Below are 72,089 nucleotides of genomic sequence, written 5' to 3'. Positions count from 1 at the left end.
ATGTATATAAACCATCACCAAATTGTGTAATGTTTACAACGGCAACGTTATGTGGAATGACTCATTGAGTGACAGATAAATCTACGCAAGGACGAACAAACCCGAGTTGAATCAATACCGTCTGCAGGGTGCGTTCAAGCGATTTGCTAAAAGGCAACTTGTAGCATGTATGGTTTTAAACAGGCTAAGAAAGAGTATATTGAAAACATCATGAAATTAACAGCTTAAGGTTTAATAACTGGACTTAAAAAAATCTAAAACAAATTGTAGCTCCAATGGGAATCCCGGGGTTTCATGTGTAAAATAACTTACGTCTTAACATTTCTTCTTATCCGGCAAGTACAATGCTAACGTGTAATTTCATATCGTGTGGTCTCTGCAATTTTCACGAAATTAGAAGAAATATTCCAAATTATTTTCCCGTCATAAACGATTTATAATCTCAAACCATTGATTACTTATTTACAAAATGATTGATTTTCTGCATCTATATAGGCCACGTGTTATTTCATGTATTAATATGCACTGTTTGTTTTTGTTTTACACACATGCTAAGTTATAAATATGTGAACAGGTAAAACATAAGTCGCATTATATGCGGCCAGCGTAGCTCCAGACCAGCTTGCGCAATCGCGCAGTCTAGTCCGGAGCTACACTGTCGGCTTTACATTGACGTCATACACTCGGAAGTCATAGTTGTCGCCTTTTCCGGTGGTCATAATACGGTCGTCATCGAGACGATAAACGTTTGCCATGACCATTTTGACGGCCTCTCTGTCATATAGCTCAAAAGGTTCTATCTCTGAAACATACATTCGAACCTCGTTGTGGGATGACTGGGCTCGGTGCATGTGCGTAAAGTGTCGTCCCAGATTAGCCTATGGTAACTGCACAGACTAATCTAGGAGGACACTTTCCGGTTTTATGGAATTTTTTCGTTTATAGGAAGTCTCTACAAAACGAAAACCCAGTATATGCGGAAATTGACGTACCTGATTAGCCTGTGCGGACTCCACAGGCTAATCTGGAATGACACTTTAAGCACGTGCATAGAAAACACTTTTAAAAGAACTCGTCTCATTAAATAAGGACCTTCATAATACTTACATGAAAAGTAAGAACAAACTTCGATTGCGATTCAAAATATAAATGATCTGACATGCGTTGTCATTTAAAACCATAGTTTATCAAACGAGATAAATAATGTTGGTGGAAAGCGAGCCTTTGTATATAATAATTTAAATACACAGGAAATGATGTTTGGATATAGAAATATATAGTTGCCTCTGAATTGACCAGAAAAGATCGATGTCATTCCAGTCTCAATATGAACAATTGTGGGTGTACATATCAGTGGTCAGTTATACAAATAATATAAGGTATGTCGTTTAATTGGTAAAATCATGTAATAAAAAGATAGGAAACTCGTCGATAAAAAAACTTATCTATTTGCAAGAACGGGACAAACAGCCTACTTTGTTCAGTGTCCCAGCAGAAAAGTTGAACTTCATTGTCTGTGCGCTCGCCCACGTAACCTCCGATGAAGAACAAGCGGCTGCTGACTCGGGTCAACAACATGTAGGAGTCGAACAGCATGTATCTCCCTCCGTACCGCCGGCCTAAAACTAGCGCGGAACTTATCTATGCCTCGTTCTTGGAAAACTGGGCTTAATGCATGTTCGTAAAGAATCCTCCCAGATTAGCCTCTGCAGTTACCGCTTTTATGAAATGTTTCGATTAACGGAAGTCTCCATTCTATGAGGAAAGTGTCGTCCCTGATAAGCCTGTGTGGACTGCACATGCTAATCTGGGACGACATTTTACGTACATGCATTTAGCCCAGTATTCACAGAACGCGGATAATATAAGTTATAAAGGCAATCAAATTAGCGACAATGGTGCAAACGTGTGTTTACAGAAAAAAAATTGTTTGAATCAAACTGAATTTCTTCAACAGATTACCAGAAAGAAAGAGACTCATTGGTATAAAACATACGTTCATACTTAATAGTTGATTGGTCGATAACACTTTCGTAGTCTTATAACATATGGAGCGAAAACGATAAACTGATTTTGACAACAACATTTAAAAGCTTTATTTGTAGTTTATGTTATGCTAGTATGCAATGCGTACACAGAAAAAGAGACGCCGTAAACCTTAAAATATATTGAACGATATATGCCGCGAAATTCCAACGTATGTTTAATTCTGAAAGGTAAAGATACTGTCGCATCTCCTGTACGAACCGTTTGAGATCTCATACATGCGAGAGTGGGTGACAAGGTCCATCACCATTACGGGTCCCATTTCAACCGTTACTGCGGCGAGCGTTCCCGGATCGTTTACCTGTAAAACAACGATATGAGCTTTGTTCTGTGAAAACAGGGCTTAATGCATGTACGTAAAGTGTCGTCCCAGATTACCTGTGCAGTTCGCAGAGACGACATTTTCCGCATTGACTTGATTTTCTAGATCTTCTTTTAACGAGAAATTCCGTAAAAGCGGAAAGAGTCGTCACGGATAAGCCTGTGCGGACTGCACAGGCTAGTCTGGGGCGACAATTTACGCACATGCATTTAGCCCAGTTTTCACAGAACGGGGATCATTTTCATTGATCACCCTTTTCAACAGTATGAAAGTCATATCATGACGGCCAGTTAACATACACTTTTCCTAGGCAAGCTGTCTTCCTATTACTTGGTACACATGCTTTTATGAGAAATGGCAACTGCCCTTCGTGAATCAGGGGTATGGGGAGAATGGCCGTACATAATATGAACACATCACTTGCGAATGTAAATGTTCGTCACATTATTCAAAAACAAAAATGCAATAAAGTTTTGAGATGTTAACTGCTTGCTACTACACTTGTACTGGTGGCCTATGGCATACTGTGGAGAAAGGTATAAAAACTGATCACAACTTGGTAGATCTCCTCCTTGTATCCAGTTTTGATTATGGCGTCAACGCAGCCGTTTGTGATGGTGTACAGTTTTACGTTCTTGTCAAAACGTGACGTCACGAGTAGTTCTACAAATGAAGAATGACGTCATAGACAGAGATAAATTGGGCGGAACGGTTTCTAGCACGCTCTGACCCAAATCGCTCAGTTCGCAAAATCTTCAAATCATGAATTTGATTTCTTAGTGACGCGGAATAGTAATGACAAACCATGACCGTAATATTTAATTACAATGTTGTGAATACTGCCACCCCACACATGAATTGTAAAATGTAAATAAGGACTTTAACGTACGCTTCCGTTTGGTGACGATACACACTCCTCCCGAGACGATGCCCGGAAACACGATGCTGAAGTTAATCTGTTCAAGGTCAAACAAGTACAACTTTTTGCCAATTTCCATGACCACTGATATGTTGTCTACTTCGTAAAACCAAATGTATGCAAAGCCGACCACCTCCTGTTGAGTAAAACGTTTGAAAGTATGACGCACAATATATTTATTTATTTTTTAAAAGTTTACTTAATTGGACTGTTTTGTTATTCACCAAAGATATCATGTACGTATCTAAAGTATCAAATAATGATCAGGGGGAATGCAACATTTACAACAATTCGGACGTTTTGAGTGTAGAAAGAATAATCACATAAAAGAAACTCAATAAAAATAAATGAAAACAAAAATGTAATTCTTGAATTATTTACATGAGCCCCGTTCTGGGAAAAACTGGTCTTAAGGCATTGCGTAAAGTGTCGTCCCAGATTAGCGTTTGCAGTCCGCAGAGGCTAATCAGTGACGACATTTTCCACATTGGAATTTCTTTTAAAAAAGACTTCATTTTAACGAAAAAATGCAACACACGTGGAAAGTGTCATCCCTGATTAGCTTATGCGGACTGCACAGGCTAATCTGGGACGAGAATTTACCCACGTGCATGAACCCCACTTTTCACAGAACGGGGCTCATATAAACGGCATCATTATATGTTGTCGAAATTCATTTCAGCAAATGAGAGCAATACACATAAAATAATCAAAGAGCGAAATAAAACTCGTGGTATTTTTAGTTCACGCATAGCGCGGTATTCCATGGAGAGCAAGTTGGTTCCTTTTTCCAAGTTCTTTATTCCTTATTCACGCGTTAGAAATTTGTTGCATGGTTAAAAAAAATAATGCAAACATTTCTGAAGTAAATCAAAACAAAGTAACTCGAATACATTTACGTTATGTATTACGTTACATATTCATGTTTCTTCTTCGCGCTTGCATAGGATTTCTTGTTTAAACCGAACCGATATTTTTAATTCGAATACTAACTTCACATCAACAAAAACCTAAAGCATATACTATTATTTTACATGTATGTGATATAAAAGTGCAATCTTGTACATTTAAACATGTTTTTGTATTTTTATAATCCAGTTCCTTATTCGGAACCTACAATTACAATGATTTTCATTGATGTTTTTGTCTCTTTGGTTCATTTCAATATTTTGTTAAGTATGAAAATGACATTCCATATTCGGTTTGAATGACAAATAAGGGATCAGTTCCTCATTACTTGTTCAATTCGAATAAGGAACTCGGTTATGATTCAATGAAACAAATAACCCTCACTACATATTAAATATAACATATCCGAAAGTGATTGTCCGAAATACAGGCTTCCAAATAAGGAATTAACTTTACGCCAAATTCCTTATTCAGAGGCCATAATTTTGAATACTTAAATTCGGATCACTCTAAAATAGCACAGCTTTATGTTCGTTATTATTGGCGATGTAAGCTTTGTTATTTATATCTCCGGTACAGTTCTTGAAGTCTTATCTGACCCTGAACTTTGGTTAAGACTATATGATAGCTGAAAAGTAAACATGTTTTAGATATCTTGTTCCGTTTTCATACAAAAACTGTTACGAAGGGGTAGGATTAAGAATGCAAATTGATTTCAACACGCCTCCATAAAAGAAAGACTGCACCGGCAGCAGCGGCCCAAGTGCCCCTAGAAGACTGAAACGTTTCACCAAAATGCCTCAATATTTTATTTCTTTTATGATTGAAACGAAAAAGCGCATTCTAGCTGTTGAAGTGTGTTTTCGTCATATATATTTTTAGTGCGAATACGCGTTTTTTCGCTCATGCAGACCAATGGTACATTCGGCGACTTTCAACCTCGACACATGACGAATGCAAATGTTCCAGACAGCATTGTCATCAGTGCGGCGTCACTGATGTCACATTAAAGTGAGACTAAACCGGAAGCAGCGGCCAAGGTGCCTCTATTAGACTGGAAATTTTCATCGATATGCCTCTGTATTTCGTCGTTCCTGTTGATGATGTTTTTTTAAATTAAAAACCAAAACTTACATAGCTGTAATCGGTTGGTTTTATTTGAATAGATTTTCTATCTCTGAAAGCTCGAGGATGCCTACGTTACATCCGGCGACCTTGAACATTGCCGCACGATTAAAAGTCGTGGGAACAGACACATTTCTCGGTAGCGTCTTTTAATTCATATTAATCAGCAGCGTCGAAGCAACGCTGAGGCACACCGAGGCAGTTGCCTCGGCTAAAATCTGCAGAGCAATCTTGAGATCACAGGTATTGGGCGCGTGGCCCAAGTCATATTAACACTATCAATATGTCATCAAACTTTTTTTTTCTTAAAAAATAAATAAATTAAAAATCTGATATAATTTATGTTTATATATATAATATCAGAATTTTTTAATGAAGAAAGTTGTTTTATGACATATTGATAGTGTTAAAGTGACTTGACCACGCGCCCAATACCTGTGGTTGAGATTACATGGAAAAAGGAAAATGTATGTCAACGAGTAAAATCTATATAAGAAATTGAGGCAATTTAATGAATTTTAGTCACTATGATATTCACAAACAAATATTATCACTGAGTACAATTGGTTCATGTTGAGGCAGATAATTATTTCAATTTAATAACTTTAATTGATGCCAAAATTGCTCAGCAAAATGATTTGGAAAATCCGTATATTTAACAAAGCGTCGCACTGTACACTTTGATGCTATATTCATGGAAGACATCGGAACGTACCGAGCTAGAATCGAGTGTTTTACGACCAGGCCTGGGTCTATTTTGGACCTAAACACACTTCGGGTGGTTGGCGTTTTCGGCTTTATTAGTATTCTCCCCTTTATGGCCGGCTTAAAACGGGGACACGTTCTACTATGAAAGAAGACCGGCTTTATGTCATCGCATTAATGTTTGTTCATAAACACATTCCAGTTTTTCGAAAACAAATTTTTTAAATGTGGGATTCGACTGGAGGCGGGAGAGTTGAATAAGCGTTCAATAAGATTGATATTTAAGAGTTGAATAATAATAAAATATGTTAAGGCAGTGAAAAAGTATTGCACAATTCATGAAACATAATTCGCTAAAATGACTGATAGATCTGTTTTCTTCAGATTTTAAGGTAGATCTATATTATTTTAGTATTTCAATAATAATTTTATTAAGCACATTATATTATCCATATACATATTATGAGAGAGCTGCGTCTCATTTTTTTATTATTCTATCTGACTTCAAATGTAACATCGATTATTGTAACATATTCTAAAAATGACACTAAACTTGTAGCAAATTTTTGTGTTAACTTTATTGATACTAAACGGTCATATGTAGCATCCACGATTCCGATAATTTAGGTAAAAAATGTGGTTTAAATGGACTTTAAACGCACTTGAGACGTACTAGGAAAAAAACATTACGGGTGCGGGGGTGGACAATGCCCCCGGACCCCCCTAGAATGACCTAAGATACTGCCTCGGCTAAAATTTTACTTGTTCACAAGTTGAGTTTTTTCTTAAGTTTCGCTACCTTGAGAGTCGGAAACTTCTCGTATTTCTCCTCCGGAAGTGATGACACAATAATCTTACAGTGAGGCGGCAGGGAGGCCGGAAGCCACATCAAAGAGCGGCCATTGTGTGAGGTGTCCAGCTGATCAAGCGAGTCCAAGATGACCACGAGTGAACACTCTTCCGTGCCTTCCTCTTAGAGCCGATTTAACTGGACTTTTAGAAGGTCAACGGTCTGAAAAAGAGAAACTATTGTTCAGAATCCATATGACAATTTATCTTTGCACGAGGCAATTCAAGAAAGGAGTGTTTTAAACAAAATAGTATGGTACCCTATATACATATGTGTCGTGTTCTGAGAAAACTGGACATAATGCATGTGCGTAAAGTGTCGTCCCAGATTAGCCTGTGCAACCCGCACTGGGAAAACTGGGCTTAATGCATGTGTGTAAAGTGTCGTCCCAGATTAGCCTGTACAACCCGCCCTGGGAAACTGGGCTCAATGCATGTGCTAAATTGTCGTCTCTTCCTAGCATGTGCAGTCCGCAGAGGCTAATCAGGGAAGACAATTTCCGCCGTAACTGAATTTGCGTGTGAAATAGACTTCCTGTATACGAAAAATCCCATAACACCGTACTGAATTTCATAATACCGTACTGAATTCCATAATACCGTACTGAATTCCATAATACCGTACTGCATAGGTTAATATGGAACGCACAAGCATTTAGCCACTTTTCCCAGAACTAGGCTCATATGCATCTTGAAAGGAAATAACCTGGGACTGGCATTCTACAATATTAAAGACTGTACGACCAGATTTATAATGTAAGAATGACTATGACAAAGAAGACAAATTTTAAGAATAACATTACTAGCAAAAAATAATAAGAAAAATAGCACCCCATAACGGGTGCCAATGCTCGGCTGCGATGTATTTTGAAAAAATGAAAGCTTTTCAGATTTTTTTTAAGGTCACAGTGACCTTGACCTTTGACATAGTGACCCAAAAATGTGTGTGGCATGTAGAACCCATCAAGGTGCAACTTCATATGAAGTTTCAAAGTTGTAGGTGAAAGCACTTTGATGTTAGAGCCAATGTTCAAAACCTTGACATAATGTTAAGGATTTAGCTAGACGCGGACGACACGACACGACACGACGACGAACACGACACGACGAGCTGGCTATGAAAATACCTCGAGTTTTCTACGAAAACAGCCGAGCTAAAAATAAGAAAAGGTTGAGTTGCTATGATAAAATTCTTAATGATGATGATGATGATGATGATGATGAGGATGATGATGATGATGATGATGATGATGATGATGATGATGATGATGATGATGATGATGATGATGATGATGATGATGATGATGATGATGATGATGATGATATTGACGACGACGACGATGATGATGATAGTGAGGATGATGATGATGATGATGATAATGGTGATGATTATGATGATAATGATGATGTTGATGCTAATAATGGTGCTGATGATAATGATGATGATGATGACGGTGATGATGATGATGATAATGACACACGTACCAGGCCGGTTCGTGGGCTTTGATTCCCCAGCATACTCAGTTGTTGCAACAGACTCTGAAGCAGAGGCAGTACGGAAGATCTCTCCACTGTTGTACCGAGAAACCTGCAGCCAAGAGAAATATGCGTCATGTGATGTGTTAACGTTTCAGGTCCATAATAATAATGAAGCCTTGCTCTGTGAAACTATGCTTAATGCATGTGCGTAAACTGTAGGCCCAGATTAACCTGTGTGTGAGAAACTGGGCTTAATGTATGTGCGTAAAGTGTAAGCTCAGATTAACCGGTGTGTGAGAAACTAGGCTTAATGCATGTGCGTAAAGTGTAGGCTCAGATTAACCTGTGTGTGAGAAACTGGGCTTAATGCATGTGCGTAAAGTGTAGGCTCAGATTAACCTGTGTGTGATAAACTGGGCTTAATGCATGTGCGTAAGGTGTAGGCCCAGATTAACCTGTGTGTTAGAAACTGGGCTTAATGCATGTGCGTAAAGTGTAGGACCAAATTAACCTGTGTGTGAGAAACTGGGCTTAATGCATGTGCGTAAAGTGTAGGCCCAGATTAACCTGTGTGTGAGAAACTAGGCTCAATGCATGTGCGTAAAGTGTAGGCCCAGATTAACCTGTGTGTGAGAAACTGGGCTTAATGCATGTGCGTAAAGTGAAGGCCCAGATTAACCTGTGTGTGAGAAACTGGGCTTAATGCATGTGCGTAAAGTGTAAGCTCAGATTTACCTGTGTGTGAGAAACTAGGCTTAATGCATGTGCGTAAAGTGCAAGCTCAGATTAACCTGTGTGTTAGAAACTAGGCTTAATGCATGTGCGTAAAGTGTAGGCTCAGATTAACCTGTGTGTGAGAAACTGGGCTTAATGCATGTGCGTAAAGTGTAAGCTCAGATTAACCTGTGTGTGAGAAACTAGGCTTAATGCATGTGCGTAAAGTGTAGGCTCAGATTAACCTGTGTGTGAGAAACTGGGCTTAATGCATGTGCGTAAAGTGTAAGCTCAGATTAACCTGTGTGTGAGAAACTGGGCTTAATGCATGTGCGTAAAGTGTAGGCTCAGATTAACCTGTGTGTGAGAAACTGGGCTTAATGCATGTGCGTAAAGTGTAGGCTCAGATTAACCTGTGTGTGAGAAACTGGGCTTAATGCATGTGCGTAAAGTGTAGGCTCAGATTAACCTGTGTGTGAGAAACTGGGCTTAATGCATGTGCGTAAAGTGTAGGCCCAGTTTAACCTGTGTGTTAGAAACTGGGCTTAATGCATGTGCGTAAAGTGTAGGACCAGATTAACCTGTGTGTGATAAACTGGGCTTAATGCATGTGCGTAAGGTGTAGGCTCAGATTAACCTGTGTGTGAGAAACTGGGCTTAATGCATGTGCGTAAAGTGTAGGACTAGATTAACCTGTGTGTGAGAAACTGGGCTTAATGCATGTGCGTAAAGTGTAGGACCAGATTAACCTGTGTGTGAGAAACTGGGCTTAATGCATGTGCGTAAAGTGTAGGCTCAGATTAACCTGTGTGTGAGAAACTGGGCTTAATGCATGTGCGTAATGTGTAGGACCAGATTAACCTGTGTGTGAGAAACTGGGCTTAATGCATGTGCGTAAAGTGTAGGACCAGATTAACCTGTGTGTGAGAAACTAGGCTGAATGCATGTGCGTAAAGTGTAGGCCCAGATTAACCTGTGTGTGAGAAACTGGGCTTAATGCATGTGCGTAAAGTGTAGGACCAGATTAACCTGTGTGTGATAAACTGGGCTTAATGCATGTGCGTAAAGTGTAGGACCAGATTAACCTGTGTGTGATAAACTGGGCTTAATGCATGTGCGTAAAGTGTAGGACCAGATTAACCAGTGTGTGATAAACTGGGCTTAATGCATGTGCGTAAAGTGTAGGACCAGATTAACCTGTGTGTGATAAACTGGGCTTAATGCATGTGCGTAAAGTGGTGGACCAGATTAACCAGTGTGTGATAAACTGGGCTTAATGCATGTGCGTAAAGTGTAGGACCAGATTAACCTGTGTGTGATAAACTGGGCTTAATGCATGTGCGTAAAGTGGTGGACCAGATTAACCAGTGTGTGATAAACTGGGCTTAATGCATGTGCGTAAAGTGTAGGACCAGATTAACCAGTGTGTGATAAACTGGGCTTAATGCATGTGCGTAAAGTGGTGGACCAGATTAACCAGTGTGTGATAAACTGGGCTTAATGCATGTGCGTAAAGTGTAGGACCAGATTAACCTGTGTGTGATAAACTGGGCTTAATGCATGTGCGTAAAGTGGTGGACCAGATTAACCAGTGTGTGATAAACTGGGCTTAATGCATGTGCGTAAAGTGGTGGACCAGATTAACCAGTGTGTGATAAACTGGGCTTAATGCATGTGCGTAAAGTGTAGGACCAGATTAACCAGTGTGTGATAAACTGGGCTTAATGCATGTGCGTAAAGTGTAGGCTCAGATTAACCTGTGTGTGATAAACTGGGCTTAATGTATGTGCGTAAAGTGGTGGACCAGATTAACCAGTGTGTGATAAACTGGGCTTAATGCATGTGCGTAAAGTGTAGGCTCAGATTAACCAGTGTGTGATAAACTGGGCTTAATGCATGTGCGTAAAGTGTAGGCTCAGATTAACCAGTGTGTGATAAACTGGGCTTAATGCATGTGCGTAAAGTGTAGGCTCAGATTAACCTGTGTGTGAGAAACTGGGCTTAATGCATGTGCGTAAAGTGTAGGACCAGATTAACCTGTGTGGACTGCTCAGGCTACTCAGGGACGACACTTTCCGCGGTCTCTGAAATTTTTCGTTTAAATAAAAATTCTTAACAAAAATCCGCTCCAAGCGGAAAGTGTCTTCGCTGCGGACTGCACAGGCTTATCTGGGACGGCACTCAACGCACATGATTTAAGCCTCGTTTTTCCAGAACAAGCCGAAATATATGAATAATGCGTTTGCGTGTAAATGGTAGCAAAATGACGTTATTTCTTATGATAAAGAGGACATCAAAATACACTGCTAACGGACTACACAAAATTGATAACTCGCGTTTATTTAGTTTCTGCGACCACACTTTATTCGTGGACTTATCATAGCAAAAAATATTATACAAGCCTCAGGCAAGAACGGGCCTCCTAAACTTCGAAATACACAAACACGTTAACTTATGAACACTTGATCGATTTTTATTTATAAAGGTCTTACAAAACTACGAAAAAAAAGGCTATTCGATAAATTTGTCTCTTTCGCAACTTATTAATGACATTGGTAAATTTACTAGTTCCAATACTGCTATATCGGTAGTTCATATAGGAAACCTTATTTTAAACAGTTTAAAACAAATACTGCATTTTCCATCATCCATCGTCTCATTCGCGCGCGAGTGCGTGCATGCGTAAGTTTTTTTTTCAATTAATCTTTACACCCTCCAGTCCGAGGGCACTCAAGATATGCTCAAATCGACATGGCATCAGTTACCTTAACACGAGCTTAGGCGTCTTGGCCAGCCAGATCTTGCTCAATTTTTCCGACAACGCCAGGATGGAATTGCCCGAACCTCTATTTCCGTGCACCACGAGCGGGACCGTTGTCGATTCGTCCATCAAGAAGGATTTGATCCGCTGTAAGAGAAGAATGCACAGTGGCAACAAATGGGGCTCTTGCTGAGAAAACAGGGCTTTATGCATGTGTAGTCCCATATTAGCCTGTGCAGTCCCAACAAACTAATTACACTTTGATTCTCGTTTTAAAGAGAACCATTTTTAATGAAAAATTCAACAGCGGGAAATGCCGTCCGTGATTAGCCTGTACGGACTCCACAGGCTAAATTGAGAATAACATTTCCGCACATGCATTAAGCCCTGTTTTCCCAGAGCGAGGCTCAAATCTTAAGTCATTGATAACTTGCACACGTTTTGTCTTAGCTTCATGTTTAACAATAATAATCGAACATCCACATACTATTAACACAAATAGTATATTAAAGTCCTAATACAGAAAAGACCTTACACAAGTAGCCACCAAATGATTACACTCTACAACTGCTTATTAAGATAAACATTCAGTTCGCCGTGGCGTTATGGATAAGGTGTTCGCCTAGAGATCGGGAGGTCACTGGATCGACCCCCACTCGGGGAGCGTTCTCTAGATCTTTCCCAAAGACACCAAGTACTAATTATATACTCAGGAAACGGACTCGAGAGCGTTTCTGTAAGCCTGAGACTTTCGATGCAATCGAGCTAAAATAAATATGTTAAATCTAAGATAAACATTTGTGCCAATTTATTTCCGACTACCGCTCTGTCTTGGACTGTTGGAGGATCCTTGATTGAAAACCCGAACATACTCAAAGTGTAGTATACAGATTTGAATACGATAGAGCATTACACAATTAGGTGTAGCAAACTAGTAACACAGAAATCGCTCATGATTCTCAAAATTGATAGCGTTGGAATGTTGAGCGCGTGTGCATCCAGAATCTCGGTACGTCTATGGAACTCCGCGCACAACCGAATGTGCTGCAAAATTCCTCGGTGAGTCGGACGTGCAGAAGCTTTCGATTCCGAATAGCTTGCGTCACCCGAGAGATCATGTTGTCCGCAAAGTCCTTGCAGAGGCGCGCCAGGTACTTCCGGTGCTCTTAGCATGTATCCGGCTAGATACCTGCGGCGCAAACCGGATGTGCTTAAAACCTAACACGTTTATTGGATTACATTTGAATATTAATATAAAACACAATCAATCGTGGCATTAAAATTGGTAAAGAAGTAATTGTCTTGACACTAATTTCATTGAATTGAAGGTGTACATGTTTAGTAGCGATATTTGTTTACTCGTCCGCATATACAATTCAATTGTGGAAAACACTGTTACTGTTACTTTTATTAAAGGTACGCATAAGCGTTTGATTGTCTGCAAATGGAAAAGAGCGTCAGTAGCTGCTCCCGTACGCTTGTGAAAGCCAAACGCGGGGAATAAGGGGCTATTGTCGTCTAAAATCGTGCGTAATTGTAATTGAGTTTAACCATTTCCTGCTCAGAAGCGGAGTGTTAAAGGGTTCAGCGAATGTATGGCCGACCAGCCTTTGGGCTCTCGACATACTTTCCCGGCCGACCCAGTGCACGTTGTAGTGGAAGATCTTGTCGGAATGCATGCGCCGCTCCATCCGGTGCTCCTTGAGTTCCCGCAACCTCCGCCTTCTCCTGCGCACCCCGGCACTCTGCAATACATCTGAACGTTTAATCACGTGACAACACACACTGTTCGTGAGAACATTACTATATGTGAAAGAATGAACCATGTTACAAAACGAACCACGTGAAAACACACACTTCGTGATCACGTGAACGTATGTGACAGAATGAACCAAGTGACAGAACGAACCACGAGACAACACACACTACATAAGCACGTGACTATACGTTAACAAAACACGTGACAGAACAAACTACGTTACAACACACATTACGTGAGGATGTGACTAAATGTGACAAAATGAATCACGTGATAGAATGAACCACGTGACTGCAAAAACTAGGTAAGCACGTGACTATGCGTGACGGAATGAACCACATGACAACACACACTTCGTGAGCAAGTGACTTTAAGTGAACAAATTATAATATTGCCAACTTTTAAAGCATGTTTTTTGGCCTTTTATTTTCCTGTTCCAACCATGGTATAATTTTAAAGATCTGTATGTCTTGAAATAATTGCAATAAAAAGGCATGTCCTACGAATGCAGACACGATAAAAACATCGTTTTTTACAAAACATTGCTCCACAAAAGCCCCATACAACAGAAAACACACACTAAAAAAATATTTTAAGTTAGAATGCAATTGATGTCATCAAAATTCCCCAGACACATATAAGATATAAGAAATAGCCACATATTACAGGTCTAAAAATGTTTAATGGTGTAGCCGGGTTGTTTATAGAGAACACAAGTGGGTTGTCGTATATATTCTTTATTTTATAGATGTCTATAATATTGAAAATGATGGCCAGCGACCTGAGGACTTAAGTTTTAAAATAAATATATGCTGACAAATGGAAAATGCCAACATCTATCACTTACGAGACTTTATGATGGAATGATCATAAACTAGGGTATAAAACCATTGAAACTCTATAGTTAAAACATCTCACATAAAAACATACAGTGTTAGTAACTCATTCACTCACCACTTAGCACCCACACTGATACTCGCTCACATTCTTGCATGGGTTAGTAATATTAAAGGATTAGCGTCAGAGTGAATACCCTGTTACATACTCCCTCTGTTGGAAAAAATGGCTCCTGACATTTTAAACATATAACACAAAAATTTAAATGACCAATCCCTACTATAGTACCACCTTGACTATACCAGCAGTTCACATTACTGAAGTACACTCTCCACTAGAGTATACAGTGTTTACAAGGAGCGTGGGAAAATTCCTGACCTATATACAGTATGTATGAAAACAGCTGTTCAATCAGCTGACAGTTCACCCACTTGTCAATCAAATGTAAACAGAGTTGGTGCTATATATATATACAGGGAAAATATGCACAATAATTCAACTTAGAAGGTTGAATCTAAGTACACACACTAATTGCAATATAAATTATTAGATTGCAAATAAATCAATCTGTTAAAACATTCTATTTACTGACCAAAATGAAAATTAAACAATACCATTCATCAGGTCTAAATATTATTAAACCATTGAAATATGATAAATTAAAACATGCAAAAGCAAAATCAATTTAAAACAATTGTTTTAAAATATGTTTAAATATTTTCATGAAAAGCAGATAGACAATGCATTTTCATAGGGACTGTTATGTATACTAAATAAGTTATACATAATAAATATGGACTTCCTTTTTACAATCATTATAGTTCTGAGCAAAGATTGGCATGACCCATTCTCCATATCTATCTGGAGGTTGTCTTAGCCTTTGGGGTCTGCCAACTCGTTCTGGTTGTATTATTGTAGGTGGTGTAACCTGAGGTGTATGTTGCTGTGTTGTATGTGATGAAGTCTGAGTCTCACCTTGAGATTGGTTACTCACTGGCTGACTAACTAACTCACCAACATGAGATTTAACTCCTGAGTTTGTGGAATTTTGATCACTCAACAAATTGAGTGAGTTGATTGACTGCTCAGACATGCTACCATCTACCGCTGACGGTGTCTGAGATAAAGGACTGAGAATCTCAGAATTGGCATTGACAACCGGACTGTGTGTCCGTTGTCTTGTGACATACCCAGGTACATATCCGACTCTCCGCTGTGGAATGACATAAGAGTCTGACTCGGACGAGCAGTCACTATCGGATGTCTCCATGTGTTTTGACTGGGATCTGATAATCCTTTTTTCACGACATGTGTTCCCTTTTTGTGAATTGATGTGGGTGAAGCACTAGGGAATATTGCTATTGGCAGCAGTAAATTCCTATGCAGTGTTCTGATAGGACCAGCACCATCTTCTCGTCTAACCTTGTTCACTGGAATGTCAGGATTTGGGATTTCCATGACAGTATACGGTTCAGATTCCCAATGGTCAGCCAACTTGTGCTTACCATCAAAATGAGTTTTTCTCACTGAAACTCTATCATAGACCTCAATACTGGTGGCATTCACCTTGCGGTTGTAAAATGCCTGATTCTTCACACCTTGCTTCGCAAAGGCCTCTGCAGCCAGCTTATGGGCTTGCTGCATGCGATTTTGCAATTTGTGTATGTAACCAGTAGGGTCTGGAGATCCTTCATTCCCGGGCTCGATACCCATGAATGTATCTATCGCAAGTCTGGGATGCCACCCAAACATGAGATAGTGGGGCGAATATCCTGTAGCGTCACTTTTAGTGGCGTTATAGGCTTGCATCATGGGACCTACAAAGGATTTCCAATCTTGTTTTAGGACTGGATCTAGTGTTCCCAACATCTTTATGAGTGTTTGGTTGAATCGTTCCACTGGGTTACCCATTGGATGGTATGGGGTTGTGTGGGATTTTTGAATTCCATCTATTTTGCAAAGCTCTTGTATTACCTTACTCTCAAAATTTCTGCCCTGATCGCTGTGAAGGCGTTCAGGAAATGAGTAGTATCTAATAAAGTTGTCATACAGGGCTTTTGCTGTAGTAGTGGCAGTTCGGTTTTTGCAAGGGACAGCTTGTGCATACCTGGTAAAATGGTCTGTTATTACCAGGATATTTTCATGGCCTCTCTTTGATGGTTCTAGTGACAGAAAATCCATGCAAACCAGTTCCATGGGTTTTGTGGTCTTGATGTTCACCAGACCAGCTGTCTGTTGAGGACGTTTCCTCAAAATACATCTGGTACAACCCTTAATTTTCAGTTCTAGATCTCGTTCTAGATGGGGCCAATAAAATCTCTGCCTGGCCAACCACAAGGACTTGTCCTTGCCTGGGTGTCCAACATCATCATGAACACCTTTAAGGGCCTGTTCCCTGAATGCACTAGGTAAAACTACATGTAATTGCTTAACGACTTGACCATCTAAAGAGGTGGTTCGGTACAGCTGTTTATCCTCAATAGTGAGTCGTTTCCATTCTCTGAGTAACAGCTGTACCTCGTTTGGTTCCTTACGGAGTGCCTCCCTCCTCTCTGGGTCGGGAACCGCTTCTTAATAGGTCAAGTACTCTAGCCAGGTAATGATCTTGAGCCTGAGCTGTACTCCAGTCAGTCCTTTGTGCAGGTTGTAATTGAGAACTGGCCTTTTCTGCAGCAAGAGGACAGATATCAATGGCAATACATTCTGCTAGGGGCATTTGTACTTCAGATGCCTGTGTTATGGCTTGGACCATATCTGAAGAAACTTCAGGTATCCTGCTCAAAGAATCAGCATCAATATTTAGTTTGTACTTAATGGTGAAATTGTATGCAGCCAATGCTGCAATCACCGAAAAGCACCGAAAAGCGCCGAATAACACCGAAAAGCACCGAAAAGCACTCAATTTCTCTCTATATATATGCAATATATCGTTTCTAGTGTGTGTGAACGAGTTTAATTAGGAACAAATGGTTATATGATTGTATGTTTATACTACATTGTGCCCAAAATGGTAAATATCGGCAATATACCGACCGAAAAGCACTTCATGTGAAGACCGAAAAGCACTCAATTTCTCGCTATATATATGAACATTTGCGTTTCTATTGTGTGTAAACGGTTTAAATTAGTTATAAATGGTTATATCTCATGCATATTAATACTACCTTGTGTTTATAATGAGGTATTAATGCCCAAAATTGGATAAATATCGGCAATATACCGACCGAAAAGCACTTCATGTGAAGACCGAAAAGCACTCAATTTCTCGCTATATATATGAATATTTGCGTTCCTATTGTTAGTAAACGGTTTAAATTAGTTATAAATGGTTATATTTCATGCATATTTATACTACCTTGTGTTTATAATGAGGTATTATCATCCAAAATTGGATAAATATCGGCAATAAACCGACCGAATGCACTTCATGTGAAGACCGAAAAGCACTCAATTTCTCGCTATATATATGAATATTTGCGTTTCTATTGTGTGTAAACGGTTTAAATTAGTTATAAATGGTTATATTTCATGCATATTTATACTACCTTGTGTTTATTATGAGGTATTAATGCCCAAAATTGGATAAATATCGGCAATATACCGACCGAAAAGCACTTCATGTGAAGACCGAAAAGCACTCCCGCGACAGCAGAGAATCACCGAAAAGCACACTAGTTCTCTATATATACATGAAAGTTAACAATAAGGGTCGATTTTAATGGATTGAACAGATGTGCATATTTATTTAGTCAATAATGACTTCATTAAATAATGATTTAAGTTTAAGTATAAAGCTCATTACTATTTTGTGGCCACCGAAAAGCACTCCTACGACAGCACAGAATCACCGAAAAGCACTCAATTTCTCTATATATACACGAAACTAAGCTATAAGTGCCGTTTATAATGGATTGAAAAGATGTACATATTTATTTAGTCAATAATGACTTCGTTAAATATTGATTTAAGTTTAAAGATAAAGTACAAGCACTCAATTTCTCTCTATATTTAATATAGTCAATGATGACTTCGTAAAATATTGATTTAAGTTTAAAAATAAAGCACTATATATATATGAGGCGCGTTCTGAGAAAAATGGGCTTAATGCATGTGCGTAAAGTGTCGTCCCAGATTAGCCTGTGCAGTCCGCGCTGCTAATCAGGGACGACACTTTTCGCCCAAACTTGATTTTCGGTGAGGAGTGACTTCCTTGAAACTAAAAATACCATAAAAGCGTTTTCAATAAGTTCAAGAGCAGATAACAATCTCAACAAAATATGTTGCTCTTCACTACCATTCAAACATTTTGAAATACAAGTAGATCTAAACAGACAGTTGCCGTCACCGATTGTTTTTATAGGTGTGTAATGCCCTATCATTACGGGATGAAATTTGTGAAGAATATTGATCGCCATCTTGTCCGCGTCTGAAGACGGGAACGTAACATCCGTCTGCTTGAATCCCACATTATACGCATCTAATAGTTTCCTTTCGGACTTAGCAGCATTTATCAATGCATTTTCTTTTTTGACTGTAATGCGGCCCGAAGTCTGTAAAAAGAGGGTGTCCCGAAGAGTTGACTAAATTTCAACAGCTAACATTAAATCAAGCGCGTAAACTTCACAAAAAACGATATTTCCTTATTTCCGTTTACATTTTAAAAATGTTTGTATTAATGGGTTACTAACGCTCGATTGGTCATTGTCGGCTCGGGTACTACCTACATTTACCCGGTCGATATTAGACTGTACCCCAGTTGTATTCCCGCCCAAAATCCGATGTCGTAAAACGCGCTAACGATTATCTTAAACAAACTTCTGTTAAGAAAAACTGCATCAACATGATTTTTGAGTATGAGTTACTTAAGAGTACCCGGGGTACATGTAAGTTTTACCCGAGCCGACAATGACCAATCGAGCGTTACTAACAGTAAAATACCCAACAGCGGTATAATGTTATAGATTTATTTTTGCATTAACATTAATTCAAAACATTTTTAGTTCATAATGTTATTCACGTTAATTAAATACATCAGTTCTTCTTTTCATTTGCATCAAATTAAAGGTTAAAGTCCGATTGTTTTAAAACAAAACTGCTATTTTATGAATTTATCAAGCATGTACACTTAACAAAAACACGTGATGTTTTAAAATTTTGTTAAGTGCGCGTGCCATTGAACGTTGAGTTAAGAGAGGGTTGCGAATTAAATTACACATAATTAAAAACTGATACTATTCCGTCAGGTTGATTTATAAATCATGTTTCATCGCGACAATATGTTCATTGTTTCATTATTATTTTTTTAATTTAAATGATTGAAAAATTATGTCAGAAAAAAACTTGCAACATAAACACTTCCTGGAGTTGCACTTATTATACGCCCGTCTATGACGGGACGTATTATGGTATACCCCGCGTCCGTCTGTCCGTCCGTCCGTCCGTCTGTTAATGTCGTACGCTACGTCAAATATCCTTCGATGGATTTTTTTCAAATTTTAACACAATCTTAATATTGATAAACCCTGATCCCCTTTCGTTTTTGACGGAATTCTGAATTGTCGTTCCAGAGTTATGGGACTTTGTTCGTCAAAATTTCGTGATTTCATTGAATGTCCTACTGTAGCTCAAATATCCTTCCATGGATTTTTTTCAAATTTCAACACAATCTTAATATTGATAAACCCTGATCCCCTTTCGTTTTTGACGGAATTCTGAATTGTCGTTCCAGAGTTATGGGACTTTGTTCGTCAAAATTTCGTGATTTCATTGAATGTCCTACCGTAGCTCAAATATCCTTCGATGGATTTTTTTCAAATTTCAACAAAATCTTAATATTGATAAACCCTGATCCCCTTTCGTTTTTGACGGAATTCTGAATTGTTGTTCCAGAGTTATGGGACTTTGTTCGTCAAAATTTCGTGATTTCATTGAATGTCCTACCGTAGCTCAAATATCCTTCGATGGATTTTTTTCAAATTTCAACACAATCTTAATATTGATAAACCCTGATCCCCTTTCGTTTTTGACGGAATTCTGAATTGTTGTTCCAGAGTTATGGGACTTTGTTCGTCAAAATTTCGTGATTTCATTGAATGTCCTACCGTAGCTCAAATATCCTTCGATGGATTTTTTTCAAATTTCAACACAATCTTAATATTGATAAACCCTGATCCCCTTTCGTTTTTTACGGAATTCTGAATTGTTGTTCCAGAGTTATGGGACTTTGTTCGTCAAAATTTCGTGATTTCATTGAATGTCCTACCGTAGCTCAAATATCCTTCGATGGATTTATTACCTTACTACTTCATTGGCGAACGACGGGCGTATCATGCGCTCATGGCGCAGCTCCTCAGTTTATTGTAGGATACCGATTACACGGAGCTTGATTACGCTGCGAACTAGAACTCTGCCGCAATGTATCTCCAATGAAAGATGTAACATTAATTCAAGCACGTATACTTAACAAAAAAAAGATATTTCTTTATTTCCGTTATCAGTTTAAAAATGATGGTATTAAGGTGTTACTAAACAGTAAAATACCCAACAGCGGTCGAGATTAATGCACTTGGCCGCTAGATGAATAATTTTATACATCTATTCTGGGCAAATTTATAATTTCAAAACTTTTTTAGTTGGTGTTGTTATTCACTTTCAATAAATACATCAGTTCTTTTTATCAACCTAATTCCTGTTATGTGCTACTACTTCTGATCAGAATTATATATATTACAATAAACCATCAGCGGCCGAGCGCAGAATACTGCGCTTGGCCGCTTAAAAAAAATGTGGAATGCATCAAATTGAATGTCAAATTCCGATTGTATTAGAAAAAACTGTTATTTTATATAAATAAATCAAGCACGTACACTTAACAAAAAAGATATTTCTTTATTTAATGTAGAATTTTGCAATATTAACGAGCTTTATATATAACAATGGTATATTACTTCTTTCTGGGTGAGTAAAAAAACACACAAAAAAACATGTATAACATATAATATTTGTACATAATTTATAAAAAAGAAAAATAATGATGCACATGATATTTTATAATTGTGCTAAGTGCGCGTGTCATTGAACGTTGAGTTAAGGGGGAGATGCGTATTTAATTGCACATAATTGAAAGCTGATACTATTCTGTCAGCTTGATTTATAAATCATGTTCCATCACGCCAATATATCCATTGTTTCATGAAATTGTAATGCCATCAGACCCGAATGAATACACCATTTATTCCAAGCAGGTAAATAACAATTACTATAATAAAACAGGGGAAGTCTACACTGTGTATTAGCAACGTGCTGTGGTGATCTTATCAGTTCAATACACAGGAACATGGCTACTGTACTGGAATTGGATTTACAGCCAAAATAACTGTTTTCATTTCAGTCTACACTGTGTATTAGCAACCTGCTGTGGTGATCTTATCTTATCAGCTCAATACACAGGAACATGGCTACTGTACTGGAAATATCGGATTTACAGCCAAAATAACTGATTTCATTTATTGCTGAAGTGGTGTGTACTTTAACAATTAACAACGCGAATTGATCCACCTCACCGTTGCACATTTTTTATTAAATTAACTAATTTACTGAGTTAATTAAAGACAGCGCTAATAAAGTGTGAAGGTGGAAATTAAGAAATAAGATCTATTTTCGCATGTCACTGAATACACATGATACATGGATACAATATAAATAAGACACATTTGAATCTTTCATTTCTCCAAAAAATTAGCACGTAGTCACATATATATAAGATAGATTAAAGACCAGAAAACAATATAAGTAAGACACATTTGCATTTTTCATATCTAAAAAAACAACAACATGTGAATCTTAAGCAATACATTTATTACTGACACTAACTATTCTAAAAGTCGGCGGACAACATAAGTTCAAAGAAGTTTTTTGGGTCCCATATTGACACGTTGTTTTTATTGCATTAATTGGGGGAGAATGGTCATACGAGAAGCAATGATGACACGTTGTTTTTTGCAATATTAATTCAGGTAGGTTAGGGAGGGGAAATATACGGGTTTCGCGTTGACACGTTGTTGTTTTTTTCTGCACTTATTGGGGGAGCTATTGAATTTCAAGTGTACATGTTGATTTTTTTGTATCTTCAATAATCCATTGTAATTGATTTAACGCACACGCGCCTTTTTAAATTTGTGTTTGAGCTGTAAATTAATAGTCATAATAAAATGTATGTTAAGTTACCAGCGTACACTCGATACTCGCGCAATGAATGGTTTTAATGGAACGATTAAAATCGCTATTATTAATACAAAGCACATTAACTAAAAATCATGCTGCAATTTCTATTTAAGAGTTTCACGTCAATTAGAAATACTTAAAACATATACATCAATTTACGTATAAGATGATATACACCATGAATTGCTTTTCGGTTGGTACATTGCCGATATATTTATAACTTGCTACCAGTTTTTTTATAAAAAATATATATTATATTCGATATTTAACATGACTGTCTCAGTCCTCTTAACCGAAATGATCCGTTAAATAAAATAGTCGCTTTGTGTCGTATGAACGAATCTGCACTTAAACTAAGATTAGATTCACATCGTACATCGAATAATTAATTGAGCACATGTAATTCAACAAAACTGTACATTAATTCACACGAGCCGCACCGTTCGGACATGAATGAAAGGCGCCGATCATAACACAACTTCTCATCATTATCTGGAATATAATTTATTGAAGGTGCGAAAATCTATTTCAAAACTGCTTTGTGCTGATTAAAGAAGCGTACCGGCCGTTCGTTCACAAGTTGTTTTTGATGACTTCAGACCTTAAAATTAAGTTTTAATCTGAACAGACATTGACTAAATAAATATGTACATCTTTTCAATACATTAAAATCGGCCCTTATAGTTAACTTTCATGTATATATAGATAACTTGAGTGCTTTTCGGTGATTCTCTGCTGTCGCGGGAGTGCTTTTCGGTCTTCACATGAAGTGCATTTCGGTCGGTATGTTGCCGATATTTATCCAATTTTGGGCATTAATACCTCATAATAAACACAAGGTAGTATAAATATGCATGAAATATAATTTATAGCTAATTTAAACCGTTTACACACAATAGAAACGCAAATATTCACATATATAGCGAGAAATTGAGTGCTTTTCGCTCTTCACATGAAGTGCTTTTCGGTCGGTACCAATTTGGGCACAATGTAGTATAAACATACAATCATATAACCATTTAGCTTATCAGTAGTGGTCAGTGGATTGTTATCGGTTAAGACAACAAATTCGTTACCGAAAAGATAATCATTTCTTTTGCCATTTCCGTTCAATTAAAACCCTTTCCGCGGATATGGGTCCTCTGCGGTCTTCAATCATATCCCTCGCGACGAAGGGAGCAAAAGTGCCTCTTGTTGTGAAATTCATGTGATTTTGAAGCAACTGATTATTTGGCAAAATTATTTTCAAGGGAATTGTATACTTTTGCTGTATCATAATTCGGCATAACAACGACGCTATCACCGAGTTGGGATAAGGAATTTATTTAAATTTTGTTACGAAATTCGGAGGAACGAATTGATCTAAAAGAAGCTATTTTCACGACCACATAAAATATTGACGCAGTAAACAACGCGGGAATATCTCGTGTATTTCCGATAAACGACCAAAAAGCTCCATTCTGAAACAACAACGATGAAGATGTGGTAGGCCTTTCTCATAATACATTCATAGTGTTTGTTTGCCATATATTTAAGTATAAATAATGAAATTGAACCACAAGAAGACACTGATATAATTCGCCCCACGACAAGTTCGATCCCGTTTGCATGAGCGTTAATACTAATAGGTTTAAAGTTAATTGATACCGTGCTCTGAATTGCCAATACAACATGTAATGCAGGTCTAGTTTGATTACTCTTTCTAAAGCAGTGATTGTTTTTGCTCAAAATAGCAGCCTCGTACAACCTGTCAATGGCAAAAAGTAAAAAAAAATTACAGTATGGTTGTTACTGGTTGAGTCGTGGGTTCTGTTTGATTTGTGGGTATAGAAATCGCGTGAAATCTCACGATAGAACGTTCGCACATGATGCAGTTCGTTATTGAAAAATGTTTTGAAACGGTCACCATTTTTTTCCGATCTAAAATGCGTCAAAAACAAGTAAATAGTGTAATTCATCATAACTTGATAGGTCCTTATGAAGTATTTCCTCATTTATGTATTGTTCATATAGTATTTCAAAGTTACACAAAATTGTTTATTTATGAGTATTTACCATGCTACATCGTCTGTTGACATTTTTTCACAAGAATTTAACCGGTCCTGCAAGGCAGTTTAAAGGCTATTTATAGTATGCAAATCTTAAAATTCTGGCAGCCAATCAGAACCCACGAATCAACCGGAAGCTTATTTTCATGATGGTAGTTTGACACTATCAACACAGTCGCATACATGCCATAATTTTTCAGACCAATTCCGGGACATTGAGTTAAATTGTCTGGGACTTTTGCCGATTTTCCGGGACATGTATAAAATGTAACGATATTTATAGACATATGCATTTTTGGTACGTTTTTTTGGTTTCGCATTGTTAATTGCAAAAGTTCGAAAGCCTATCCGAAATACACTTGATCTATTAACGTCAAATTTAATGCAAGCGTTCTAAACATAGATGGTGACGTCACTGCATTATTGTTATTAAGACCGGTGTGTAACGCGTAGTTGTTGATACGCCTTTATTCATTTATAACATTTATATAATAAAAAATACAACAATACAGTACCGTTTGGTCGTCAACTCAAATCAATTCACAATACATACAACCAATCACAATAAAACAAATACAACAAAACAGTACCTGTAGATCGTCAACTTAAAATCCGGACAGTCAGATGTGTGAACAACTATCCTTTGCCCTTACGCAGCGAGAAATAATGACGTAGTAGATTAAAGTCAATTAACAACCACATTAAACAATGCCGCCTTTTCAGCGAACGTGCGAAAAAATCGATATGATAACAGGACCCCTACTAATTGATCGATTTTGACACGTAGCGTAGTGTGCCTATTCGGGTCATCATTGTCATGGAGACGCTGCAAATATACACAGATTAGAGGTGCAGTTAAGCCTAAGATAAGGTACATGTATATATGGATTTTGTCAATTCCGGGACATTTGACAGATTTCCGGGACAGCGGGACAAGTTCTTCATTTCCGTGACTGTCCCGGACAATCCGGGACGTATGGCATGTATGACAGTCGATGATTTTGATGTTTAATGACGATAAACATTTGTAAAAAAGCAACACATCTTGAAGAAGAAAGGTTAATAATTATTTTCATTATGATTCATGGTCATATATTTATAAAATATTTGTGATGTAACAACTTTATGAAAATTACCCACGACTCAACCAGACTATAGCATATACCCTTTACAAGGAAGATGATTCAAATCTAATCAAAATTTATTTATTGTCGGTATGAGATAACATGAGTATAACATAAGCTATGTATAGCTTTTGACTGACCTATAAGGCCACGGCTTTTATATTTCTTGGTTTACAAAACTGCCGACCCTAATTTTTTGAAAAAAAGGAAAAAAAATAAAATCGGAAAATCGTCTTTTTTTTAAATATTTTATTCCCGACCGCACTGCAAAACGAGCGAAACGAGAAAAAAAAAACCGATCCGGTTTGAGTACGGTTGCGAATAAAATCAAGTAAGTACAATCAACGATTGGTTCACATATATTGCAGAGATCGGGATATTTTTCAATGTGACACATTATGTACCAGTCCTTTTATGGGCACTTCTCAAAATTTATTTCGGGTAAAAATTACAGACAATAAGAAAATCAGCGTCAGTAAAATGTCGACCCCATCAAAATTTATTTCCGAGTCTGTGACGCAACTATATTGTTTAACATGTTAATTATATTAAACAAACCCGATATTATAGTAGATAAAAAAGTATTTGATAATTAGTATAAATAATCCAATAAAACACTGCCATTATTTACGATATATGTGTTTAGGAATTTTGTAAACACGTCCGCCATAGTTTATAGGAACTGTACAGAAAGTTTGGAAATCGGAACAAATCGGTATATCTCGGAAAATCATTGATAAATGTATTTGTCGTTTCAATGCTTAGGGCCGAGTAATTTCGGCAAATCGGAACTCAACTTGCGTAAAACACTAGCTCAATTAACCATTAAACTCCGCCTCCGTTCTCGGCAAAAGATTCGAAGGCGGAGCTATGCACGTGCTTTTATTAAATTGGAGGATTGCAATTGAGAAACAAACACACGATTGGTTCGGCATGTTGATTGCTAGACAAAGGAAGCCAATTTTTTCGGCGCGAAATTTGTCGCTTTATTGCTTCCGACAGAAAGCGGCTTTCCTTTGATGACGTCAAACTGTCAATTCACACAGACTGCACATTTTCGGAAGACTTTAACTGACTCCTTGTTTACAATTCCGTTAAAAAAAACACTTGCTAACATTAAACTTTGGATTAAATTATCAAAATAAAGCAAAAGCGAAGTTGACAAATATGATTAAATTAATTCGCATCAGTTCAAATAAGACGTTTTGCGTTGTAAATCAACGAGTTTTCATGACAACAATAACTTTGACAAACATTACCCGCGACGACGCATGGATCGATCTACCTCGATTTTTTTTCATGTACGATCTCATAAGTCGAGTAAGAGCAAACACATACCGGGTAATTTGTGTAGGAGTAGTTTATCTTATATAAGATTTATGCAACGGGCATTGCATTGCGTAATGAAGCGCAGTTTTTCGTTTTAATGGGAGAAGAACGCATGTCATGTAATGGAGTGTTTAAAATTGCCTGATGTTACAAAAGGTGCTTTTAGGACTCATTTCATTTGAAGATATAGATGTGTTTCATTGCATAATTTGATTTTTTGTCTCTGTGTTAAGGTTATAAAAGATATGTTGTCTTTGTTCTGATTTATAAGTATTAACTTTTTTTTCCGATGCTTTTTTTTTTTTTTTTTTTTCGACCGCCCGATGGACCATTTTCAAAATAATTTTTGTAAACCAATAAAAAAAAAAGTCGTGGCCTAAACAAACAGTAGCAAATTTCAACACACCATAAATACATGGCATACATAAGAAATATTATAATAATAAAACACACTAAAAGCATAACTAAAGCAGTATTCTTTTAGCACATTATTAAAATCTAGGCAAAAATATAAATCAGAACTATACATTCAAAATTAAGAGCTGTGTTAAAGATTGGAAATTATCACCTCAAATCAGACTTGAAGGGAACTGATCAGCAAATTTCACACAGTAAAATCAACAAAATACAACAATGATGAATGAAGAATAAAATATCATTATACATGCAAAACAATACAATACTAATGCTTAAGTGATTATACCGCATGTGTAACTAGCACTATTTCAGAGCCTCAGAAGGCAAATGATGAGCCAAGAAGCATTAATTAATGCACATCACACACATGGTCTAATAAAAAGATGTATAGTACAGAAAGAATTACAACAGTGTATCAAGTGAAATGTATGGAAAAAAACAACACAATAACAACAACCTGCTGCAGTGTCTCTAGTGTTATATACACATACAGTTAAGCAAAAAGGTACAAAAAGTGATTATGAGTCAAAATGTGAACGTATTTATGTTAGATGTGCAAAAGATTTGGTCAAAATTGGTCAGGAAATGCCCAAAATCTGTACAAAGATAGGGCTTTTCAATTTCTGTCCATGGACAGAAATGATCTATATTTAAACACGCGCGGGTCACATGTAAAACCATGTGATTCGCTCGAGGCATGGACTGAAGCATAAAAATAAATGCACAGACTCGGAGCATAGGAGTTGGGCGCGTGGTCTTTTGGCAATATATATATATATATATATATATATGTAGGTTTTTGTTTTTTTTGTCAATATATATATATATATATATATATATATATATATATATATATATATATATATATATATATATATATATATATATACAGTACACTCTCGTTATCTCGACATCGGATATCTTGATATTCTCGATATGTCGAAGTAAGCTCAATGTCCCATTTTTTTTCCTTCTTCATCTATATAAATAAACATCGCTTATCTCGATTTTCGTTATGTCGAATAATTCGATATGTCGATATAAAATTTTGTCCCGAGTCCCGATTTAACATGTATTTACTGTGGTTTATCTCGAAGTGCGAATAACTTTTCCAGTGTCAGCAAAAGGTGAGAAACTTTTTCTTTGATACTTCACCGTCCCGCTTCGCCCGGCTGCTCCCGATACTGTGCGGTAGGAAATTGATCCGTTAATTGCATCAATGATCACACGTGTGTAATGTCGTTAGCCATTAACACTTGATTAAGGCCTGTCACTTAAAGTGTCACTTTAACATTAATTAACTACAATTAATACACAGCCTGCCGAAAGGCCGAAAGACTAATTGTTTTTACAAACAACATTCCAAAATGCATTGAGTTATATTTTTGCGTATAAACACCGTCGTTTACTCGACAGTTAAGAAAAATTATAACTGCATGTGTTCATGCAATTCTGTAATACTTTAAACGTCATTTTAAGGATTTAAATAGCAAAATTAATCGTGCCTCGTAAAACGCGTATATATCAGGAAGAGAGTATTATGCCACTCGGTGACGGCTTTAGTTAGATCACTTAGCAGGTATTAAGATGTTAAAAACAAGGTAAATTTTCGTCTCATTTTTTCTTTGAAAACGCCTAATCGGATATCTCGAACTCTCGTTATCTCAATATTTTTTCTTGTTCCCGCCGACTTCGAGATAACGAGAGTGGACTGTATATATATATATATATATATATATATATATATATACACACACACAAGGTAGTTATCTCTTGACACAAGAAAATCACCTTCTTCGACACTTTTTTAAGCCATTAAGTGCCTAAATGGCGGTAGATTTTCGTAAAATATGTACCATTTTGTTGGGAAAAGGTTGTCTCATGACGAACAATGTCCAAAAACGGCTACTTGCCAATTTAAACTACAACACTTCTCGAACTCGTAGAAATGATAGGTTGGCTCTCGTTTGACTGAACGTTTAGGCTGATTTTACCAAGAGTAAAAGTATCGAAATACCCCAGCTACCGAACATAATCCGCATACGTACAATAAACAAATACAAGTTTATCAACTAACAACACAGATTTGTCTTTTGCCCACACCAAACACTAATATAATCGTTATGTTTAAATTTTTATTTCAATCGTGTACGATATACCGTCCTTCACCTTACACTATTTATCCAACTATTGGTTCCGCGCTTCAGAGTTAACGAATATCTGAACCGAGAATTGATTCAACTTGAGCATCTGATCGACATGGAGCTGGCCTCGAAATTACCGTTAAAAAAATCACGATTTACCACGATTTTGACGTAATAACGCAAACAAAAGAAGAAATCTGTGTTGTAATTTATTACACTCGTATTTGTTAATTGTACTAATGTGGATTATGTTCCATAGCTGTGATATTTTGATAGTTGTAAGTAGGTGATTTTCCTGTGTCAAGAGATACCTGCCTTGTTTATAAATAATTTATCATATTTTTTTTTGTCTAAATGATGAAAAATGTTGTTTTATTACATATTGATGATGTTTAAGTGATTTGGCCACGCGCCCAGCAATTATGGTTAAGTAGTTGTTCTTTGTTTTGAAAAGCGCCGAAGTGGAAATCACGTGAAATGGGCGCTCACGTGACCCAAGGCGAGTAAACGTCACATGCTAATAAAAGTCTTGAGGATTCCGTTATGTACATGATTAAGTTTTGTATCTTTGATGCTTTAGCATTTTTTGGCACAATTTTTGCTAAAAATCAGTATGTAAGAGTTAAGGTTTAGAATGTATCTTACGAATATTGATCAATTCTGGTCAGTTGAGAAAACCAAATTGTTGTGAGAAATATCAACTCGGCCTGGCTTTAACTTATGTACTTGAAGTTTAAAAAAAAAAAAAAAAAAAAATTGGGGGGGGGGGGGGAGGGGGAATGAAGTCTGGGGGAAAATTTACCTGCATGCCTATGGTGTATTTTCCATATACCCCTAGTAATTTCCATAGACCCCGAGTAATCGAGTAGTCGGTTGAGATATAATCGTTTCACAGTTAGTGACTGATGGTGTATGGGATATACCAAACACAAATAAAAAATTGAACAAAACAACAAGCAAATCAACCAACTTAAACTAAACTAAAATGTAGGTCCACGGGTAAAACAAAGCTTAGACATTACTATTTAAGTCAGAAAAGTGATAGTGGTGTTCAAATGATTTAATCCGGATAATCTTGATTGAAATCATGTCCAGTACTCGGTCAAAGCAAGACTGCCACTGATTTTTTTGCAAAATGATTTAAAAGGGATAAATGATCAGGCTTACGAAAAAGAGAGAATGGCATCAATGGGATACCGGTACATGCATGCCATTGCGTATTTTTAAATCTTGTCCTCCATCTGTAATTTAAATATATGAAGATCATCGTAAGGTAATACGGAAATGTAACACTTATTCTTCCCAACCAGATCCCCTTCCTATCCTTTACATTCCCACCCATTTTTACCAAAATATTCACATCTCTCATCTTGTCTAGCACTCCAACTCTCGAAAACTCATTAAACATTTTTTTCCTTTCATGTTTGCAGATGAATTTCTGCGACTTTGACACTCCAGTCTATGTGCTTTTATAATTTAAATTACACGTATTCCAATCTGAAAGGTTCCCATTATAATACTGCCAACTTTTAAAACATTATTTCTGGCTTTTCCTTTTCCAAGCCTGGTATAATTTTAATGTCGTCTTCCAATAATTTCAATAATATTTCAGACACCAGTCCAAACAGTGTTTTGGCAGCTATATTTCGATAAAGCATTTTTCGTCAAAAGCCCCATACAACAGAAAACACACACTTAAAATTAATATTTCAAGTTAGAATGCAATTGATGTCATCAAAATACTCAACAAGCATATACCGGTAGGATATTAGAAATAGCCACATAATACAAGTCTCAGATTGTTAAATGGCTTTTATGTATGAAGAGAAAAAGAACTCTTTAGAAATTAGTCACCACGGAGGGATACTTGACCTATACATAACACCAGCAGACACGATTGAATACATTCAAATATTTTAGTGGCCGATTTGAGAGAAATCCCTTTGAACTTTGGCCACATCACTGTGTCTGTGCACAGCGTAAAGCATGTAACACTGTTCAGTGTAAGGAATTCCGGACTACTCTCTCAATGTTCAAATGACACATGTAGACACGAATTGTGGCTCAGTTACAATTACGCGTTAAAATCCATATTGCAGAATTTCAGGGTCTGTACACGGTCACTAAATCGTCAGAGGAAGACATAATTGACTGTTGCTTAACACAGTTTTGCTTTTAATATGAGAAAACAAACACTACTGAAATTGAAGTGTCTCAATGAGATGGAAATCGTTTAATTATCTAACCACAGTTTGCTGTACTCGGTCAGCACCTCTGGAAATCGTTACTGAACGCTTGAATAGGCTACCCTTATTTGCCAGATTGCTATTATTAATTTGCTTATTTGAATTCAATTTTATATCGAAAAACATTGTGCCAAAATGTGCCATTTATAATGCGCAATAAGATTTTAAAAGACAGTCATGCAAAATGGGTCTTATGCCATACGCGCCCATCATAGCTATAGGCCACCCAGCCTTCACATCTTGCAGTCTGGTCAGGAAATACATAATGAGACCATAACAACTTTGAGTGATTTTATAGGGGGATACCTTCGCCTCTGACCAGACTGGGTAAATGTGCAGGCTGGGCTTGAGCTAGGCTGGGCTTAAGCTAGGCTTGCAAAAACGCCATAAAACCCATTTTGCATAAAGCGGCTATAAAAGTGTGATTTGAATGTATCGAAACAAAACTGTGTGTTAATCAAATATTAACATACAATATATTTTGATGGTGAAGAAATAAATTCATAGTAAGCCATGTGAGGACAATATGATGTAAACTCCCATAGTATAATTTGTATCTACTAACACTTATGTATAGTTTGACTATAAAAAATACACACTTCATGCGTAGAATATGCAAATTTGTGGAAAAAAACACACAATAGTTAAATTTGTGTTTCAAATTAAGTTACAGTAGACTCTGTAAACCGGACAGTCTCGGGACCGGCCTGATCGTCCGGTTTTCAGAGAGTTCCGGTTTACCAAGAGTATGCATATTGCCGAAATATACATGATATGTATTGTTTACAGAATCACATAAAAATAAAACAAACCAAATACATTTACATGTACCATGTGATAACTGTACGCAGGTACTGATGATGTTAATTGCATTCTTAAAAATAAGATTGTTGTAGATACACGATTTATTATTCAATACATACATGTACCACATTTCATAAAACATACACACAAGCAAAAAAACAGCGTCATAATTATTTTTTAAGATATTCATAATCTCAAAACCTACTAATTCTTGAAGTTTACGATTTCTCGAAAAAGTCCAAGATCACTCTCTGCTTGAAAGCACATTTCTCCTTTACAATCTTATTTTCTGCAATGTTAAGAAGGCTATAAGATCTTTTAAAATACCCGAAAAGATCACAAGAAAGTGATCGTCGCAACGGCATGCATTAATTTTTTTAATTAAATTGTTTATCATAGGCGATAATAAATAATTAATAAAACGATCGAGTCAATCACTTTACTTTTTGATGTTACCGCACGTCTATTATAGACATTCACAGTTTGTTTTACATTACTTAATCGGACTCCCATAGCGCGGTAACGACTTGTCACCTTTATGGTATGTTTTATACGATTATCGATAATTGAGCGAGCAAAATGTGTGACACCGCACTCGCTGTGCTGACTAGGTATTGTTATTTTCACGCCTCGGGCATCTTGAGAATTTAGACCGTCCGGTATACGCAATGTATTTTACGATGAAAATGACCAAATATACGGAGATACCCGTCCGGTTTCCGGTTTTCAGAGAGTTCGGTTTATTCAACATTTTTAACAAAGAAATAGAAGAAGAAAATACCGGACTGGCCCGACCGTCCGGAATCGGAAGAGTTCCGGTATTCCGAGAGTCCGGTATTGGCAGAGTCTACTGTATTTAGACACATACATTTTAAAACTTTATTTCAAAGTCAGCATTTATGCCGAACATCTATTGTAAAGATATTTCTTGTTATATTTAGTTGTTTTTTATGTTTTGTTTTAGCGATATAAAGCATTTTTGTCCTTGTCTATAGTATACCTATAGTTATTTGTGAACTCATGTTCAACCTTTTATAAATTGAGAACTGTTAATCTTAACAAATTTTAGCTTATACTATTGAATTGTTAACACCAGTGATACAATGAGGAAAGTCAATAATGAGAAGAAGGTATACTGTTAAGTTTATATACAAGTGAAATTTTTAAGTTTAGTTGTCCTAATGCTTATTTCATCAGAGAACTCTCCTTTTTGGTGTGGCATAATTATATACTACATCACCTAAGCATGAAGTAACATAACTATATACTACATCATCCAAGCAAGAAGTAACATAACAATACACTATGTCACCCAAACAAGTAGTGAATGATGTTTATATTACGAACGAGAATGCCCTGATTACATCAGATTGATGTAATTGGTGTATTTTGTTATACTGTTAATAGAGTCATGAAAACACCTCAGTAGCTGATAAATGCAAAATTCATATTGCTTATGAATAGCAAAGGAACACACAAAACACAAGTATTTTCCTTAAGGTTCATATTTTTGCATTCTAAAAAAAATCGCAATTTTATACTTGTCTTTACTTCTACATCCTGTATCCCTGATTTGTCTTGTAAAGCAGACATAGCAACATATTTGAGCAAGATAATTGTTATATGATTTCAGTTTTGTAATAAGATATAATTAACCTTTAATAAAACATTGAACTATATTGGGAGTTATGATGAAAATACTTCCTGCACCCCCCCCAAAAAAAAAACAATTTCAGGTAGCAATGTTGGTAAGTTGATTTCAATTAGTTGAGAAACTGATAGGGTGTTTGAAGGCTGAACAGGTATTAAGGTATTAATAATATGTATTCACAGAGGTTTGTTGACCTTTTTGGGAAATAATTAATGAGCTAATTATTTTTTTGTTTTGAATACACAGTTGATGTACAGAGGACACTTTGGCAAGCAAGGGCTCATGCATTTTAGGCAAGAGAAATAGAACTTGAGCCAGACGCTGGACATTCACGGACCTGCCTCCTATCTAGGTGGAAGTGACTGTCGTTGGAAAAGTGGTATTGTACGCAGAAGAAATGTAACTCAAGCCAAACACTTTATACTATACTGACCTCCCTCCTGCTTGGGTGGAAGTGACTGTTGTTGGAACAGCGGTATTGTGAGCAGCAGAAATGTTACTCAAGCCAAACACTTGACACTATAATACTGGCCCCGTCCTGTTTAGTAGGAAGTGACAGTAGTTGGGATAATTATCTAGGGAGCAGCAGAACCAGAATTGAAGCCAAATATTGGACATGTACTGACCTCTATCCTGCCTAGGTGGAAGTGACTGTGGTTGGAACAGTGGTCAAGTGAGCAGCAGAAATGGAACAGCCAGACACTGGACCTATACTGACCTCCCTCCTTTATGGTGGAAGTGACTTTGGTTGAGATTGTTGTCAAGTCAAGAATTACAAGCCAAGTCTTGTCAGGTAAGATTACATTGATATCAATAACAGTCACAGCCTCAGTGGCATGCAGCCCAATCACAGATTGCATGCTCAATTGAGGTTAAGTTCTTAGATGTGTTCTATTATGATCAGTCTTTGTCTGCTGTCAAATGTGTGTTGCCTGTCATGTTTTTGTAACACAGGAAAAAAGTTTAAAAAAACTGGACATGTGTTTTCAGTTCTAACTCAATTGAGAATGAATCCATATAACATGTAGATACTGTGTGTTGTAAATTTGGATTGGACATTGTAATTTTAGACAAATATTCATTACAGTGTTGTAAGTTGAAAGTTAGTCTTATCAATTATCAAGTCATTATCAAGCATGTAATTTATCACTTGTATCAACTCAGTCAAATTATTTTAAATGAGTGTTACATAAATTCCATAAATATACCTCTAACATTTAAGCATGCTAATGACATGTTCAGGTCTTTAGTATTAAGTGTGTATGCAGTGTGCATTCCTGTTTCAAAAAGATATTGAATGATAATCCTCTGTTTATTACATTGCTTAAGTGCTTGCCTGTAACAAAATTGCATGGCCTGGATCTTATTTTAAGTATTTCAAGTTAATAAGTGTAAATTAGCCACAATTTCAAATTTTACATTTCTATTTCAATTATAATTATTCAACAAGAAACACATATATCTTGAGCAGTAACATAAAACTGCTCTGTCATACAAATATAAACAACTGATGAGGAACATCCCTAATGTTATTTAAATTAAAGTTGACTTAAGGTTTATGTTGAAAATAATATTATAACATATATGTTGTCTTTCAAAGCTTTTTTGTGAGCAAGAATGTGGCAGTCCAACTTGTGTTTTTTTCATCAAAAATAAAACAGGAGCGTTGAATACATAGGACACTTATAAGGGATTGTCTGATATTATCTGATTTAACTGTGAAGTGGTTAACACTCATACTGTTTAATTTGTTTGTTATTTCATCCATGAACACTTAATAGCAGATCTTAAACTCAATACATGTACTTCAAACAGTTAAAATCAGATCATCATGCAACTTGTTAATAATGGTTGTAATATATCCGCTGTAATAATGTTAATGTATGTAATATATAGGCTAAGTTTGTTAACCAGCCAGATCCCATTAAGCACATCTGAATTATTTAAATTGTAAAACAATGCCAAAATTCCCTTTTCCTATCTACTCCCATAGTTTGCATCTGGAGATCATGAAACATGGTGGTAATGTTTGTTGGCATATAATATCTAACAAGTTTGATAACCATCAAAATCCCAGGAATACTTCTGAATTATGGCATTTTAATTATCCCCGGTTTGCCAAGTTTTCTCCTCTATAAAAGTGTTTTTTGTTCCCAATTACTCGAGTTTGATTAACCATTATTGATGATATTCAGATGACAAAGCAAGTTTAAATGGAGACCAATCTAAAGTTTGTATTTGATAGGTATTTGGGTCAAGGACTATTTTACTAAAAATGTATAAACAATTTCAGCTCAATAACTTAAGTTTTGATAAAGGTATTGCATTCAAATGCTCTGTGTGGGAAGCTTACATTGAGACCTAGCTTGAGATTGCATTTGGGGTTGGTCAGTGTCAATTTTACAACAAAGAGGGCATCTGTTTATGCTATAGAGCTTACGTTTGGAAGTATAGACTGACCAAGCTTTAGATTGCATTTGGGGTTGGTCAGTGTCAATTTTACAACAAAGAGGGCATCTGTTTATGCTATAGAGCTTACGTTTGGAAGTATAGACTGACCAAGCTTTAGATTGCATTTGGGGTTGGTCAGTGTCAATTTAACAACAAAGAGGGCATCTGTTTATGCTATAGACCTTATGTTTGGAAGTATAGACTGACCAAGCTTGAGATTGCATTTGGGGTTGGTCAGTGTCAATTTTACAACAAAGAGGGCATCTGTTTATGCTATAGAGCTTACGTTTGGAAGTATACAGGGTCTTCCCCAGGCCATTTAAGCGCCCCTTGCCGGGGCGCTTGAATTTCGAAATCAGAGTCCCCGGGGCGCTTGAAATTTTCCGATCAGTGTACCGGTATTCTCCAGTAAAAGAAAGTGGAGATTGTCCAAAAAAATCAAGGTTTCCCTATCAGTGTATCAATATTCCCTGTTTAAAAAGAGCACTCGGTACCTACTTTCACAAGTAATTGCCATAAACACCACATGGGGTAATGGATAATCCACTGATAAGAGAATAGCATGACGCGCGTATCGATTATTCTAGCCACATTACACGGTCATTTAAATGCTGACAAGGATGTATCTGGTAACTTTCCAGTCGTCAAACTGTGAAGTCCATCGTCCAATCGGTTACGCGAATGCTTATGAGGGCGGGGTTAACTATCGACCATTATTTTTGATTGACGTCGGGCATGAAGTAAGAGTTTATCGCAGCTTGATTAGCAAGAAGTTGTACCATTTGAGTAAAATAAAACCGGTAATTAGTACAGTACAGAACATTAAAGACGGTTTCGGGCATCATCATCACACCTTTTTACTGTAAACAAGTGTTACCTATGACTCATAATTAATACGAGAAATTAATTGCAAGTGGTAAACAATTAATTATTATAGCGAGTAAGTTGTGCAAATGACTCCCGGTTACAATTATGTGATAACAATTTATTTAATTCCAGTACATGTATATTTCAACATGTCCATTTATAGAACCTCGTTTTTCTGACATTTATTCGACACGTAATGCGCTTTAACAAATTTTCGTTGAATTAATTACGCACACTTGTAAATGTTTCGTCCGATAATCGATAGTTAGAAGACTGATGATGGCAACCGGCCGTGATCCTCGTGGACAGCGTGAATTTCATGCATAATTCCGTCAAAACATTTATTCGACTCGTAAAGTGTGTAAACAAATTATCGTTTAATTTATAACGCAACGGTTAATATTTGTTGAAATCTCAAATGGGAATAATTAAATTTGTAATCCGAAACCCATTACCGTAAGTCGATGTTAACGCGTTTTTAATCCGAAACACACTTCCGAATGTAAATGTTACCCCAACGTTAAATATTTTTGCTTCAAATTAGCAGTGCAAATTTATTTTGTGTCGAATCTTTTTCTCAATTAAAAAGAGCGCGAAAATTATGCAGCATAAACAACGTCGCGTCTATTGCATACAAATGGCGTGTATTGAGCGTTTTAACAAGCACACAACAGGTCAGGGGATTGACGCATATTCAGAGGCAATATTTCATCAAATCTATAAATAGTCACTTAAAAAATGGCAAGGTTTGTGTTAAAGAAATAACTGAAAGCTTTTATCCTAAATATTTTGTCAGAAAGAGATTGATAAAAACGGAATAAACGGGATTATCGGGTAATAAATAGAAACTTGAAAAATAGTAAGTATACAGTAATAGAGTCGGGTTGAAACGGATGTATTGGGGAATCGTTCGAGTCGGGATTTTACTATCTGTGCGGAAAAGTTTTATAACAATTAAACAATATTTAAAAAAAAAATATTTTTAAATGACTGGGGGATTGTTTTGAAGAGTCATAGCGCACCAAATGACGTCTTTTGACGCTGTTTTTTTTTTTAGTTAAATCGCACCACAGAACGTGAATTGACACGTTAAATAAAAAAAAAATCAACGTCGGAAGGGGACACCCCTCCCGAACCCACCCCCGGTCGGCCCCGGGGCGCCTGAACAAATTCCTGGGGAAGGCACTGGTATAGACTGACCAAGCTTGAGATTGCATTTGGGTTTGGTCAGTGTCAATTTTACAACAAAGAGGGCATCTGTTTATGCTATAGACCTTATGTTTGGAAGTATAGACTGACCAAGCTTGAGATTGCATTTGGGGTTGGTCAGTGTCAATTTTACAACAAAGAGGGCATCTGTTTATGCGTTTGAGCTTACATTTGGAAGTATAGGCTGACCAAGCTTTAGATAGCATTTGGGGCTGGTCAGTGTCAATTTTACAACAAAGAGGGCATCTGTTTATGCTATAGAGCTTACGTTTGGAAGTATAGACTGACCAAGCTTGAGATTGCATTTGGGGTTGGTCAGTGTCAATTTTACAACAAAGAGGGCATCTGTTTATGCTATAGAGCTTATGTTTGGAAGTATAGACTGACCAAGCTTGAGATTGCATTTGGGGCTGGTCAGTGTCAATTTTACAACAAAGAGGGCATCTGTTTATGCTATAGAGCTTATGTTTGGAAGTATAGACTGACCAAGCTTGAGATTGCATTTGGGGCTGGTCAGTGTCAATTTTACAACAAAGAGGGCATCTGTTTATGCTATAGACCTTATGTTTGGAAGTATAGACTGACCAAGCTTGAGATTGCATTTGGGGTTGGTCAGTGTCAATTTTACAACAAAGAGGGCATCTGTTTATGCTATAGACCTTATGTTTGGAAGTATAGACTGACCAAGCTTGAGATTGCATTTGGGGTTGGTCAGTGTCAATTTTACAACAAAGAGGGCATCTGTTTATGCTATAGAGCTTATGTTTGGAAGTATAGACTGACCAAGCTTGAGATTGCATTTGGGGCTGGTCAGTGTCAATTTTACAACAAAGAAGGCATCTGTTTATGCTATATAGCTTACGTTTGGAAGTATAGACTGACCAAGCTTGAGATTGCATTTGGGGTTGGTCAGTGTCAATTTTACAACAAAGAGGGCATCTGTTTATGCTATAGAGCTTACGTTTGGAAGTATAGACTGACCAAGCTTGAGATTGCATTTGGGGTTGGTCAGTGTCAATTTTACAACAAAGAGGACATCTGTTTATGCTATAGACCTTACGTTTGGAAGTATAGACTGACCAAGCTTGAGATTGCATTTGGGGCTGGTCAGTGTCAATTTTACAACAAAGAGGGCATCTGTTTATGCTATAGAGCTTACGTTTGGAAGTATAGACTGACCAAGCTTGAGATTGCATTTGGGGTTGGTCAGTGTCAATTTTACAACAAAGAGGGCATCTGTTTATGCTATAGAGCTTACGTTTGGAAGTATAGACTGACCAAGCTTGAGATTGCATTTGGGGTTGGTCAATGTCAATTTTACAACAAAGAGGGCATCTGCTTATGCTGTAGAGCTTACGTATGGAAGTATAGACTGACCAAGCTTGAGATTGCATTTGGTTCAAGGTCACTGTCTCTTAATGTAGAAAAATAGTTTCTGCTCAAAACATTTAGTTTGGATGAAGGTATTGCAATGACATATTGTGAGTAGTTTGTCATGTAGAGCGGTTTTATCGTGGAGAAGGACACTGTAGAGACCGATTGGAGTGGTAAATATAACAAATATAACTTAACAAGCAAACAAACATAAAATATTCGATCCTTTGTAACATGACTTTGGTCATTTATGCATTATTGTTTAATATTCCTTCGCACTTTTAGTGCATTGTAGCCATTTAACCTGTGCATTGTATAAACAACTAGGGTTGCTTTGACTGAAAGCCACTACATTCAATCAGTCTTTTTCAACTAATTGATATTTTTTTGGTTTGTTGTATTCTTTTATAATGTGCTGTACATTGTCATGTTTTAGTAAAAATGCCATATACCTTTCAGCATACTGTGAAACCATTTATTTTTGTCGGCACACAATTTCGCCTTTTTCATAAAAATGACTATTTCGTCCGCTCTTAAATTCGTCCATTTCTGGTTTTGAAAAAAAAAAAAAACGTCCGATTTGTTTGTTCATAATACATGTAATACGCGGTTGCGAAAAAATCGTGCTGTGGAAAGAGAGGTGACACTTTGGCATATGCCAATTAACAAGTCTGTTATTTCAGGTGATAGTAACTGTCCCTTATTATTATATGTCATTGACACGTTCTTTGTTATGATTAGCGGATAAGTGGGACTGAATAACCGTTAACGAGTGTTTTAAACAACGAAGCCAATTGCCAATTAGTCTTTTTCCATGACAATCACGGACAACCAAACACAAATCAATATGTTCTTTATTAATTTGTAATAAAAGCGCAGAATATATTTCAGTCAGGTGTTGATCACAAATCGTCATATTTTCATTGCGTTTAATAGTATTGTCTTTAATCCGGATTCGCCGCGTATAGGCTGTATAATCTGCAACATCCCTGAAAAACACAATACACACAATGGGTAATAAAGTTGTTAACAATTAGCGCTAATCCACACTATTATACCTAAATGAAGTCGACGCATTCGATACAGCCTTATTGCATTCGCGTTTTACAGGAAATGTCAGTTGTCAGTACACTGTATAATGAACACCCCTTTGTGTCAAAACCGGATTTAACTTGAGTGTGAATAGTCGATTGTTTCATGTTCTTTGTATCAATACCATCTGTGTATCTGTATTATAAGTATACCAGTCAACAAACAAGGTGCGCGCTTCCGCATATGGGTATTCGGACGTTCAAAAAATTGACCTACGGTTTAGCGTTCACGCTGTCGAACGCATTAAGCAATATAACTCGTTTTTTTCACTATTTCTTTATTTGCAAAAAATACTAGTGGCTTATAACTTACCTTGCAATCTTTTTTTCTCGCATTTTGCGAGTGTGCGAGTGTTAATTTACAGCCCTGTGTATATGCATGTATTACGCTGGATTTAAATGCCTCATGCCTACGGTAATTCAGTCTTATTTGTTTCAAATATGGGACATGATTGTTCGTTAGGATCTTGAATTCATCCATCGGTCGAAAGACGAAAAAGGCGAAAATTAATGTCGGACGAATAATAATGGTTTCAAAGTATAGGGAAGCGGCCTGGGCCTTGTATCTTGGGGAAAATAGCATTGCTTTGACTAAATTTGGGAAATTTGAGTATTTTATTGCACGCTAACAAATACTTTAAAATTGAGAATAAGTGTTTTCAATATTGTATTTACTTAGTGTCAACCCACAGAGCTTCATAGAGAAATTAAATCAATGTTGCATTTTGCTTTCATAAAAAAATTGCGTGCAAAACTTCAATTGTAAAATTGTAAAATTTACCAATGAATAAAGTTACTTTACATACATGTGTAGTACGTATAACAAGTTGTATAGTACTTTTTTTGTAGTGTGTTACTAATTTGGGTGTAAAATGTATACTTGTTTCATGAAAACAGCAAAACAAAGCATATAAGATTTGGTTTTCAATTCAATATACTATTATGGCCAAACTGAGTACAATCTTACCTTTACTGATGCCAATTACCGTATATTTCCTTGTATAGCGCGCCGCCATGTATAGCGCTCATGCAATTTTTAAAAGCCAAAATGGAGAAAAAAAAGAAATCAAGACCAAAATACCTGAAAATCGGGCCAAAAATGGCCGCCATTTTAAGATTGCACAATCATTTAATCTGAGTTTCTCGAGCGCTTAATTGTTTGTTTTTAAAGAAGGGAGCGTTTATACGATCAGGAGCATGGGTTGCATAACACTATATTTTAGACCATTTGAAAGATTATTTTCTCGAGAATATGGGGGCCCTAAAAAGTGCTGTTGTGGTCAGTGTGATGGTCTAGATGTTGTCTATAATGGTCTTCTGTCGATGTCTGATGCGTCAGAACCTTTGAAATCTTCATCATCGGTGTCGATGTCGCTGTCGAAAAACTTCGACAATAGCAAGTGAACGTTTAAAATTACACTGTTGAACGTTAAATATTTATACACACTGACGTGCAAATGCATACTTTCACGTTCTCAAGTTTCAATTAGGGACTCAAATGCTAATTAGCGTCTTAAATTACTCAACAAGTTAATTTACTTATTGCTAGATGAAAGATGTGAATTACGAAGTGCAAAGACCCCGTTCACACCTACCTTATCCTGCGAAACACAACTCCTTCACACCTACTTTTATCTGCATTCATTTTATGTCGAAACAGCCCCTAAAATTGCGATCAATGAAGAAGCGTGAAAACACCAACAAAGACATTTTTTTCATCTTTTAATTTTTGTCAAAACTGTTGCTACCCTGTTCATACCTACCCTGACTCGCTATTTGTTGTTTCGACAATGGCCCCTTCAGTCTATAACATTATAGGGTGTAGTTTTCTGCAATACAAAATGGCGGCAATTATGTAGATTTGCGATTACGAAATGGATTTTTCACAATTTAGCAACCAAAAAAACGTTGTGTCAATGTATTACGCGCACCAAATTTTTATGTCCCCCACTATAGTAGTGGGGGACATATTGTTTTTGCCCTGTCTGTTGGTTAGTTGGTCTGTTGGTTGGTCTGTTGGTTGGTTTGCGCCAACTTTAACATTTTGTAATAACATTTGCTATATTGAAGATAGCAACTTCATATTTGTCATGCATGTGCAGGGCCCTCAATTTATTTTAGGGGAAGCAGGTCGCTACCCATAGCAGGGGGAATTTTAGGATATGGGGGGAATTTTTATTTTTTCATTTTAGGTCAAGTACAAAGTAAAATACCACTTAAATATCAGTATGTTTTGACTTTATTTGTTCAGCCATATACATTTACTCATTTTCTTAATGTACTGTCAGAGTTTGTCTAAAAGTCAATCATTCTGTCTTTAATTTGTTTGAAACGAGCAAAAGCTTTATCAAGCTGGGCACTCGTAAGTTGTTCTGGTCCACAGTGGACTACACGTAAAATATGTTCCAGTGTCTGTTGTTTCAACGATGATTTTAGAGGTGTACAGACACTATTCATAAGAGAAAAGACTCTCACAACCACAGCAGTTGAAGTTGGGATTAGAGCTGACAGTAAGACCAAATACTGCATTGCTGGGTAATCATGGTTGAGGACAGCATCTTCTCTGATGGTTTGTAATAGAAACTGGGGGTCATCTAACTGTTCTGTTGTAGCATTTCTCCTGAAAGTACAAGCCATCAATTACCAAACTGATTATGATAATAAATCAGAATATAAAGTTAATTTCACAACAAAGTATTTTAAGAGATAACTAATTTTACTGAATTTGTATGTTAGTGTATAATTACTGATATGTCTTTTTTGATATTAATAAAGCTGTCTTATAATGTCAATATGTCGTTTACTACTTTGCAAATATTATAATTTAAATGGAGAGGAAATTTACAACAAATGTAAAGCTCAATTAAAAAAAAAAATACAAATGCAGTACCAGTAGATGGTGAAATTATTTTAATTTTTAAAATTTAGTTTATTCAATCATGTTAGTTTTTATAAAGAACAATTAAACCAACAAATAAGAATATAAGATAATAAAATAAACTCAAAACTCTTATGAAATTATTAGTAAAACCGAGAACATTTAATAAGCAGTAAATAAACATATAATTCAAAACTATAAACAGCTTATTATAACTTTGAACTGTCAACACAAAAGGAAAAGAGGCAGCATGTAACTGAACATTCACTCAAAATGTGTACTTTATGGATCTCATCTCATGCTTGAAGCCTTCAAACTCGCACAGAATTTGAGCACTTGTATAGACAGGATTTGCAACATTCCTATGCCCATTGAAGGTATCTTCCTTGGTGTTGCCGTAATGATTTGCTAATTGCCTTATAGGCAACTTTCAAAAATTAAACCAGTACATATAATGAATTAACAAATTTGTAATTTAATTCATCATTAAACTAGTATTAAAGGTCAACAGAAGAAATCTGACTAACTGTTCATATTTTATAAAGTAATACCATATTATAACAACAAAGTAAAAAAATAAAAAAAAATAAAAAAAGTTAGAGCTAAAAAAACGATGATTTTGATGATCGGGAATTTCCGTAACGCGTTCGGCAATTTTCGCCGCTATTTTACCCCGATGACGTATGTGTGCACCACAGCGCATGACGAATATTCCCATGTCTATGCACTGAAGCATGCAAATTTCCCTCAAAACTTCAAGGATTACAGGATTGTGTTGATCATTCACTTGCATATAATTAATTTATAATCTCTTTTGTGTTGATTACGAGTCGAACTTTTACATGACATTGAGGATTAACTGATTTATAAGATGGTGCAATGTGCAGCGTTTGGCTGCAATGCTCGACCTGAAAAGCAAACGGAGAAGAAAGGATTCTTCGGCTTCCCAAAGGACGAAAGTATTAGGCGAAAATGGATTCTAGCCGTGAATTCACGAAGGATTATCGACGGAAAGGTGGTTGACTTTACGCCAAGCAAATATGCAAAACTCTGCATAAAACATTTTGAGGATAAGTGCTTTGTCCACCCCCCGAGTGTGATGGCGAGTGCGGGCTTTGGGATGAGACTGTCGCTGCATCCTGATGCAGTGCCAACTTTGTTCCCTGACACGGACAACTTCAAGGCATTACAGCCGAAAGCCCTAAAGCCAGACGAGTTAGGAGCCCCCAAACGGAAACGTGACACCTATGGTGCTTTTGCCAAGAGAAATCGCAAAACGGTAAGAACTAAATTAATAAGGTCAATGATCAGATATGCATATTAATACCACAAGTTCTATGTTATTTCAAAAAGCTCAAACACTGACAATGTAAAAAATACTTTTGAATTAAAAATCATTGTATGTAGTTAGAATAGTTGGCAGCTAGTAACCAAACTGACTTTGGCAGTACGGCAAGATCTAATTATTTATTGTAAGTGTTTTGATAGGCATCAGTTTGAAATCGACACATTTCGATCTTAATACAAAAATGTATCTATCTATATATACTGCTAGTCGACACAATTAGCATTTCAAGCAGTGGACACTAATGAGTCCATTTCCTGGGAAGAACCAGTACTTGGTGTCTATGGAGGAGATAATGAGAAAGCTCCCTGAGTAGGGAGCGAACCCAGGAACTCGCGATCGCTAGGCGGACACCGCATCCACTACACCACCGCGACCTCTTACTGTTTTTCACCACGGTTAATTTAGCTCAAGTTCTAATGTAAAGCAGTTGCTGACAAGCCATATTTTCTACCTATTTACCAAAAATTCAATTAATAATGTGTTGCTTGTCTTTTTATTGTTTAAAATGTGAAAACGCAAGGGCTTTTTAGTAAATCCATTCAGACTTCCAATAATGTATTAATGCTGGTTTAGAAAAAGAGATGATAAGTTAGAAATAGTGTGCCATTTAACTGTTAAAAGAATAAAAAAGAAATTTGAATTAGAAGCCTACAGGTGTTTTATTATTTATATACCAATTATTCTTCATGTAGTGTGAATCATAAAATGCATCTTGATTTTTTTGTGTTTTCATAAATTGAACAGCAACTGATTCTAGTACTTAGTAGCTGATGGCTATTTAGGCTACTGGTAGTGCCATGATAATTTAAATAACAGTTCAATTTCAGTCTTCAGGGTAATATATTTAGCCAAAATCATTGTTCTATATTAGAAACAGGAGAAAAATCCAATAGCCTGACTATATAAATTATTAATTTCTAGAAGCCCAAATAACATCTTACCAGACCCGGGATGTCTGGCTTATAATTGGCATGAAGACTGAATAAATGTTATATTTTCAAATTAATATTGTTACATGCATTAATTGCATTGGAAACAGTTTTCAGTGTAATAAACTCATTTTGCTCCTTATGGGCTTTAGCCATTTTGAGATTTCATTATAGCATTCAATGTACTAAAGGTGTGTTGTTTGATTAATTTCTGAAGTGGAAAAAAGAAAAACATGTAGTTTTACTATTATGAATACAAAGTTTACTTTATTTTACAATTTTGTGTTACAAATCTTGTAGAAAATAAATGACAGCATTATAATATGTGTAAAATTAAATAAGCTTTTTCGGGTTATCATTTTTATATTTTATTTATAAAGTTGATTCAATTAGGTGGTTTCTGTACAAAATAAGTTGGTCACTAAACTAGCTGAACTTTTACAAATCACCATGCCAACAAGGCACCAAGTTGGCAGAATGTGGTGTATTACCACCCTACAGCTGCCATAAATCAAGCTGGTGTCATAAAATAGATGCTCCTCTTTGTTTCTGTAAAGTCAAGTATTGTTATCAGTGATCTACTGTTTAAAATTGTATTTGGCACAGACAGTAATAAAACAAACAGATTATCAGACTGCAGTAATCATAACAACTGAATATACAACATACTGCACTAGTAGATAGAACAGTATTAATAAATAGATAGGAAATAAATTGCATAAATATAAATAACATTTTAATTGAGAACAACAATCTACAATTTTATTCTTGTCTCTTGTCTTTATGCTTTCTTTTAATTAAAACACTGTATTATTTTAATTGGGATATTTTTTTATATATTGTATTTATTTAGTTTGACAAATTATAATTAAAACAGATACTTGCATAAATACTGGCATCATTTAAATAGATTTTTCTTCAAAACTTGATTTTTTTATTAATTAAAAAACAAATTCTCATGAAATGAGCCATAATGCTGCGCATGGACACAGTTTTAAAATACAGTTAAAATGAAAAAAAATAAAATAATTTTTAATGAATAGTCATGAAAAATTGCTTACCGGTATAAAGCTTTAATTAAAGATACTAATATTATATTGCAAAAATAAATGTAGATCATGAAATGAATAGTTTTGTTTGAGAAAATCACCAAAATGATGTCCATTCCCTGTTTGATGTCTTATTCTCAATTCACATAATACAGTGTTTTTAGAACACACATATTTGTTGCCAGTTATAATTAGATATAAAATCTACTAAAATGAACAATATCAAAGGTACAGCAACACATGTATGAAACTCTGATTTATTATATCATGTCATTATTTGTCAGGTGGATGAGGTACTGAAGTTGGCAGAGAGTGAGTTGTCTGCAGAATCACTAGTCGCGGAGACTCCTGCAAGCCTTGACGAACCTGATTTGTTGACACCCAGTCATTGTTCAAAAGCTACTCAGACTACAGAGGTGAGGACACTAAATAATAAATGCAAACAATATTCTGTTCCAAAATTTCCAATCACAATTCACAGTGTCTAGTGAAAAAGTTAATTATTATTTTGAACAGAATGTATTTATTAAATGCTTAGGGATGTTAAGCACACATTTTTTACTTCATTAAAGGAAGAAGCAATTTGATTTCTGTCAGTTGGCAACTTGGCATGTTACATCATTTTGATCATATTTTTACTCAACATATGTTTGAATTGTGTATATATTTACCCTTTTAGTTTAAATCATGCAGATATGCAAGCCACCAATTTCAATCAATTATTCTATAACAAAAAAAGTATGCATACACTGTAGCAAAAACTTATGTTTTAATTACAGACGGTAGTGTTTCGACCAACTGAAAATAAGGGTTTTAACATAAAACCAGACCGGAAAAACAAAAACGTGCAGGCTATCGCCAACATGGTGGACTCGGCTACTGAACCGGCTTTATTTGATTCTGAGGCTGAGGTCGAGGGACACTTTGAGGAGGAAGACACGGAGGATGATATCCATGATGATGACTTTGACAGTTCAGAGAAGGATCCTGATTGGGAGCCTGATTATGACTCTGAGGAGGAATTGATGTCAGATGATGAGGAGGAAGAAGAGGAGGTTTGGTATGTATTTAAAATAGACTTGCTTGTAGAAATGGCATGTTCATGAATGCTTTTTACTCAATCTACTTTGTGCAATTATACTGATATTTTTAGAAACACCATGCAGTCTATTTGCTACCTTTATCTGTACGTAATTATATATGTGTGTTGTCAATAGCTAACATACTCTCTTGGAAAATCTCACTATATAAGATGTATCATCAAATTTAAACTGGAATTATGTTTGAAACATGATGCATTTTACTATATAACATTTATCATCAAAGTTAAACTGGAATTATGATAGAAACATGTCAGTTTACTACAACTAACAGATATATTAAAATGTTTTGATGATGTTTATCTTCTTTTATAGTACAGAAAACTGAAGTTCTATGCATTAGTTAATAAATCTTGTCCGTGTATAAATGTTTTGATGAGTGCCATGGCAATAAGCATTTTTTTTTTGATTTGCAAACATGTATACATGTGTCTATTGTAAATGTCTGTGAATTTCCTATACTTTGCTTGTAAGAAATGCATTCATTTTCAACTTTTTTTCATAGTAATCGTTAAGTTAACATGTAAACCAAATTCAAAGTTTTGCATCGTAATCTCCTTTCAGGAACAGCAATCCTGAATATCCTGACAGACCTTATTTTGTATATGAGAGTTGTTTGCTCCCGTTACTGCTTATGTGCAGTGTTTGCGGCGACAAATGTTCCATTACTCGTAAGTCGGTGCGTGGGGGACAGCTGAAGATTTCCACTCTCTGCGGAACCGGTCACATTAGAAACTGGGATAGTGCTCCGACAGTCAATGGAACACCTCTCATAAACCTTCTTGGTGCTGGAGCAATATTTTTTAGTGGCGTTTCAATAAGACAATTTTTGAACTGTCTGGACTTTCTCAAAGTGCCTTTTATTAAATACAGAACATTCACACGCATCCAGTCATCTTACATCCTAACAGCAGTTGATAACATCTGGAAACGAACCCAGAAAAAAATGTTCCAGATGTGCGAAGGCCGTTCTCTGAGGCTAGGAGGTGATGCTCGCCATTGTTCCCCAGGCCATACATCCAAGTATGGATCCTACACACTGATGGACCTGGAAACTGGACATGTCCTTGATGTGCAGCTTGTTCAGGTATGTTTACAATTTTAAGGGCACAGACATGCCAGTAAAGCAGTATTATTGACCAATAATTGAAACTAGTTTCATCTCAACACAAAGCTTGAGTATACCCCCACAAACGAAGTATAAAAGAGTCAGCTCGTCCGTTTGTCTGTTGGTTAGTCTGTCTGTCGTTTAGTCAGTATTCAGTGTTCGCTCTTTAATTCAAGTTGTTTTCATCCGATCTTCACCAAACTTGGTCAGAAGTTGTTTCTATATGATGTCTCGGTCAAGTTTGTATTTGGGTCTTACCGGGTCAAAATCTAGGTCACAGGGTCACTTAGTGCGCTTAAATCATTCAGCATGTTGTCCGCTCTCTAATTTAAGTAGTTTTCATCCAATCTTTACCAAACTTGGTCAAAACTTTAACCTAGATGATCTCTAGGACAAGTTTGAACATGGGCCTTGCTGGGCCAAAAACTAGGTCATGGGGTCACTAAGTGTGTTTTACACATTCAGCATGGGTTCCCTATTGCAAAATATTCTGTGTCAATGCGGCATGTGGGGGTATTCTTCACGTCTGTGACAAAGCTCTAGTTAAAAAATAACATCGCCATTAAAATCTCAAATATACAGCAGAACTTAGTTTACAAATGGATTTTGTCATATATAAAAGAGTTGTAATGGTTGCGATTTGCAGTGATGAAAGAATTTCTTACACATTTCAGAATTATGTGCGTGTAATGCAGAAATATATCATTCAATCTGTTATTATTCAATAACATAAAGTGAACAAAGTATTATGTCACCTGATGGTATTATGTTAATTATTGTTATTGTGATGGTGTCGTTCTGATATTGAAGTCCTAAAAAACAACAAAACAATGAAGCAGGCTATAACAGTTATATCTATGTGAATGTTGTTACATAAAGTAATCAGGCATGTGTGAATTTTAAATTTCAGAGTAATGAAGTAAAGAACAGCAATGCCATGGAGCTGGAAGGTCTCAAGCGGGCACTCTCAAACCTGTTCAACAACGGGCTAAATGTATCAGACCTGGTTACTGACCGCCATGTCCAAGTCAGGAAGTTCATGAGAGAGGAGATGGGCCGGGTTCGCCATTGGTTTGATGCCTGGCATATGGCTAAAGGTACCTTTTTAACTTTCTTATTATTAAAAGAGAATCTTTTAATTTATTAAGTTGCTTCTGGTGCACAAGGTCACCCAGGAAAAGTGTTAAAAGGGTACATGACCGCCATTGAATGACTGAACTACTGTTGAAAACTGTTCAAACAACTGAAAAAACATCATTTAATATTTACAAACAAATATATCAGTATTATAAACATATGTGTTTATATACATTTTATTTGAGAACTTGTCTAACCAATTCATTTTGCTTAACCAATTCATTTTGTTTTAAGGGATCAAAAAGAAGCTGATGGCACTTGGAAAGAAAAAAACGTGCGAACTAGTTGGACAGTGGGCTCAGTCAATTGCGAATCACCTGTATTATTGTGCAGCTTCAAGTGCTGGCAATGGTGACATGGTGGTCGCGAGATGGATGTCCATTGGAAACCATGTTTCCGACATACACGAAGGTCACGGAGACTTGTTTCCGAAGTGCCTCCATAGTCCCATACAGAGGAACTGGATTAAGAAAGGTATGATGAAATATGTTGTGATAAATATATGTAGTCTCTTCAGGTGCCAGTCCAAAAATGTCACTGAATAATGAAATGTGTATTTTAGTGGTTGTGAAATCTTTCATGGTCAAATAATTTGGTTGTATTAAATTGTTAACCTTAACCCAGTAATTATGAAGTTTTTATATCTAATGTTTTTTTTTTTTTAAATAATATTAATTTAACAATTGCTTATGGATTTTTTTAAAATTATTTTACTCAATTGATCTACAAAGGCCTTGAAGTGGGACTATACGATTTTGTCAACTATTTATGAATTTTTATAAAATGTCTGAACAACTTATTATACATATATTTCAATATAAATTAAAATAAAAGTTAAGAAGAACATGTGTCGAAAAATGCGAAATAAGCCAGATATTTAAATCTGAAATTGAAAATGGCTTCCAGCCAAATTCGCCAGCATATATATAATGCATGTACAATGTGAATCTAAATTTAGTTTTAGTGCAGATTAGTTCATAAGACACAAAGACACAATTTCGTTTCCTTACAAATACGAGTAAAAGTGTCGGCATCGGCTTTAACCAGCGCTAACTTGTCTTTGCTGCATTTTATGAAATTCGTCTTCAATGTATAATTTGTATTGCCTATTTTGTGTCATCGTAACATAATTTTATCAATATATTAAAATGTACCAACATATAAAAATCGCACAGTCCCCCTTTAAAAGTAATCTTTGAACATTGTGTCCAAAAGAAGATCTTACCAAATTTAACATTGCAAACATTAGAAAGGCCTAAAGAGTGGGTCATTTGTGCTCAGAAAAAAATGTTGTTTAATTTTATAATTATTATGCCCCCCTTCGAAGAAGAGGGGGTATATTGCTTTGCACATGTCGGTTGGTCTGTCGGTCGGTCTGTCGGTCGGTCCGTCCACCAGGTGGTTTCCGGATGATAACTCAAAAACGCTTGGGGCTAGGATCATGAAACTTCATAGGTACATTGATCATGACTTGCAGATGATCCCTATTGATTTTGAGGTCACTAGGTCAAAGGTCATGGTGACCCGAAATAGTAAAATGGTTTCTGGATGATGACTCAAGAACGCATATGTCTAGGCTCATGAAACTTAATGGGTAGATTGATCATGACTTGCAGATGACCCCTATAGATTTTGAGGCCACTAGGTCAAAGGCCAAGGTCACTGTGACCCCAAATAGTAAAATGGTTTCCGGATGATAACTCAAGAACGCATACGCCTAGGATCATGAAACTTAATGGGTAGATTGATCATGACTCGCAGATGACCCCTATTGATTTTGAGGTCACTAGGTCAAAGGTCAAGGTTATGGTGACCCGAAATAGTAAAATGGTTTTCGGATGATAACTCAAGAAGGCATATGCCTAGGATCATGAAACTTCATAGGTAGATTGATCATGACTTGCAGATGACCCCTATTGATTTTGAGGTCACAAGGTCAATGGTCAAGGTCACGGTGACCCGAAATAGTTAAATGATTTTCGGATGATAACTCAAGAACGCTTTTGCCTAGGATCATGACACTTCATAGGTACATTGATCGTGACTCGCAGATGACCCCTATTGATTTTCAGGTCACTAGGTCAAAGGTTAAGGTCACAGTGACAAAAACGTATTCACACAATGGCTGCCACTACAACGGACAGCCCATATGGGGGGCATGCATGTTTTACAAACAGCCCTTGTTTCATTTACATTTATTGGATTATATATTTAACAACCGATTAATGTAAATGTAATGATTATGAAATTTTGTTCAATGACATGTGTTGCCATGAAAGTTGGACTATTACTTGTCTTTAGGCTCGAAGGCGCACAAGGAATTACTGTTGGTCATCGGAAGCAAGCGCCTTCTCTCTGACATTCGCATGCTGTCACCAGCTGAACAGACCTCGATGCTGGAGGCTCAACACAAGGTGGTCTGCCAATTTGCGCCAAAATTTGTCTGCTTTTCATACGCAGCAATGAAACAGAGGTATGAATTGTGAACAATTAATATTATATCTACAGAAGAGTTAGCGCAGGCATGTTGTTTTTGTCTTTCATAGTCCAGTGGTAATAATTTATAAAACTACAACTTTAAGGCAAAAATTAGTTTATTTCATACACGATTGATAAATATTTGTGCAAGTTTAATGAGAACAACATTTGATTATGATGCGGTTTGGGTTTTTTTACATTCGGCATTGGTTGCGAAAATTCTAACAACCAAAAATATGATCTTTAATTCGAGTAAAATTAATATCCTAGTTGACTAATAAACATTGTCATTTGCAGTTCATAAACCATCAAGTGCCCATGAGCATATGTCCATAATAAATATGCATTAGTTGTGAAAATGATTTTAGTTCCTTTTTATGCCCGTGAAGGTAGGCATATAGTGATCGCACTGTCCGTCTGTCTGAAATTCCGTCACACTTTGCGTTTAGGTTTCGAAAAATGTGGAAAAACACTTTGCGTTTAGGTTTAGACAAATTTGGAAAAAGGGGGCATATGTCATCCTATGTTGACAAGCCTTGTTGTTATATGAAATAGTAATTGTTTATATAATTTGTGATTAAAGGCTATTTTTTGTAATCCAGATTGCATCTGGCAGCCCTGCATTCCGTTTCTAATGCGCACAGGAAACATGCAGAGACCAAGAACGGCGAAAAGCGCTACAGGATTTCGTATCCAAAGTACAAGGCGGGACACCATGTCGTGAAACCTGTTAAAGAGGCCTGCAATTATGGTAATGGTCCTACTAAGCGAAATAGAAAATTTGCATTCTAATATATAATATGCAAAAACCTAACAGTGAAACTGACCAAGTTGACTGTTGTTGTTGTTTTTTATGCATAATATGTGTATTTTTATTTATTTGTTCAATGTGCATAGTTTAACCAAGTAGTAAAAAATAAATTGTTGATGCTTTTTTCAGATTATGTCACAGAGCTAATGGTTGAATTGCTGCAATTAAAACAACAGTTCAAGAGCACCCGGATTGCTAAGCAGGCATCTTCTTCCATTCTGTTCTCTCCACCACCATTAGCATCATCTGCGAAGAAAATTTTAAAGAATGAAGCAGTGCAGTTACACCGCTCTAGGTTTAATTAATAACAGTAATTGGAAACAACTTGGCATGCCATTTGTCATGTATTGCTCCAGCTGGGTTTAGTGTACGTGCGTAAGGTGTCATCCCAGATTAGCCTGTGCCATATATGTTTGTTATTAATTTTAAAAATCCTCGCGCTGGAAAGATGGGGCAAAGCGTGCGCAAAATATCTCGTCCCATATTAGCCTGTGTCCCTGATAAGACTGTGCAGACTCGACGTGAAAACATGAAATGCCACAAGTTTTATATGACAATGTCTACGAATATGCCCTTTTGACAAATTAGAACCTAGCTGAAGCACTGATCACGTATTGTTTCAAATTAACATAGCAACTACAATGATTTTTTTGAAAAATGTGAATGTATTATTTTGACAAATATGCTGTAATAATACTTTTCCCATTGTGTGCTATACTGTTAGTATAAAAATGTTAATGTCAACACCTTTATTTTTAAATGTTGGGACCATGTAGTGTTTTTTGTGTGTTTGTATTGGTCTGTAAAAGATGTTTTAAAAGTCATTTTGTTAAAGGTACTTAATTTGACTCCATAACAAGTTGCATTGCAACATTGTGCTAGTAAAGCTCATTTACTTATTCCGTCCAGTTTTCTAAAACTTGTCGTCAGGTTACAAGTTGTTCTGTTGTTGCGTCTGTGGTAATTTATATTTTTAGATGTTGCAATAAACTTGTATGCTACATATATATTGTTGTGTTGGAATGTTTTCTCCATTTCAAAAACATCGAGAGTAAAAATTTGACATGCTATTTCTCATTAATAATATTAAGTCACCTCGCTCGTGGAGAGTTTAGAAAAATTCAATTGCGTCATATTTATATAAAATCAAGACTAATTATTTAAAAATATTTATAAAAAAACAACAGAAATGAGATCATCCAAACTTTGAAGTGAATGTCGACATAAATGAGATCAATTTACCATAAAAAATCGTGTGCAGGGAACACATCGGGTTTCAACAAAATGGCCATATCAGGATACTTGCAAAAGAAATAAAACATCTATTCTCGGTCATTTAGTATTAAATGACGCGACCATTTACGTAAGAATTATTCATTTCAAAACAACATTATTTATTTCAACTAGTACGTTGTTGAAGTGTTGAACTTGAACGGTTAGTAAATTTGGACTGGCATTCGTACGTCGATCAGTTTCAGGGAATAATTATATCTTTTCAATGTGTCATTTATATTTGTCTGATTAAATTATAATTAAATACTTAAACAGTCAAGATGCGGTGTCCTGTGTGTGTGTACTACGAAAAATAAAAACACGTTATATGACATACTTTAAAAAGACAAAAGCTGATACCGTTTCCTTTGTTATTAACTCGTAGCAAGTGGTTAACTCATACGTCACTTCCGGTTTAAACAAAAATGTCGACTCGATCACGAAGTGCGAAAAATAGGCATAGTTATCGGCTGTATACTCGCTGCATACGATGGTTTTAATCGAATTATAATACGGAAATGCATTTAAACGTTATAATCTCCCATAATATTGGTGTATTTCAGGATTTTTAAATCGGATCCGTTGATCTTTAAACATAAATTATAATACTATACAAAGCACAGAACATGTTACTCTGTAATACATTCTTTCCATTAATTAAACATTTTCATTACATGATTGGATATGACATTTAGCATTATTAAGGGAATGCCATAGGATTATTGTAATATTCAAATACATCAATCAGATTGGAAGTAATGAATATTTTATATTATAAAGGACCTTCAATTAAATTAAGTGAGTGTTCTATCAATAAATTAATAAACGCTTAATCAGAAAAAAATGTAACTGTTATTTATGAAACAAACCTGCCCAAAGTTATTGACAACTTCTGCCACACTATCCGGAACATTTCTTAAATTGAATACTGCGAAGGACTGCAGCACCTCAGAGCACTGAAAGGCATCTTCAATCTCACCAATCAATGAGTGGACGATTGGGATGGCAAACTCTTCAGCAAATTGGTGGATGGTAACTGATGGTGGACCCCTGTAAGTAAGAATGTGTTATGAATTATCTAAAATAGTGTCTACTGTGACATCATTGACCATAAATTTAAAGTTAGTTCTGCTCAGCGGAAAGATTATAGATACAACATATTGCATGTATTTTGTTTAAAAAGAAAATATTACCTTAGGTGTCTTGACAAGTCTGTTCTGTCATCGATTTCTTGCCACAGACATTCCACTTTAGAAAATTGAAGACCAATATCAGCTTCACCCTGGCCAACTCTTCTAAACCTCTCTATAAGATCATGAAGTTTATCTACAAGTGCCTGAAAAAATGCACGTTTAATGCTATGAAATTACTATCTGCTTTAAAATAAAATTGCTCAACATTTGGAAGTCAATTGTTGGCAAAAACTGATTTCAAACTCTGCATACAAGTTTTAATTTACCACAACTTATATGAATAGAATACAAACTTAATGATTTATCACAGTTATTATAATAGTTTACTGTGATATAATAATACTCACTGAAGCTTTCTCATTTACCAGAGTGAAGTAAACATCCCCTTGGAGATTATCACTGAAAATACACACATGGGCTAACATGTCACATAAAACTGCAGCTGCAGCAATCATTCTCTTATTAGCTAGTGTTTGTCTCAGACCATAGATTTCAGGATCACGTTGCAAGTTGTAAATGGTATCTAAGGCATCAATAATTGGTTCGAATCGGTCCAGCAACCTCTGACACGCACGGCCATGTGAGAGCCACCTATAATTGTTTAAATACAGTTTACATGTTGATACATTTTTTTGTTGATAAATTTCATCAGGCATTTATAAGTTTTCAATGTATTGTGGTATGATTTATTCAGAAATAGGTTGATTTAAGTGTACTAGTCTAGCAAATTCCAATAGAACATATTTTAAACATAATTATAATTTAGTGTTAATAAGTAATTTGATTTTATATGATTTATTATGAAAATTGTTTAAATTCATAATATATATCAGCTTTTAAATAAATAGTTTTAACTTTGAAAGTTTCTGACCTTGTTGATACTGCCTTAATGAAGGACCATTGAGCGAGTTTGTAGGTTTCCTGAACCAGCTGGAATACTGCATATCTCTGAGGAGAGTATTTGAAAAGCTTCCAAATTGCAATAAGTAATTCATCCAGATCTTGCAGGACATGATAATCTTTGACCAGGTGCTTTACACATAAAGCCAGTCTGTGGTTTCTACAGTGTATATACAGCTGATGAGGAACAATGTGTCTGAATCTTCTTTGAAGGCCTGTAAGAAACAATATACTTTGCTATGGTTTATAATTGAATTTGATGAAATGTTTTTGTATCAAATCAAAATTTATACATTTCTTATATCAAAATGTAACATGCACGACTTTAATGCAACATTGTTTTGTTCTACTATAAATATTAAAATGAAATAAATTGTCAACATATTATATAACATTGGTATTCAATATTTATAAAAAAATTACAAGTCATATTAACTAATACCTTTATTTTCTCCACTCATCGTGTAACAGCCATCAAAACCAACCAGAATTGCTTTATCCAATGGAACACCCTTGGCAATTAGGAACCTTTCAATGGATAACATTAGATTCTCAGCAGTAGCTGAGGTGACATGCACCAAACCTAAAAAAAACATCTTGAACTTTTCCTTGATAGAGGAACTTGGCAACAATGGCAAATTGTTTTCTATTTCCTTCGTCTGTTGATTCGTCTGCCATTAAGGCGTAGCATGCTGCTGAACGTAAATCTTGTAAGATGTCATCTTCGAAAACAAACGATAAGGATTCTAATACTTCCTATACTGATAAAGGGGAGGTATATGCAATGTTTGGATTTAAATCTAAGTATTTGACAACAGCATTTATTTCCAAGTCTTTTCCCAGAAAGTTTTTCACAAAATCTTCCAAATTCTCACACACAGCCCAACGTTTTCTTGTCAGAAAATAGGCACTTTTAAACAGCACTTTCATGCAGTTAGAAGCAGAGAGATCTTTTTCACAAGAAGTTTCAGATGCATGCACTTTAACCATATCCAAAACAGACTGCTTATTAGGTGCAAAATATTTGTCAGCTGCTTTACGATGATTATCTGAATTCTCATGGAACCGCATTTTACGCCCGGGATGTTTACCCAAATGTACACCACGTGCAACATAAGGATGGTCTGTCACTGGATTACGAACGTAAAACTCGCAGTATTTACAGCAGTAAACCATTTTTGATGCACTGTAATAAAGCCAAGGATGTGCTCTCTCATACTTTCTATTGTCTGGACCTAGCACAGATTGACTTGTTTCTTCTTCCTAAGTATTATAATAAAAAATATTTTTTTTAATTGATACATTTAACTGTTCAATCTTATTTTAAAAGTACTGACATGTAACCCATTGTATTAATTTAATAAAAATGTAATATTACCCTCATCCAACGTTCCCATTTAAACAAAAAACTGATTTAACAATTCAATTAAATCATAGTACATACAGTCCAACCTGCCCGAGCGACCACCTGGTAATAGCGACCAACAGTCAATAACGACCACACCGATTTCCTCCTGAACGATTTCACTATATATTGAACCTGCGAATAAAGCCCACCTGTGAACAAAGACCAACGACCACCCATTTACATTCCCAAATCTCCATTTTGATAGCTTACAACGACCACTGCAATCATAAAAATCAACGATTTCGCAACTTTCAAAAAACAAAATAGCCGCCAAGACGCTGCGTAGTCACGTGATACACATCTTACCAGTGGACTCGTCGGTCGCTATGGAGATATTGGCAAGTGACAGTTTATTGCACTCGATAGCAGTTGTTTGTTTATTTAACATGCATTGCATATTGGTAGTCGCCTGCTTCTTTAATGCATTTGACAGTTTGTCAAAAGTGTAAAAATTTGCCTTTGTATTTAAGTGACTCGCGATTAATGTACTAATTGCCGACAAATTTGGGGCTTTCATAAACTCATTAAGGAAATTAACGGTTTCATATCATTTACGATGCCTATTAAAGACAAACATTTTGATAGTCATTCTCTTCTTAAATTTTTCCGTTATAAGACGTTCATAGATTATAGAAAAGTAAATTGTCAGTTCAAGTTAACCATCATGGCTTCCAAGCGTAAGTTCTTGATGTTGGAAGAACGCGTTAAGGTCATTAGTTTGTTAGGTAAAGGACACAGTTGTAGACGAGTTGCTAGTGATCTTGGTGTAGGATAAACTCAAATTCAGAGCATTTTAAAGCGTAAACATGAGATTATGGACGAATTCGAGGAGAACGTAAACTGTGAAAGTATAGTCAAATATAGGATGGACTCTAGTGTCAAGCAGTGTAAAATAAGTGAGTGTTTTGATTTTGTGTGTGTCTTGAGCGGAGGGGGACGGGGGTCATAGTGCTTATTGTGTTTTGTTGTTTCTACTGGTAAGTTGAGTATCTGTCTGGAATCTTATTCTTGGATGTTTTCCGTCTTATATAAATATCAGATGTAATTTATTGTCCATTATTGTCAACTTTACTGGTTGTGTAGTAGTGATTCATGTATTTCATGTATAAATGTTGGCTATGTTATGTGTATTTTGTACTTTGTTCTTTGTAGAATTACAAGTATATGTATGTATACATGTATGTCAATAGTTATTTATACAGTATACGATAAATTGAATAAATAATAAAAACATAAAGGAATAGAAATACAACATGTAATAAATATACAAATGTTAAACAAAACTGTGTTTTCAATCCTTTATTTCATTATACATGCATAAGTATTCAAACATTTAAACAATAGAGCACATACATAGATAAGGTACCTCTTAAAAAACTACGAGCATATTTTGCAAAGTTTCGATCGACCCTGCGAATAAAGACCACCTGTGAACAAAGACCACAACGACCAAATCCCTTGAGTGGTCTTTATTGACAGGTTGGACTGTATTTTCAAAAATGTGTGTTATGATCTCCCCTTTAACTAAGTAGTACCAGTAGTAACTACAGTGTGAATCTTGCGCCATCGTCCACAGTTTGATGACACCAATGTGTATATGATTGTAAATAATAGAATTTTGACAGCCACCAATTTTTGCCGAGTTATGGCACTCCTTTTTTTTTTGCCTTTTGTAGAATATAATAGTGGATTTGTTTGGTATCCAAACATGAACAATGGGGGCATCAGTGTATGTGACACATTTCTTTCTTTTGTAGAATATAAAATAATTATAAAAAATATTTTCTTTAACTCAACCTCTCTTTAAATGTTTTTTTCCATTTGGCCAGTATTGATAAATATATATGTGCTTCATTATTTTATGGCACTTAGTAGTATTGTTTACATATTAAGTATATTACAATTTTGGTGATGAACTATATTTGATTTGTCTGTGTCCAAACATATTTTATGGGAAATCAGTGTCTGTGTTCTAGTGTTGCACGATATGGACAGAAAGCAACACATACACATTCAGAGTATTGTAGAATCACCCGAATGGATTCTTGTTCTTAATTAACTTGTTGTTTTCTTAATTGTATTTTTCACATTTCTTCTCATATGTATGTAGGAATTTTTAATTTTGTTTGCAGATTTCAGTATGAAGACCAAATTGTATTTTACATGAAATATTAAAGCTAGAAATTGTTCATTCTATAAAAAAACTTCTAGTTGGAAATTGTACTATGATCTCTTCCAAAAACACTTTTAATAATTTAACATTCAGACTGGAGGAGGATGAATGGTAGATTGTTCTCAAGTGGTTCAATACAGAGTCATGGAATGCATACTTCAACCACTAGTTAATAAATTGAAGTGTTCTCCTTAACAAGGAAGATTTTATTCATAATGAGAAATGCTTTATTGAAAGTAAGTAATGTGTGAAAGACACACTCAACTAAACAATACCAGTATTGTGACTATATACCTGGAAAAAGTGTTTTGAGTATGAAATGGTTAAAGAGGTTTGTTTTTAGAAGATTCAGTTTGTACACTTATTCACTTATTAAACAATTTTAAGCAAGCTCCACAAGATACTTTGCAAATTATTTGTAATTGACAGACATGTATAGTTTAATCACATAAAATACATAACCGTGCTAAGTTATCTCCCAGACCATCTATGACAGTATAGTACTTGCATATGTCTGCTTGTATAAATGGATTATAATTATCACCCGCCAAATGCGGAGGGATATAGTTTTGTCATTGTCCGTCTGTCAGTCTATCAGTCCATCCATCTGTCTGTCTGTCACAGACTTTTTAGGGCTTTATCTCAGAAACTATTTAAGATTTCAACATGAAACTTGATAGGTGTATAGATATACATAAGGTGAAGGCGGGGGGGGGGGGGGGATATCAATGCAACAAATTTGCTGGTTGATAAGGAATTTAAAGTAAGAAACTGGTGAAAGCAGTGTTCTAACATAAGCTTGGCTAATTAACCACACCATTGCACTAGAACTTAAATAAATTGTATAGTAAAACTTAAGATATTGTGTTAAAAAAAGGCAGCATGGGGCGGAGATCCACATTTGTTCGAATGTGGAGTCACTTTAAAGAATTAACAGTAAAATTTAAGCATGCACTTTACAGTGGAAATAGCTTGAATCAGAAAGATCATGTGACGAAAGTGAAAACACTTAAGTAATGTAGTGCTGGCAGAGAGGGAGACAAGTGCAGCAATCTGGAGTTGATTGCGTATTCTTATCCGTTTATATGTGTAAATATTTGTTAAAGTTTGAATCATTTCTTTTTTTATTGATTAAATCCCATTTTCATGAAATGCATTACAATTTCAAGCATTGTAAATATTTATAATTTTTTGGAAATCCTATTGAGTGCATAACAAGCCTAATCTTATATGAAACGCTCTCGAGTCCGTGTCCTTGTTGTCTTTGGGGGAGATCTAAAGAACGCTCCCACAGTGGGGATAGAACCCGAGACCTCCCGATCGCTAGGCGGACACCATATCCACTACACCACGGCGATCTTGGCCCAAAACAACATGGATTAGTTTGGGCAATTAACAATGGTAAATTTGCTGCCACCAGTCCACATAGAAAGTGTGAAGAAGGATTACCGAGAGATCCAAACACAAATGTCCTTTAATAACTTTATTTCACATTCACACATTTAATCAAGAAAGTTATGAAATACAATATTATAATTATGTTAATGTTCCTGCTGTAATGTATGATTGTTATGGAGTGTTGATGTCATGAAAACACATTTTTTTATTGTTTGGTAGAAACAGGCCAATTATAAAAAAAAATCATGTTAGATTCAAATTTATATTTACAGTAATAATAATAATGATAATAATAATAATAATTTTATTGGTGCACATAACATATCAATACAACAAACAGTCAACAATTTTAACAATTCAGACATATCACAGATACGGTTTCCATCAGAGATCATAATACACATATTTATATGGTTCATACTCTATCACATTTTATCACACTTATTGGTCGATATTACATTATATTTAATTATAGAAATATGAGTGCACTGGATAACCTGTAAAGTTTTGACGATAAATCGTACAAAGCTTATTTCCAATGGGGTCCAAAGCCGTCACATGAAGATCTAATTGACGCAAAAGTATGCCATAAATTCGACATATATGATGGAATAAATTGACAACGGTCTTACAATGTCATATTATAGTATTAATAAAATAATTCTTATTGTTGAATATGAAAACACGTCAACCTGTGAACAAAGACCACTCAAGAAATTTGGTCGCCGTGGTTTGTTTACAGGTTGTCTTCATTGGCAGGGTTGATTGAAACTTTGAAAAATATGCTAGTAGGCTTTTTCCAGGTACCTTATCTACGTATGTGCTGTATTGCTTAAATAGAGGAATACTAATGCGTATGTAATGTAATAAAGGATTGAAAATACAGTGTCTGCTTCAGATTGTTCTGGCATTGATTCTTATCTACACCAAAATCATTAGCCACTCTCCTACAATTGTGTCCTTTGTCTAACATACTTATCGCTGTAACACGACCATCCAACGTCATGAACTTACGCTTGGATGCCATACTGGTTAAATGTAACTGATAATTTACTTTTTTTCTGTCATTTATGCACAACTTATCACGGAGAAATTTAAAAAAGAAATGATATTAAACGCTATGTTTGTATAGTACAGCCAAAGCGGAACAAACGTATTTCGCGATCCGCGGCGGCAAGGCGAAACGAGTCTATGCCGCGTCAGCCGTTGAAGCCGCATCAGTATGCGGCGGCAAGTCGCATTTCGCCGCGAAACTTCGCATCTGTCCGCCGAGGCATGCCGCGATCCGCTACATGATGCCGAGTCGATGAGCATCATGAAATAAAAAATCTTTTTAAAATTATTAGTTACATGTAGTTCACAAATTTTGAAAGAACTGTTATAATAATAATTAAAATCATAATAAATTTATTGTGCGCTGATTGTATTAGCATATACATGTAAGCATAGTTAATGTGTCTGGCCAATTAAGTTTGTTTCCCGCCCGTAGTGTATGTATTTCACACATAAACAAGGTCACGTAATTATGTTTTCGCACATACGAGTGGTCAAGGCTCCAGCATTTGGTGGATTTATAAATTAATTTCATGTTAATTTTGCTATTATATTTAAGCTGAGAAAATTAGCAGTTTGAAGTCACATCAATAATCAAGACGGTGATGACGTATTTGTTGTTTTGTTAATTATCAGCTTATAACTATTGTTTGAATATGCGTTTATATACACGTTTTATTTTGTTCATATTATACAGTTAATATCGCTAATAATTACCCGATAATCCTGTATATTCCAGTTTTAAAGCGAATGCTGGTAAATATTTACGATACACAAACATTCTCGATATTTCCTTAAGTATCAAATACATTTTGGAATTTGTTACTATTTATAGAGATGATGAAATAACGTCTGATCGGGGCGTTTTTTTCCACTCAACACGCGATTTACGCCTGACGTGATGTTCATGTATTTATACAACACAAAATACACCCAAACTTTCCAAACGACGTTCTACATGTCTGCATAATTTTCGTGCGCTTTTTATGAAACAAAGGATATTTTAGCACTGTTTATTTGACGCTAGAATTTGCCAAAGGTCGCGTTAGCATTAAAATTCGGAAATTCGAATTTGGATATCTTTTCACTCTGTCCGCCGCGTTTGTATGCGGCGGATTTACTCCCCGAAAGTACGCGAGGTTAATACAGACTCTGCGTCGTTGCACGGATAGATGCCGAGTGCCACGGCGATACGCCGCGTGAACACATGATTCGGCCGCCGCGTACTAATAATCTGGCCGTGGCGTAGCCGCGGATTAAGTTTGTGCCGCGTAGGCTGTACTGTAATTGGCATTGTAATTGTAAAAAATCCGGTAATTTTTAAAATGAGTTGATGTAAGCCCCAAACTTTTCTTTGATATTTTTCGTCAATCAGTACCTTAATCGCGAGCAACTCAAATCAAAAGGCAACTAATCTTACTCTTTCCACAAACTGTCAAATGCATAAAAGAAGCAGGCTACCAATAAGCAGTGTGTGTTAAATAAACAACAAAACTGATATAGAGTTAAGTAAACAGTCAATTGCCAATATCTCCATAGCGACCGACCAGTGCACTGATTAAATGTTTATCACATGACTATCACAGCATCATGGCGGCCATTGTTTTATTGACAGTTGTGAAATTGTTAATTGTTATGATTAAAGTGGTTGTTGTTAGCCTCTTTCAAGGAAAACAAGACTTTATTTTGCAAACCGATGGCAACGTACAATGATTTATACAAAATGCAGCAAAAAATATCGTTAGCATTGTTTATAAGTTAATGTATGCTGTTTTGTCAAATCCAAATTATTCGTTATAAAACGTTATATTATGATAATTAAAACGATTTTGTTCGTCAATCGACTCTATGGAATGTAAAATGTTGGTCGCTGGTCGTTGAAGTGGTCTTTGTTAGCTACATGTATCAAAATCGACTTTGGGAATGTAAAATGGCGGTCGTTGGTGATTGTTGACAGGCGGGCGTTATTTGCAGGTTCTTAACATAGTAAAATCGTTCGCGGGGAGGGGGTTGACTGTAGTTTAGCGGACAACTAATGTAGAGGGAGTTTTGCAAGTCAGTCTGCTCTTAACTACGCCAGGAACAGCTTGTGCAACGATATTGGCCAGTCTAGTGTTTAAAAGCTTGTGCGACAACATCGGCCAGTTACTCATTGAAATCTGTACATATTGGCAGCTTTCAGGGAAAACAGGTCTTAATGCATGTCAAATAAGAGTAGCCTGTGCAGCGTGCACATTTTGTCTAAGTTATCTCTATAACATAAATATGAGGATAAACAGTGCACACACATGTCGACCTGTGCTTTAAGACACACTCTTTATAAATTTGAATGGGTTGTGTTCATTTCAAACTTGCGTTATAAAAAGCTATAACATAATTTTGAAAACTGAGTTGCATCTTAGATTATGCAATAGTGAACAACTTCAGTGCTTTCAGCGCTTTGATTTATTTAGGTAAGAACCAACAGTTTGTCATTCAGATGTATTGTTAACGCATAATTTGTATGACAAAATGACTGTTAAAATTTTCTCTTATTTTATTTTGGTAGGAACCAATGATTCGTCATTCTGATACATTGTTTACTCATAATTTGTATGCCAAATGACTGTTAAAATGTTTTCTTAATTGGTATTTGATTTGCATCTTATATGTTGGTCCTCTACACAGATTGTTAGCTATGGGGTTATTTGCCCGTCTTCTGTGTCGTCTATTATAATCTGCTTCAAATCTCCACCCCAATCAGTGGGCTGATCCTAATGAACCTTCAAATTAATGATCATTGGGTGATCCTCTTTCAAAGTGTTTCAATCTATATTGGCAACTATATTGCCTATATTGATCTTAAGAGATAAAGATATTATTTTTTTCATAAAAATTAAACCTTAACAACATGTCTTAAGATAATTTTTAAATTTTAATATTAGAGGATTTGTCTAATTAATTGGTTGTTTTCTTAATTTCATTTTACTTGATTGTTAAGTCATTTTTGGGTAGGAATTTCGGAATTTAGTTTTGGCGACTTCAGCCTGATGAGCAACATTTCTTGTACATGGAATATTAATGCTAGAAATTATTCTATTTATAATAACTTTCAGATGGGTATTTTATTATGGTCCCTTTAAAAAACATCTTTTCAGCGGGGCTGTTTTTGGAGAAAACCCGAGCTATTGTCATAGCCAGCTCGTCCGCCATCCGCCGTAGGCGTCGTGCTAAAAGCTAAACATTGGCTCTAAAATCAAAGTGCTTCCACCTACATCTTTGAAACTTAATATGTAGATGCAGCTTGATGAGTTCTACACGCCACACCCATTTTTGGGTCACAAGGTCAAAGGTCAAGGTCACTGTGACCTCTAATATCAAACTTTAACATAGGCTCTAAAATCAAAGTGCTTCCACCTACAACTTTGAAACTTCATATGTAGTTGCACCTTGATGAGTTCTACATGCCACACCCATTTTTGGGTCACTAGGTCAAAGGTCAAGGTCATGGTGACATGAAATAGTAAAATGGTTTCCGGATGATAACTCAAGAATGCTTACGCCTAGGATCGTGAAACTTCATAGGTACATTGATCATGACTCGCAGATGACCCCTATTGATTTTCAGGTCACTAGGTCAAAGGTCAAGGTCACAGTGACCCGAAATAGTAAAATGGTTTCTTGATGATAAGTCAAGAACGCTTAATCCTAGGATCATGGAACTTCATAGATACATTGATCATGACTCGCAGATGACCCCTATTAATTTTCAGGTCACTAGGTCAAAGTTCAAGGTCACAGTGACCCGAAGCAGTCAAATGGTTGAGAACTCAAGAACGCTTATGCCTGGGATCATAGTTACATTAATTATGACTGGCAGATGACCCTTTTTGATTCAGGTCACTAGGTCAAAGGTCAAGTCACAGTGACCCGAAGCAGTCAAATGGTTTCTAACGTAATCACACAATGGCTGCCACTACAACTGACAGCCAATTTGGGGGCATGTGTGTTTTAAAAACAGCCCTTGTTAGGATTTTATCAGTCAATAGTGTGTATGCCCCGGCTTTGATTGATGTGTGAGGTATATATTGATTGACCCATCCGTCCATTTGTACTTTACTTGACATTTGCCTTAGTTGGCAATTATATTTTTCACTAATGCTTATTTCTGGATTTATCTTTATTGTCATTATTCAAGCTTTTGGCATTGCATTTAAACCACTTCTGGGACATTCATCACCAATCCTTGACTAATACAACATGGGTGAAATTTTAAGACATTCATACAAAAAAAGAACAAAGAGGAAAAAATGTTCAAAGTTAATTGAAAATAGAATAAATTAATTACAGTACAGCCTACGCGGAACAAACATATTTGCGATCTGCGGCGGCAAGGCGCAACAGTCGATGCCGAGAAGGCCGTTGAAGCCGCCTCAGTATGCGGTGGCAAGTCGCATTTCGCAGCGAAGCTTCGCATCTGTCTGCCGAGACATGCTGAGGCAAGCCGCGATCCGCGACATGACGCCCAGTCCATGGGCATCTTCAAATCAAAATCTTTTTTAAATGATAAGTTGGTCAAAGAAATTTAAAAGAACAATTATAATTATATTTATTATCATAATTAAGTTTATGCGCGAGGATTCAAAATAGATAAACTAGTTAATAAAAAAGCATGCTGTTGTTTTGCTTTTAGTGATTGCATTCTGGTTTCTAAAGAAATTGCTGTCATCTGGATATAAATAATTATTATTTTATAAGAATGCAAATAAAAAAAATCGAATTAATTAAAACAAAATACTATTGTCACGGACATGTATTAATAAGATTCCAATAATCATTTGCCATTGTCATTTTTAGAATTGGCTAAAGTACTTTAAGTTACTTTGTGTGCGTTTATTGCATTGTATGATTATTGTCTTTATATTAAAACGATCAACAGACGTATTTGTTTTGGGTTTAATTTTTACGACAACATGTATTAGCAATAAGCATATTTAATGTGTCTGGCCAAGTTAGTTTGTTTCCCACCCGTAGTGTATTTATTTCACACATAAATGTCACGTAATTATGTGTTGGCACATACGAGTGGTCAAGAATCCAGCAGTTGGTGGATTTATGATTGCTTGTTGTTTTTGCTATTATATTTAAGCTGAGACAATTAGCAGTTTGAAGCCACATCAATAACCAACACTTGATTGTTGTTTTGTTAATTATAAGCTTATTATAACTATTGTTTGACTATGTGTATATAAATTAGTTTCATTTTGTTTATATTATACAGTTGATATTGCCAATCATACCCGATAATTCCGTATATTCCAGTTTTAAAGCAAATTCCGGTAAATATTTACGATAAAAGTGCTCAAGACACACACACATTCGCAATTATTCTTAAGTATCAAATACATTTTTGCATTTGTTACTATTTACAGATGTGATGAAATAACGCCCAATCGGGGCGTTTTTTTTCCCCACTGAACATGAATAAAGCGCCTGACGTGATGTACATGTTTTTATACAACACAAAATACACCCAAACTTTCCATGCGAGGTTGTACATGTCTGCATAATTTTTGCGCGCTTTTTATGGAGACAAAGGATATTTTAGCACTGTTTATTTGACGCTAAAATTTGTTAATGTCGCATTAGCATTAAAATTCTGAAGTGTGTTTCAGATTACAAATTTAAGAAAGCTCATTTCAGAATCGAACGAAACATTAAAGGGATCTTTTCACGCTTTGGTAAATTGACAAAATTGAAAAAAGTTGTTTCAGATTCGCAAATTTTCGTTTAAGTTATGATATTTGAGAGGAAACAGTAATACTGAACATTTACCATGGTCTAATATAGCCATTATATGCATCTTTTGACGATTTTAAAACCTAAAAATTATAAAGCGTTGCAACGCGAAACGATTGAATAATTTGGAGAGTTCTGTTTTTGTCGTTAAATTTTGTGAAACTACGAAGATTGCTTATATAAGGTATAAAATACATTCATTATGTGTACACGGCGGAATAGCTCAGTAGGCTTAAGCGTTTTTACTTCAGGACTCCAGGGGTTACTGGTTCGAAACCTGGTCCGGGCAATGTTCTTTTCCTTTTTTTAATTTTATTCTTGATTTTTTACTGGAGCTTTTACGATCCAATGTTTACATTTATCAATATAAAACATTTAATGAATAAGTTAAAAAATGCCAAAATCTGTGAAAAGGCCCCTTTAACATTGTGCGTAATTTATTCAACGATAATTTGTTAAAGCGCATTACGTGCCATATCGCTTATGAAAATGTGAAAATAATAAATATGAAAGTAGCTTAAATCTAGGTTTCTATGCTACACAAATGTACATGTAGGTGTATATCTTTTCACTCAATCTGCCGCGTACGTATGCGGCGGATTTACTCTGCGCAAGTACGCGAGGTTAAATCAGACTTGGCGTTGTTGCCCAGATCGATGCCAAGTGCCTCGGCGATACGCCGCGTGAACACTTGACACGGCCGCTGCATACTCAATTTCTGCGTTGGCTGTAATGTAGATCAAGCATCTAAAAAAAATGAAACCACTTCTGTCATATTAACATAGTATAATTTAAAAACTGTAAACTGTAAGAGGGTGCTCAACACTACGCTTTTACAGAAAACCATTAACTCATTTTTTTCGGATTGATGACGTATTGAAACTTTCTGATTCGTTATCAATGCTATTGAAGAATATGTATACAAATATTGTATGAAATAAATATGATTTATTACCAAAATAGTTTTTTTTAGAGTTGGTCCTTGTTAATTTGGAGTAGACAGATAATAATATACACAAATTGGTTTCATACATTAAAACAATTGTTTCACAAAGTACATAGCATAAAGGGATATGCTTTATGGTTTACAACACATGTCAATTGTTTAAGGATAATATTGTTTAGGGTCAGGTAAAAATAGCCTTCAAAGTGCTAACTGTACAAGTTGTATGGCCATAATTGGTATATAAGTTGCTATTGAAATTTTGCTTATGACAAGTGTTATTGTGTATTATGTTTGATTGCTTTTACAAACATATTATATACATATATTATAATATTAAATTATTTTGATTCTTGATACGCAAATAATATTGTTGCTTTCGCGTTCATTTTCCTCATGTGCAAGATGTTTATGTTAATATTTATGCCCCCTATGAAGAAGAGGGGGTATATTGTTTTGCACATGTCAGTTGGTATGTCCGTCGGTCTGTTGGTCCGTACACCAGAAGGTTTCCGGATAACTCAAGAACGCTTAGGCCTAGTATCATGAAACTTCATAGGAACATTGATCATGACTGGCAGATGACCTCTATTGATTTTTAGGTCATTAGGTCAAGGTTACAGTGACTCTACACAATAAAATGAATTCCGGATGATAACTCATGAATGCTTACGCCTAGGATCATAAAATTTCATAGGTACATCGAGTCATTGATCATGACTGGCAGATAACCCCCAAAGATTTTCAGGTCACTTCGAAGGTCAAAGGTCAAGGTCACAGTGACTTGAAACAGTAAAATGGTTCCCGGATGATAACTCAAAAATGCTTATGCCTAGGATCATGAAACTTCATAGGTACATTGATAATGACTGGCAGATGACCCATATTGATTTTCAGGTCACTAAGTCAAAGGTCAAGATCACTGCCAAAAAAAAGGATTCACACAATGGCTTCCACTACAACTGACAGCCCATATGGGGGAGGCATACATGTTTTACAAACAGCCCTTGTTATGATAATGATGGTGATGGTAATAATAGTTATGATGATGGTGACAATGTAAATAATAACGATGATGATAATGAGGAGGAGGAGAATGATAATGATGAAGCTGCTGATGACAGGGCTTTTTTACCTTATATAACAGATGCCGAATATCGGCGTCTTCCCCCACCAAACTAGGCTGGTATTTTCCCATTTTCGGACCAAAAAATTCCCTCTCAAAAATTTAATAGAAAGATGTGTCTCATGATTATAATATCTCAATTCTATTTCAATTTAATCTTGTCAAACGTACTAAATTATGAAAAAAGCATTAAAACAGTTTGTATTTTTTCCCCAAATATGTCTCTTTCGCCTTCTATTTTCCCCTCACCCAGCGTCCAGCGTCTTCCCCTTTGTCTAAAAAAACCCCCTGGATGATGATGAAGATGCACAAGATTATGACTTTGATGGTAATGACGATTGAAATAAGGGTGGAGGAAAAGGTGATGATGATGAGGATGAGTCATATTACACTGTATACATCATCATTGGCTCTTCATGTTACATTAAGATGCTATTTAACAAATATTCTGTTTGTATTTTAGTAGTTTTTAAAGAAACGAATCATGTTAAATACTAGTCTAAAATAACTGTTCAATTTCTTTGCAAAACCTTATTGGTGAACAATAATTCAGAACAAAACAAACAACACATTTGAGTGAATTTTAAGAATCAAATATTAACTC

The 72,089-nt window shown here is 35.9% G+C and overlaps 2 protein-coding genes across 2 annotated transcripts; one reads left to right on the top strand and one right to left on the bottom strand.

The window, feature by feature from the left end:
- Positions 1 to 43,657: 43,657 nt before the first annotated feature.
- On the bottom strand, positions 43,658 to 57,290 carry LOC127868217 (uncharacterized). Its single transcript, XM_052409867.1, has 4 exons — positions 57,054 to 57,290; positions 56,707 to 56,849; positions 56,383 to 56,563; positions 43,658 to 44,023 (listed from the first exon to the last, which is right to left on the bottom strand). The coding sequence occupies exons 1-4, from the start codon at positions 57,159 to 57,161 to the stop codon at positions 43,994 to 43,996; spliced, it is 462 nt and encodes a 153-aa protein (XP_052265827.1). The 5' UTR covers positions 57,162 to 57,290; the 3' UTR covers positions 43,658 to 43,993.
- Positions 44,892 to 54,748, top strand: LOC127868213 (uncharacterized). The gene is made up of 9 exons (XM_052409860.1): positions 44,892 to 45,560; positions 47,892 to 48,023; positions 48,387 to 48,667; positions 49,272 to 49,794; positions 50,726 to 50,912; positions 51,187 to 51,426; positions 53,254 to 53,425; positions 54,033 to 54,181; positions 54,371 to 54,748. Exons 1-9 carry the CDS (start codon positions 45,153 to 45,155, stop codon positions 54,544 to 54,546), a joined length of 2,268 nt encoding a protein of 755 aa, XP_052265820.1. The 5' UTR covers positions 44,892 to 45,152; the 3' UTR covers positions 54,547 to 54,748.
- Positions 57,291 to 72,089: the final 14,799 nt, after the last annotated feature.

Source organism: Dreissena polymorpha, chromosome 2, assembly GCF_020536995.1.
Source record: "Dreissena polymorpha isolate Duluth1 chromosome 2, UMN_Dpol_1.0, whole genome shotgun sequence".
Lineage (NCBI taxonomy): Eukaryota > Metazoa > Mollusca > Bivalvia > Myida > Dreissenidae > Dreissena > Dreissena polymorpha.
The sequence above is the reverse complement of the archived record's forward strand: the minus strand, read 5'-3'. Positions and strand labels throughout refer to the sequence as shown.

Coding starts and splice junctions, on each gene's coding strand:
- LOC127868213 (XM_052409860.1), top strand. CDS start 45,153: ATGGTGCAATGTGCAGCGTTTGGCTGCAATGCTCGACCTGAAAAGCAA. Junction 45,561..47,891: donor CCAAGAGAAATCGCAAAACG/GTAAGAACTAAA, acceptor ATTATTTGTCAG/GTGGATGAGGTACTGAAGTT. Junction 54,182..54,370: donor TAAAGAGGCCTGCAATTATG/GTAATGGTCCTA, acceptor TGCTTTTTTCAG/ATTATGTCACAGAGCTAATG.
- LOC127868217 (XM_052409867.1), bottom strand. CDS start 57,161: ATGATTGCTGCAGCTGCAGTTTTATGTGACATGTTAGCCCATGTGTGT. Junction 56,850..57,053: donor TGGTAAATGAGAAAGCTTCA/GTGAGTATTATT, acceptor GCATTTTTTCAG/GCACTTGTAGATAAACTTCA. Junction 44,024..56,382: donor TTGTCAATAACTTTGGGCAG/GTTTGTTTCATA, acceptor TTGTACTTTCAG/GAGAAATGCTACAACAGAAC.